The sequence below is a fragment of the Pseudonaja textilis genome, chromosome 2, assembly GCF_049901715.1.
Source record: "Pseudonaja textilis isolate UNSWEBS1 chromosome 2, rPseTex1.2, whole genome shotgun sequence".
Lineage (NCBI taxonomy): Eukaryota > Metazoa > Chordata > Lepidosauria > Squamata > Elapidae > Pseudonaja > Pseudonaja textilis.
The window spans coordinates 218,824,117-218,896,205 of record NC_141991.1 but is presented as its reverse complement, the minus strand read 5'-3'; the positions used below and the strand labels follow the sequence as shown (position 1 = coordinate 218,896,205).

Sequence of the window (72,089 nt, the reverse complement as noted above, 5' to 3'; positions counted from 1 at the left end):
AGGCCTCTAAACCATAGCAATCATCTATGGCATGAAACATGATTTGAAAAGAAGATGAAAAGCTGGGTATCATTGGCACACTGATGATACCTCATCCCAAAGTGTTGGATCACCTTACTCAGCAGCCTCATCTAGATGTTAAATAGGAAAAAGAATTGAGCCATGGAGCACTCCAAAATAGTAGCTGTGAGCTAGATTGCTCCCTCCTATTAGCACCAGTTGGAAGTGATTCCAGAGGGGGTCATTTCTTGAATCTCCTAGACAAAAAAAATTGCTCCTCGAAGTTATTCTGTTATAAATGACCATTTGAAGGTGAAGATGAGAATGGCTGCATGAATCAGTTTAGAAACTGAGGACACTATTTGGACCTGTTTGCTGCAACTTTTAATAAAAAAATGAAAAATGTAGCAATGCTGCCAGATGGATCTCTTGGCCTTCTCAAAGTCATAAGGGAATAAAACCACAAGCCTCATTTCTGAGAAAATGCCTTCTCTCTATCTATATGACCATAAAACTACAGGAAATGGGGGAGTGGGGTTACAGAAACCTATACTTAAAACATAAATTGGAGTGATGTAAGAGAAACGAAGTCTGAGTCTTCCAGATCTCTTGGTTTGCAAATGGTGTCTTCCTGTAGAAGAACATGAAAGCTGATGTTCTTCACTGTGTTCTGGAAAGCCTTAAGCATTGTGATTGTTTCATGTACATGGGCATATGATCACAACTATGGTTAATCCCTGATAAAATATATGGCTCTAGCATTCAGCCTCTGTCATCCATGGGAAGCATGGAGACGTGAATCAAAGAAGACTGCACATATAGTGATTTATACACATGTCCTTTTACAATTCTTGGAGGCATACGAGATCAGAATTCTCTGACATAAAAATTGATACATGAATTGAGACCCATGTTGTGCATGGGCTTCTGTTTATTTATTCATAAAATCTTTGTGTTGCTTTAAAAATATGACAATAAAAATATGCAGTAAAAAAGAATACCAACAATAATATCAAAACATCACCCAAAGGCCTCTTATATCAGGTCCTGTGAATGCAGCCAACTTTAATGTCTCATTTAAACAGACACAATACAAGGTTATATGAGCCATAGGGATGCAGGGGTTAGACTGCAGTACTGCAGGCTGCTTCTGCTGACTGCTGGCTGACTGCAATTTGGCAGTTCATATCCCACCAGGCTCAAGGTTGACTCAACCTTTCATCCTTTCAAGATGGGTAAAATGAGGACCCAGATTGTTGGGGGCAATATGTTGACTTTGTAAATCGCTTAGAGAGGGCTGTAAAGCACTGTAAAGCATTGTAAAGCAGTATATAACTCTAAGAGCTATTGCTATATGAATCTCATGGCAAATGGTGTTCCAAGTGCAGGCAGCATACCAGAACTTTATGGTTCCTACCAGGTGGACATTGTTTAATTAATGAAGCCCAGAGCATGCTAACACTGTTAGACAATGGGGGAAATCAGGGGTGGGTTTCTACCGGTTCACACCAGTTCAATAGAACCAGATGTTAATATCACTGGTAGTTCTAAGAACTGGCAAAACCAACCCCTGCCTGGCCCCATCCTTCTCTGCCACTCTTATGGGCCAAAAACGGGTTTTTATTACTGTGCATGTGTGAAAATCCCTTCCTCATTCTCCCCCACCGGCCCCTTCCTTCGCTGCCCCAGCCCCCGCCCCTATCTGCCACTCCAAAGTAAAAAAAAAACATTTTTTTTTTAAAAATGGTTTTTTTACTGCGCACATATGAAAATCCCTTCTGCATTCTCCCCCGCCCACCCCTCCCTTTCCTGCCCTGGCCCCAACCCCTATCCGCCGCTCAAAAGAAAAAAAACCAATTTTTTAATAAAAAAACTGTTTTTTTACTGTGTACTGCATAAAAATCCCTTTCTGATTCTCCCCCCCGCCCCCCCCTACTTATAGCACATGTGCACTAATTACAAAAATTTACCCGCTGGTGCCATCGCTCACACCACCACCACCACCAGCAGCAGCAACAGCCCAACCAGCCAGACAGCCAGTCAGCCAGCTGTCTGTGCCTGCCTGCCTTCTGCTGCCTTGCTGAGTGAGGGCAAGCTGCAAGCCCTGGTCACCACTGCAGCTAACCATCTTTGCCCACCAGGCCTGCCTACCCCGCTGCTAGCCTCCAAAGACACGGATCGGTAAATATGACTCTCCAACCCAGTCGCCTACCAACCGCTGCCAGTCCCAGTTGACCACCCTTGCTGACACTTCCTGCCTCACCCGCCCCCATCTTCCCTTGCCCATGGCCCTCCATTTTTGCTGCCTTACCTTCCCACCACCGATTGGTAGTGAGGAGGCAAAGCAGCAACTCCTGCTGTTGGCCCAGTCCCCTGCTTCCTGCTGCCGCCGCCCCCAGCCCAGTCAAGAGCCGACTCACAGGCCGGGCGCCACTGCTTCACCCACATGGTGGCCGCCATCTTGGTTAGGCCACCGGCCCATCACCTTTCCTTGTCTTCCCTTGTAGTATCTGTTTTGTTTTTATGATGAATAAAAACATAAACAGATAGTAAAAAATAAATAAATACATACATAAATAAAAAAGCAACTTACCAAAAGGGAGTCAGGCAACTTCTTGTTACATTGATGTTATACATTATCTGTTTTTGCCTAAATCAATATATAGCAACATCAACGTAACAAGAAGTTGCATGCATACATAAATGAATTTTTTTAAATAAAAGTGTTTTATTTTTTTTAAACATAAACGAAAACATAAAGCATAAACCATCTTCAGTTACATAGTGTGTTGGTTGGTACAAATCACTTGTGCACAATCTCTGTAGTCTTTCCTTTCCAATTTGCATTAATCCTTATATCATGCTAAGCAATTGGCCACCTGGTCATTAAGTGTGGACCACTTAAATTTGGGTTGCCAGCCACATGGCCATGCCCACCCTAGTCACATGACCACTAAGCCACACCCACAAATTAGGCCACGCCTATAGAACTGGTTGTTAAGAAATTTGAATCCCACCCCTGGGGGAAGTGTAAATAGAAACAGTGGGAAAAAGCAACCCCTAGAAGATAACCAACCCCTTTGCTTTGGAGTGCTTTATAGGTTATAACCAACATTTTGAATTGTATCTGGAAGCTTACTGCCAACCAGTGCAACTTATGAAGCAGAACTGTCATATGGGCATAACCATGGCTTCTCCATGGCATAACTATCTGTGGTACTGCATTGTGGACAAGCTACAGCTTCCAACTGTTATTCATGGATGTGTAGATGCATTACAATAGTTCGGTAATAAGATGGACCAAAGCATGAGTGTTTTAATTCCCTATATAACTTTGTGCAAAGGGTCTCTTGATCACAGCTGCCATCTACTGCTTGAGGGCAACATAACATATTTGCAATATGTAAAGTATGGGATTTTAGTCCTCCAAGCAAAGTAACAACCCACTCTTACTATTGTATAGGTATATGGGCATGTGTATGCATAAAGTAATGAGTAAGCGATCACACATTTTAACATACTTATTACATGCTTCCATTTTAGAGTCCTTTTGCAGTGTTGAAGAATGAATTTTCTGCAATTATGTGAAAATAGAATAGAATTCTTTATTGACCAAGTGTGATTAGACACACAAGGAATTTGTCTCCGGTGCATAAGTTTTCAATGTATACACAACAATAATGATAGATCATTATTATAGTCATTGTAAAAATACATTCATCATAAAATATTAGATACAACAGGAGGGTGGAGCTGGCATCACGGTGGTACGACGGGCAATCTTGATCCTTCCTCCAAGATCACCATGGATATCTCAGCTGCTGGTCGGTCCCACGGACCTAAACTGTCCCGTAGAGATGGTGATTGACAAGGACATGTCCTGTTGATCCCAGGGACAGCGCAAAGTCCCTGGTTGATTGAGGAAAAGCCGTTTTTGCCGGTGGTGGAGAGGCAGCCTTCCAAGTTGCTGAAGCTGGGACAGCTCTGGAATGGAAGAGATTGGAAAGAAAGCGTGTCAGTTTGGTGAGATGAACTTTTACTGATTATTTCTTGGAGAGAACACCCTGAAAAAATTCAAGTGAACTAAAAGTGAAGAGAAAAAAGTTTAAGCGGCCTGATTAATTGTCAAAGTGAAAGGGGTTTTTTGGTTTTTTTTTTCCCTGTTCATTGGAATTCTGAATTTGGCAAAGCTGTTTAACTTTAAGCTGTACTGGTACTTTTTAAACGTTTTATTTCTGTTTGTATTTCTGTCTCCTTTTTTTAACAACCTTTTTGAAAATTCTTTTTTAATTAAGACTCTTCTGCTTGATTTAAGATTTATTTTTTCCTTTTTTTTAAAAAAAGGGAAAAGGCTTTATTTATTTATTTTAGTTGCTGGCTGTAGATTGAGGAGGGGAAAGTGAAAGTGAAGGAGAATAAGTAGCACTGCTGCCCAGAGGCTTGGATACATTGTTTCTTTTTCTTTCTTTCACTAGTTTGTGTTACAATCAAGGACACTGAGCTTTGTATTGGACAAGATAGAGATGAGCATGGCAGTTCATTTATTCAGGTGCTCATTTGTGAACAGATAGCTGGAGTCTGGAGTTGAAGTTGAAAGAAAGAAGATTGAAGTGACCTTGAAAAACTCTGAGCTGATATATCAAGGAGCTTTGGATATTTGATGGCAAGGCTTGTTTTATATTAGAATTGCTTTTTACCTTTTGCCTCCCTTTCTACCGCCCCCCCCCCCGCCAACTAATTGGGCTTTTTTTTCTCTTGAATTGGATTTTGACTTTTTAAACCAGGAACCAGAATGTAAATCTTTTATTTTTGTTTTCTTCTTGTTTATTAAGAGGAACGCATAGAATATTTCTCTTTTCCCCCTTTTTATCTTTGATTTTTTACTTTTTACATTTACCATTGCAACTAATTGGATTAAGATATACAAGTGCCTGAAGACTTTCTTTTTCCTTTTTTCCTTTGGAGTGGCAACTGTTTGCCTTCATTTTTTTTCTTTTTTTTTCTTTTTTCCTCTTTTTTTTTCTTTTTTCTCTCTCTTTCTTTACAGATAAGCATTACAAGATGAGTAGAAAGACAACAGCTTCTTTGATACCAACCCACTAACCATCTGGAGGACAATGATCTATACAGACAATTACAACAGGAAAAAGAGAAAGAGAAAGAAGTGACATTACAGATGATTATGCAAGGAATTCAGAAAATTGAGTAAAAAATTGAAATGACAGATGAGAAAGTGGAAAATATTCAACAGATGATGATGAAATATGAAGACAGATTTTTAAAAATTGAAGAAGATATACAAAGAGATAAGAAAATTGGAGACATTGATATTTAATTGAGCGATGTCAAGAAGGGCAGATTGAACCATTAGGATGGGAAATAGATAAATCTGAATTTTATCTAAGATTTCAAAATATAGAAGAAGGAAAAGGTGAAAATCTTGCTGAAATAATGGCAGAAATATTGGCACAAGCACTGGAAATAACCAAAGAAAAGATAATGGATGGGATGGATGAAGTGTTTTGTGTCTATACAAGATATGCAATGAGGAATAGACTACAGAGAGAAGTTCACATTAGATTTACTAAAAAGATTATTAAGACACAGATAATCCAGGTGGCAAGAGAGAAAACACTAAAATATAAAGACAAAGAAAGTGGTGCTGAAACAGATACCAAGAAGAGTAAGAGAGATGAGAAGAGAATATTTATTCTTGACTAAAGAGTTACTTAAAAGAGGAATAAACTACAGATGGTTGATGCCAGAAGGCCTCTTGTTCACTTGGCAGGAACAAAGACACAGAATTGACACAGTTGAAAAAGCTGAGCTATTCTACTTAGAATACTTTAGATGGAAGGAGGAAGAAGAAAGAAAGGAATTGTCACTAATTGAATTCCAAGAGGAATGTATAGCAGTAATTGAAAAAGAAAAAGAAGGTGCAGTAGGCTGTGAACCCAGAGAACAATGAGAATTGAGATCTACTAGAGCAATAAAACCCTCTTATAAAGCTTAACATGGATGAAAGAAAATTGATTACAATTAACATAAATGGACTTAATTTGGCTACTAAAAGAAGGAAAGTATTTCACAAATTAGAAAAATTAAAATTTGATATAATCTGTTTACAAGAGGTACATATTAAAAAACAACATGAATATATACTAAAACAAGGAAAACTAGGGAAATTATTTACGTCACTGGCACAATCCAAAAAGAGAGGTGTAGTATTATATATTAAAGAAACAATTTTGGCAGAACAAATCTACACAGATGATGATGGAAGGATTCTGATGGTGGAAATAACAGATAACAGCGTTAAAACACTTTTAATTGCAGTTTATGCCCCAAACGGTAAACAAGAAGAATTCTACAGAAAATTACATACAAAAATAATTGAATTGGACTATGTTAATATTTGTATGATGGGAGATTTTAATGGAATAATTAATGACCGGTTGGATTATAAAACACAGAAAACAACAAAGAAAGTTAGAAAGATACTACCAAAATCCTTCCTTTGAATAACAGAAGAATTTAATTTAAAACAGGGGTCACCAAGCTTTTGGACCTCAGGGACCACCACACTCATAATTTTAGATCCCAGGGACCACTAACTGATTCTGTGGGTGTGGCCTAATTTGTGGGTGTGGCTTGGTGGTCATGTGACTGGCTGGGTATGGCTTGTATGTAAATATTATCAATATTTATATAAATATTGATTTTTTTATATAAAAAAGCAACTTTTACCCAAAATCAGGCAAAGCAGGCAGGCAGATTGAGTTGCTCACAGAATCACAGATTCATTCAAAAATCTATCTATCTGCCATTGGCTAGCTCAGTCTGTCACATAAAATTTGCTTGCAAGCAAACTCATAAAATTTGCAAGCAAGCAAACTCACAAAATTAGCTTACAACACACCATGCATATAAATATTGAATTTTTTATTTAAAAAAAGAGCAACTTTTACCCAAAATCAGACAAAGCAGGCAGGCAGATTGAGTTGCTCACAGAATCATTCAGTGATCTATCTATAAGCCATCAGCTAGCTCAGTCTCTCCAATTTGCTTGCTGTGAGTCTGCACTGAATTTGCTTGCAAGCAAACCTTCAATCCTAAGGGGAGGTTCGGCTGCATTTAAAAGAAGAGCTGAAGATCTAAGGACTAGCTAGAAAGCAAGAAAGCCAACCATTTCCTGCTTCCTAGATAATCTAAATCTCCTGGCATAGCAGAACAGATGATGGTCGGAAAAAGGAAAAACAGAAATTTAGCAGGCAAGTTTACCGGGTAAGGGTGAGAGGGCAGGGAGGATTCCCGTGGGCCATGTGGGCGGTGCAACCCAGGACAGGTTTGTATGGAAATGAGGAGAAGAAAAAAATTATACAAGACTACTACAGAAAACTGTACTTTCAAGAGAATATTCAAGAAGAAAAAGTTAAGCAATATCTTCAGAAAGCAAAGCTACCTCAGATACCTAAAAACATTGAAACAATGTTAAAAGGAAATATAACAATGATGGAATTAACAGAAGCCTTAAAAAAACAGAATGTTGGGAAAGCACCAGGTCCAGATGGTTTGCCAGTGGAATTTTACAAGACTTTTCAGGAAATACTGAATTTTCATCTTTTAGAAGTTATGAATGAAGTTATGTTAAAGAAAAGAATACCAAGAACATGGTCAGAAGTATACATTACACTTATATCGAAGGAAGGTACTCAGACTATAAAATCTTTGCTTCAATTTTGGCAGAAAGACTAAAAAGATACTTAAATAATTTTATCCATACTGATCAAAATGGATTTCTGCCAAAGACAAATCAAAGACAATGTGAGAATTATTTTGGATACTCTGGAATATTATGAAGCACACCCTGAGAAGCAAATGACCTTGATGTTTCTAGATGCACAAAAAGCCTTTGACAATGTGAGTGGCAATTTATTTTACTGCAATTGATACAAATGGGCTTTGGTAAAAAATTTATCCAAGACATTGAAACAATATACCATGAACAAACTGCAAAGGTGATGGTGAATAGACAATCAACAGAATCCATAGATATAAGAAAAGGGACAAGGCAAGGCTGTCCATTGTCACCTCTGCTGTTTGTGTTAACATTGGAAGTGTTGAACAGGAATATCAGAGAAGAAAAAGAAATAAAATAAATGAAAATTAAAAAAGAGGAGTATAAATTGCAAGCTTTTGCAGATGACCTGGTATTTATATTAGAAGACCCATTGGAAACAGCACCCAAATTAATAGAAAAAATAGAAGAATATGGAAAAGTAGCAGGTTTGAGAATAAATAAAGATAAAACAAAGATATTAACAAAGAATATGTTAGCAAGACGAAAGAGTTGGAAGAAATTTTAAAAATACAGGTCACGAACAAAGCTAAATATTTAGGGATACATATTACACCAAGATGTAGTACACTGAAGGAAGATAACTATGTTAAACTCAAACAGCAGATTGTGACGGATTTGATAAAATGGGAAAAACTGCAACTATCATTGATTGGGAGAATATCTACAATTAAGATTAATATATTGCCAAGAGTTTTATATTTATTCCAGACAATTCCTATTAAATTAGGAAAGAGTTTTTTGAAGATTTAAATAGAATTGTGTTGAAATATATTTGGCAGGGTAAAAAAGCAAGAATAAAATTAAAACTGTTGCAAGATGCAAGAATAAGAGGTTTTTCCTTGCCCAATTGGGAGCCATATTACCAGGCGACAAGTTTGATGTGGGTAAAGGAGTGCATAACACTAAGGAACAGTAGATTATTGACTTTAGAAGGCCATGACTTGCTGTTGGGATGGCATGCCTTTCTCTGGTATAAGGGAACTAAAACACAGGGGTATTTTAGAAGACATTATATTTGAGAGGCATTGTTTTTGACCTGGGAGAAGATAAAAAGACAATATTACTTAAAAATTCCAACATGGATATCAACTATTGAAGCTTTTTCTTATCCAATAATATATAAAAAGGAACAAACAGTTAGATATGGTGAGATATTGAATGAAAAGGGTGAACTTAAATCTATGCAAGCGTTGGAAGAACAAGGTGTAAAAATGAATTGGTTTTCATATTTGCAAATACAATCTAGGTTTAATAAAGTCTCTAAGGCAGAAGGTATTTAGAACAAGTTGATTTAGATAAAATTTTGATGGGTACTGATGAAAAGGTAATTAAAAAACTTTATGGACATCTATTAGAATTTAAATTGGAGGAGGAACAAGTTAAAGAAATGATGATTGCTTGGGGGAAAATTTTTGGATATGGGATTGATTTAGAAAAATGGCAAAAATTGTGGTCTCAAAATTATAAAATGACAGTCAACTGCATATAAAGAAAATTTGTATAAGATGTTTTACAGGTGTCACGTACCTCTGACGAAACTTGTGAGAATGTTTAAGAATAAATTGGATAAATGCTGGAAATGTCATCAGTTACCTGTTTCATATTACCATTTGTGGTGGACATGTTCGGACGCAAATAAATATTGGACTAAAATCCACACATGGTTGGAAAAAATGATAAAACAACATATAGACTTTAAACCAGAGATCTTTTCATTGGGAGTCATACCGGACATATAAAATAAAGAATTGAAATATTTGATAGTAAATGTTTTAACACCGGCTAGAATTGTATTTGTGAAGAATTGGAAAAATGGCAAAATACCTATGCAGGAGGAAACTATTAAAAAATTATGGACTGCGCTGAAATGAGTAAACTGACATTTGAAATTAGAGAACAAGAAGACAAGTAATTTTATATAATATGGGATTTGTTTTATCAATGGTTGGGTAAAAAGACATGGTAAGGCAACTGAATAGATATTGTTATAGATGCTTAATAGATTGATACAAAATATAATGTAGACATGTATAACCATTGGATGACAGCATAATACAATATTGATGGAATAAATAGCAGGATAATTAATAATTGATAAATAGATAAGCATATGTTAGTTTGACAATGTGAGATTGATATAAATTGTGAACAATGATTATGAAAAGATCACACAAAAGATTCTAAACCAACTGACACACTGTATGTACAAAATGGAAGATGGTTTTATGTTTTTTTTAATGTATTGTCTGTGTATGTTTGTCTTAAAATTAAAATAAAAATAAAAAAATAAAGCATTAGATAGAACACTTAGTGATAGTCATGGATACTAAATAATTACAGATAATTAGAACTGCAGAAAAAGCAATTGCTACCAACCTGCCTTCTGTTGAGGACCTGTATGCAGCACAAATCAAAAAGTGGGTTGTGAAAATATCTACAGACCCCCTCACATTCTGGACATAAATTGTTTCAACTTCCCTCAAAATGATGCTACAGGTCACTGCACAGCAGAACAACTAGATACAAGGGCAGTTTTTTTCCCAAATGCAATCACTCAGCTAAACAACTAATTCCTACAACACTATCAAACTATTTAGTAAGACTATATTAGTATTATTCTTCTCATCCTTCCTATTGCCTATCTCCCCCACTTATTACTATAACCTTGTTGCTTGTATCTTTACAATTTATATTGTTTTATTTGTTTTCTAGTATGATTTGATTGCTTATTTAGTAACCTATGACTATCACTAAGTGTTGTATCTTATGATTCTTGATGAATGTATTTTTTTTCTTTTTATGTACACTGAGAGCATTTTGGCCAATAAAAAATTCTGTTCTATTCTATTCTAAATGAACAATCAATACAAATCATACTAGGATACTAATTAAACAATTTAAATTGTAAGATATGAGCAACAAGTTATAGTCATAAGAAGATACGATGATACGGTAGATAAGTGTTGAGGTAATTCCCTGTTAGGAGAATGAGTGCACACAGGGAGACGTAGTGAGAGTGGTGAGGAATAACACACAACCAGCACACAGTTACACTGTATAGTAAAATGTAGGTTTTTACTTCCAGTAAATGGTTAAGCAAAGTCCAACAAGCAGTTCAAGTCATACACGGTTAAAGCAGTCAGTTTTCAGTCCAGGGATAATCCAAATAACAAAGTCCAGTATCATATACAGTTCAGTAAATAGACTCATATCAAACCAAGAATAACGACAATCAGCAACAGTCAATAGGGAAATGCAGGAAGCAACTCTCTCGGAATTCAGGTTTCTGGCTTCATCTTATGGCCGTTTGAGGAACCACACCCAGTTACAATTTTAGCATTCCCTTAAAGAGACAGTATTAAAATGTCTATCCTGGTTTATATATTTCCAACCCAACTGTTGGGTGACTTACATTCCTAACAGTAATAAGAAAGATTAGAATAACGATGGTAATACTGCCTTTCTAGATAGCTTGACAATGTTCTGGAAATTAGTTGTTTAGCATAAGTGATGGCATGGGGGGAAAATTGTGCTTGTGTCTAGTTGTTCTGATGTTGCACTGCCCTATAGTGTTGTTTTAAGGGTAGAAGTTGAAACTGCTTATGTCCAGGATGTGAGGAGTCTTGTGATGACCCAGGCATGGCACAAAGGGAACACAGTCAGATAATCAGTAGAAGTCCCTTTATTAGCTCCAACTTTTCCCCCAATGTCCTGGTTACCTTCTGGCTGGAGAAAAACTCTCCCAGGAACAGCCTTTGGCTGCAGAGAATCAAGTCAAAAACATGGTCAATAAAAACTGCAAATATAAGTCCAATCAAGGCAAAATGAGGTAATTAGTTCAGCAGGGCAGGAGCAAGAATTCCAGACATGATGGCATGGCAATAACTCAACATAGTTGGGAAGACACCAGGAACACAGGTAACTAAAGTTGACATAAGATAAACTCATGTTTGCTCCCAGCAGCTGCTACACTCAGCATACATTTCTTTTAAACTCTCTTCCCAGCTGTGTGTCAGCTTTGGAAGCCATATTCCATGCTGCCACATAGCCTAAGAAGTTGGGGGGGGGGTGATTTCAATTGAGTAGTTCTAAATAGACAAAATAAAACTCTTTTCTTAGTTCAAGGTTATTAAGTGTGATGCAGCAGAGAAAAAGGATCATATACTGAGACAGGTCGTGATTGGTCCATGTGATGTGATGATGGGAGAAAAGGGGATGGATTGTAGTTTGGGACATTGTGGGAAGTCCAGGAAACTTTAGCTTTGAGATTTCACAGATGTGCCAAGTGCTATTCTAATAAAGGTACTTTTGAGATTATGCTTGTCCCAGAATTACTGATTGGAATGGAAGTTTGCTGGAACACTGACATTATCTCGAAACTTTGAAAGCAGCCTTTTTGACCAATCCCTGGTTTGTGGAGCATCAAGCCGACTTGACAATGAATGAGGGATTGGCTTGGAAAGGGACAAAACTTTATGTACCCAATACTCTAAGATTAATGGTACTAAAGTGTAGCCATGGCTCAAGGTTGAGGGGACACTTTGAGCTCTTAAAAACCCTGCATTTAGTCAGGAGGCAGTTCTGGTGAACAAAAATGAAACCTGATGTTGAAGACTATGTGAAAAGCTGCTCAATTTGTGCCACAATGAAACACAGAACTGGAAAAACCCCTGGCCTCCTTCAACAAGTAGATGAACCAACAAAGCCATGAGAAGAAATCATGATGGACTTTATAGTAGAATTACCTGAGAGTGGAGGCAATATAGTTATTTGGACTGTTATCGACTTATTCTCTAAGCAAGCCCACTTTACAGCTGTAAAGGACTACCTTCAGCAAAAAAGCTGGCAAACTGTTCATGAAGTATATCAATAGGCTCCACGGAGTACCTTGTAGAGTAATCTCAGACCAAGTTGTACAGTTTATGCTAGGTTCTGGAGGGAGTTTTTAAGGTCCATTGGGTCATCCCAAGGACTATCCTCAGAGTTCCATCCTGCATGCAGTGGGGCAACAGAGAGAGCGAACGCCATGATAGAATAATACATTACATGCTATGTAAATTATCAACAGGAGAACTGGGCGGAGCTGTTGCCATTTGCAGAAGTTTCTTATAATAATGCAGTACATAGCAGTACAGGCATAACTCCATTCCAAATCAACACCGGCATGGAATTTGTCCCTATGCTGGAATTATCTACAGAACCTCCCATATCCATGTCCTTAATGGAATGGATGAGCTCATTAAAAAAAAGGTTGGGAAGATACAAAAAAAGCTTTGACTGAAGCTGATGAGGAATATAAAAAGCAAGCAGATAAACATAAATCCCTCCAACCACCATTTAAAGTAGGGGACAAAGTGTTTTTGTCTACTAAATATCTAAAATTGAAACTTCCCAGTAGGAAGTTGGGCCCTAAATTTTTAGGTCCACTCCCTATATCAAAGATAATAAAACCAGTCACAGTCCAATCAAATCTTCCCTGACTATTGGGAAAATACACCCAGTGTTCCATAGTAATTTATTGAAACCAGCTGTAAGATCTAATCTAAGGCCCATCCCAACAGCTCCCCCCCAAACCTCTGATCATAAAGGGTAAGAGACATTGTGAAATTACAATATTTGGTATTGTGGAAGGGTTACCCTTTTTCAGAGGCTACATGGGTAAAAAGTTGGGATGTATATGCAGATAGATTGGTTAATCAATTTCATAACAAATTTCCTGACAAACCAAAGTGTCCCCTTGGATGGGGGAGAGGGGATTAAGGGCATTGCATTAGCCCCTGGTTGTGTTTTGTTTATTATCTCTTTTAGGAGGTGAACTTTTCAAGGGGAGATGCCTGTCAGCCTTGAAAACCATATTCCATGCTGCTACATAGCCTGAGAAGTTGGGTGGGGGGGTGCTCTGCCCAGCCGGACTTTGCACTTCCCCAGTTTTCTCCACAGCCAACGGAGTCACACTCCCATTCCCTGTCAGCTGTTCATTTTCCTCCTCAAATTCAGACTCCAACAGGGGCATGATAGGTCTGTAGATATTTTCACAGCCCTCTTTCTGGCTCGTGCAGTATATAAGTCCTCAACAGAAGGCAAAATAAGATTAAAATGAAAGGTGCTACATGCATCGTAATATTGTGCAATATGATTTCACCATGAGACCATTCCATTAAATCTAGATAAGTGGATATTGATGAAAAAGCTATTATTTATCCCTTATGTTACCTCACTTAATAAGCCCTATGTTAATTTCTGTTCCAGTTGGATGAGGAATTTGAATTGCTCATTCATATATATTTTTGATTGTTTTTTCATAGCACAAGAATAAAAAAAATGAAAAACTAGTAATATAAGTCTTCTCATAAGAACAAAAACTGATACAATATTGGAGTAATTCAAGGAGAATATTCATAGAGGAATTTTTGGAGTGGTGTGGTGGCCTAGGTGAAGATGCTTGCCTCCAAGTCAGAAGGCTGAGGGTTCAATCCTAGGCAGTGACAGATGTTTCTCTATCAGTTTTGCAAAAAGAAAATATCTGCTATGAATTCTGTGTAAGTCTCAGGAGGGGCATCCAACCGTCAAATGCTCAGCTCCATTCAGTCACCCTGACTCCATCCCAAAGCAAGGGATTACAGAGTGGTAAAAAGAAAAAAAAATCTGGACTATTCAGATTTCTGCTTTCAGGAAATAATAAAAGTGGGCTAATCTGAAAACAAAAAGTGTTTTAATATGGAGAAAACAAACCCTCTAAAAAAATTCACAATGGTATATCTGTATACCCTAGGCAAAGCTGGTGGAATTGTGTTTTCTAACGAAATAATTATCACAAATAATATCAGGAAGAAACTTGGTGGGACAATAACAGCAAAATAGTCTGGCATATTGTCTGGATAAAAGGCAAAACAACAACAAGAACAAAAACAGAACAAGGAAAAAAATGAATAAATTATGCCCTTTGCAGAGTATTGTGCTAATTTAGAAATATCTTTGGAATTTTACAATATAAATTCTCTTAATGAAAGCATTTATCAACTGCGGGTAGTTCACAACCTACATTTGTTCAAAGTTATACTGCACACACTGACAAAAGTGCCTTGTGACCATTTTTCACACTTACAACTGTTTACAGCATCCTCATGGTCACATGATCAAAATTCAGACACTTGACAACTGGTAGGTATTTAACACAGTTGGCAACTGGTATATATTTATGATAGTTGCACTGTCCTGGAGTCAATGTAACCTTCCTACTTGGCTTCCGACAAGGGAAGTCAATGTGGGAAGCCAGATTTGTTTAATGACCAAATGATTCACTTAACAACAACAGTGTTTGCTTAACCACTGTGGGGAAAAATCATAAAATGGGATAAAACTTATTTAACAACTGCCTTGCTTAGCAACATAAATTTTGGGTTCAGTTGTGACCATAAATTGAGGATTACCTATAATTTAACTTTTAAAGCAGACAGAATTCATAAATTCTCACCAAATAGCTTTAATTTATGTTTGTTTTTTGGCATCATCTTCCCAGCTTCTTTATCACCAATAGACCCTCCTCACACACACACTAGTTCTTCTCTTCCATTCTTTCTTGTCTTGAAAGTAGAAAACAATGTTTTGGGCCAACACAGTTTCCAAATAGTCAAACATCTCATCACAACTCCCAGCTACTCATTACTTTACAGTTTCAAAGCAAAGCAGTGTCAGTGTGAAAACAATAGGCAATCACTTTTAAATATGATTTTAATATGACAAAATAAATCTAACTCTGTACTAGGCAGGCGAGTGGCAGGGGATAACATGAGCAAAGGGAATAAAAAGAGCTCTGAAGAGCCCATACCAGTTGCTAATACTTAATCTCTTTAAATAATGAATTAGCTGCTCATATCTACTGTCGCTGCTAAGAGAAAGCACTTTCTTTGTAGAGTGTAGTAAAGCTTGAATACCCATGAATTATTCAATATAAAGTGTGCCACTTAAAATGCCCTGATATTGGAAGGCAAGTGTAAGATTATCTTTTGTCTGTCAGAAAGCATTGCTCCCAAGCTACTGAGACTTGAGGGGCTAAGAAAGGGAGCCAAGATACATCAGGCCAATTCAAGGTGTTACTGCAGTTCAAAGAACTTATCTTATTTAACCTGACCTTCACTCAGAAGCTGTGCTAATACTTCAGAGCTTTCCTCCCTTTTTCCACTGCCATCCTTTTCTTTTTGCACAATTCTTTCCTGGATTCTGTACTTCCAGCGTAACACGCAAACAATGCATACATTTAGTGCATTTAATGCAACAGAGCAGTTTCAAGATTTTATTTGTTGTTTTCCCCCTTTCTTTTCATCAACTCCCCCTTCCTCTTCCCACAGCATAGAGTACCAGGTATTGATCCACCAGTCTTGCTTACATAGAGAAATGTATTTCCTTACTCAGGTTTCTAACGGCTTCCAGAGCTAAGTGATGACCTTTCTTGTGCAAAAAAAATTGTAATCCACAAAAGTAGAAGGGAGGGAACACAGTTGAGTGCATTGAAGTTTGATAGCAATAAACTTCATCTTCCCAACAATCTAAGGGTCCCTATGTATCCCACGAACAGTTCTATTAGACAGAATTGTCTTGATTAAAGAATAAACATGCATTGTATTGAATTGAAAGTAAGATATACAAGGACAAAAAATGTACAATCCAGGCATCCTGTGAAGATCATAACTGCTGTCTGCATTCAGTATCATGGTATTTGCATACCTTATTATGATTTCAGTTTTAATTCCTGACTTAATAAACAGGTATCTCTCAAAATATTACTCTGTTTTAGCATATCATGTTTCACAATTGACCTTGTTGTATCCTCACTTTCACTTCTTTACATTAGAGTCACATCTTCAAATTCAATAATTTCCACTAATTCCCTTTGCTTGTGCTTAATTTTAGGACAGTCAGTTTGGTGTAGTGGTTAAAAAGATCAGGTTAGAAACTGGGTGATCATGACTTCTAGTCCTGCATTAATTCATTTGGGTGACCCTGGGCCAATCACTTTCACTCAGGTATGGGCAAATTACTTGTGAAAATGATGCAAATAAAAATGATTTTCCAAGTAGTCTTCAGTAAACACCTCAAAGGCATCTCAAGTTTAGTTCCATAAAGCAGCATCACCTTAATGATGCTTTTCTAAAATTTAGTTGGATGTTCAAACCAAAAACAGAACATTGTCTTGTTTGAGATTACTGAAATATGATGACTTTCTGGTTATCTTTAAAGTAATAAGAATTGCCTTGAAGTCTTAGTGATGAGAATTGGCTTTCAGCTTCAATAAATAATGATGCCATTAGAAGAATCACCGCTAACCTGATGGACTCCAGATAATGCTGGGACTACAATATATGGGATTTGCTGGGTAGAACTTACAGGAACCTATGACTGAATTCATTTTGATACCAAGTGTAGGAGGACTGCATTAGAAAAGGGCAATCCAAGTCCTGCTAATAGTGCTACTATACTATTACAAGAAATAATGTAGAGTTTTCTTAAAAGGACAAAGAGGTCATCTAGCCACGATTATCTTAGTGGAAAATAACTTGAAACATGAAACAGGCTTTCTGATTAGTTCACAAATTAATAAATATTTAAAATACACTATAAAATCTCGGCAAACTAATTTAAATTCAGATTTTTGATGGCTGGATTGAAAGATAGGCATTTTTAAAAGTCTTGCATGAATTAAAAATGGCTCCAGCATCAAAAAGACTTTAAAAATGTCCCAAGCTCTGTTTCTGAAAGAAGCTGTTTCTACTAGGCTCTTCATAGTGGTAAAGAAATATGGATCTGGTCTGTGTTTGTATCATTAATATTTAATTAGTCTATGTCACAGTCTATATCAAATCATGTCCAACATGGCTTCATGGATCCAACATTATATTTCCTGGGAAATAATATAGAAAGGGTTTGCTGTCGTACTTCTGGTTTTGATTTTTTTAAATTGAGTTCTGATTTTATTTGAATTCTTTAGCCGCTTCATCTCAGCAAATGACTAAGGGCAGCTCACAATTCAGAAACATACATTACAAGTAAAGTCTTGAAAACATTTTAAAACAATAAAAATCATTGAAATCCTACAAATATTAAAAGACCTAATTTGAGTACAAACCAAGACACTGATTTGTTAACAACGTAGCTAGGAGGTGAGGCCTTTGGTGCATGCCCCAGGTTCTTCTTTAAAGCTGGGTCTTTAAAGCTTTGCAGAAACCTAACAGGGGCCATTCTAATCTCTGAAGAGTTTTGTTACATTAGTATGCAATTTACTTAAGTGATTTTTTTTTTTGAACTTTTGGCTTGGGAAATAATTTAAGATGGACAGTAGCAGAACCCATGAATTAGATGTCATTAAACAGCCATGTCATACTAGTTTAATATATTATTTATTGTCTTACACAATAATGTGAAATCACAACTGCCAATTCTTTAGCTGATATTGGCCTTCATACCATCAAATTCTTCCCAAGCACCTAAAGTAAAGGTAAAAGTTTCCCCCATCCAGTTATTTCTGACTCTAGGGGACAGTGCTCATCTCCATTCCTTAACTAAGGGAGCCAATGTTGTCCAAAAACATTTCCGTGGTCACATGGCCAGCAGGACTATATGCAGAGACACATGGAATGCTGTTACCTTCCCACCAAGTGTTACTTATTTATGTACTTGCATTTGCATGTGTTCTTGCTGCTAGATGGACAGGAGCTGGGGCAAGTAACAGGAGCTCACTCCATCACACAGCACTTGCATCTTAAACCCAGGCTGTCTGCCAGTCTTCCAGATGGCAAGCTCGGCTTCTTTAACTACTGAGATATAGCACTCCAATTCCAAGTACATATGATGTCATAATGTATTGATATAATATATGTGCAGATCGAAGTAATGTGGCCTTTTGTATTTGACAGATGGAAATTTTATCAAGGCATGGATTTTCTAAGTGCCATACAAGAGTTTTTGTTATGGCACCAACGTACTGATAACCACCAAAATTATCATAGCCAGTTTATGTCATAATCTTTCAATTTTAATTTTCAGATCTAGATACTTTGTGATTATTTTTGTAATTATTAATTCTTCAGTTTTGTTAGATCACTCCATTCTATTTGAGAAGAAAATTGTGACACATTTCTGTTACTGTTAGTAAATACTTATTTCACATCAATTCTGAAAATATCTACAGCAGAGATTTGAAATAGGTCTTATTACTCTGTAACTAGGTATAAAAGGCTTTGTAACTAAATCTGATCAGAAGAACTTCCAGCCCTTTAAAATTAAAAGATTAAAAAACACTAGAATTTTGCTCAGAAATAGACTGAAAATTAGTTCAGTCCACAAAGTGCAAGCTTAATGTAGTTCATCATTAAATTGCATGTAATAATCTTGTAGCCCTATTCTAGACCAATGTACTGATTCTGAATAATGTGTAAATATACCTCGCATACAATTTGTTGTAAGAGTATAAATAGGAAGTCTGCAGAACAGGGTGGCATTCTGCAGTGCAAGTTATCACTATTCAGGTAAGGTTGCAACTGGGATATCAGCCAAAACTGATAAAAAGTCCTTTAACCCACAAAGGTCACTTGAGCCTCTTACTACAATCAGCGCTGAGATTTTTTGCTACACATTAGAAAAGAGTATAAAGTAGCAGATATTTAACTTGGTGTTTCTTGGTGTCAAGAACCAGTTCTGGGAGATTGGAACAAAGAACACGAGAACAGAGGAGAAGGTTTCTTTCAAAAAATCAGTGCCTCAAAAAGTGATAACAATTTTCAAGAAGTTTCCATCTCTAATCAGATTGCAGATTTTGGTAAATAAAATTTAGTTGGGTAATATGCAAGCCAATCTTTGATTTAGAATGGAAGAAATTAACTTTACTCATCCTCCTTGAAGAAGAGCTTTAAAAGAGAAGAAATTATTTAAATTATATCATTACTAGAACAACTCTCCTATAGCTATCTCAGAGCAGTTGTTCCCTTTTGACTGGTTCAACTAAACTTCCTGATTCCAGCTATCACTCTTCATGCTTTTTGTGTTCCTAGTACAGATTATTTGAAGCATGAGATCAAATAACTTCATGTCTACTATACAATTAGCCAGTTCAAATTTTAAAGAAGCCAGGGCAGGATTATTTTGCTTTTATTCCACCCTGACTGTCAAAACTGAAAATAGAAGTTTGGCCATTATTACTGTCTGCCTTTGGGTGAAGCATCATTGGAGATATGAGATTCTATCAGGATAGTTAGTAAACAAATGGTGATGTTTCGTGATGTTGGAAGGTGCAGGAAGAAAATAGGGAAAGACTGTATATGCATCCAATACTGTTTATCCAATAGTAATGAGAGGGCAGTGCTATTAAAAAGAAGGATACTGGTTTATATTCCAACCTGGAATCAATGCAGATCCAATTTTGAACAAATAAATAAAAAATTCTTTAATTATGGGCTGATTAAAGAACATTAAGAAAGATATAGAAAAGACCAAATTATTAGTTTTTAATGGTTATTTAATGTAAATAAATAAAAAGCCACCTTGCAATATAATTTATCATCACCATGTATCCTCAGTTTACAGTGCCTCCAAACTACTGAACAAATTACAGCCCAATGGACCAAATGCTAACAATTATATATGTGTACTTTGTCTGGACTAATTTGTATATATATCTGATATATCCCATTATTCAGGATTGGCCCAATATATGTTTCAGTTTAAACCAGACAAGGGTGCATGCTCTTCCAAATTTAGATAAAATAGACCATTGAATTGGCAGTAAGTGAAACTTACTTTGATATATGCAATGGTATTTCATCTTTCTAGGATGCTTACCTGCTTTCAAAACCACAGCTCTCATTGAAGACTATGCTATAAAATAAGGAAATTGGGGAAGGGTTAGGGTTAGCCACGATTTTCTTCAACACTGACAATCTGAAACCATTGTATTGTTCAGTTAAATGATCGAGTCAGTCCTGCCATTATCAAGCCAAAGTGTAGGATAGCCAAGGCTTCATGTATACCAAATACTGAAAGTAGAGTTCCTACATGTTACAAAGTGGGGACATCTATGCACGTGTTCTGGGAAATTCACCATTTGAGCTTCATCCACAAAATATAGTACCAAGTAATAGCAGGTGAGACCATCTTGTTAGACAACACAGAAGAAAAGGAAGGCAGATATAAAGTACACCAACAGTGCAATGCCCAACCTGTTTGCCCTTATGAAATGGCAACCTCATGAACTTCTTTGCAAAGTATACACAAAGGGAGATGAACAAAATGAAAGATAGAAACTGAATATAATAATAGAATTATAACAATATTTTTGACAACCAGTTTTGTGTAGTGGATAAGATTTTAGGCTAGAAATCAAGAGACCGTGAGTTCCAGTCCTGCCCTAGGCACAAAGCAGTTTGGTAACCTTGAACATTCACTCTCTCTTATGAGGAAGTTGGCAATAACAGATCACTTCCAAAAAAAACCTTGCCAAAAAACCTACAGGAAGTTGTCTGGGGATTAACATTGATTTGGAAGCACAAGAAAAATATAGGTTAAAAGAAAGGAGATTGGAAGATGTTTATAGAGGAATGTGGTTAACCTTACTTTTTTCTCAGTACCAAGAAACAGTCTTCTTGGTACTGAGACATTAAGCCTTAATGTCACACTTTCCAAACTCATGCTAAATAGTTCTTTTTAACAGAAATAAGTAGCTTCTATACATCTAGAAGACAGAAGATTTTGAAAGCTGGCCTAAAGTAAAACTCGTCATTTTCAGCTATAGCAATAAGAACAGTGGCCTTTTTTTTAACAGTGAGATGCTCAGATGGAAAAATAAAAATTTTAATTGAAATATGTTTCACAGAAGATATTTGCACCTTTTGGGCACCAAGCCGCCTTTCATTTTTGTGAAGTTAAACAAATATAGGCAACATTTTCTTTCTTTTCCAAAGAAACTGTTTGTGTAATTATGAAGCGTATGAAAAAAAGTTCATAGCAGAAGGATAGGATAAAATAGTATGGACTTCTGTTATGAACACCTTTCCTGCCTTTTCAAAAGTACACTTATTGCTAATTAATTTTTCTTAATTGGTCTCTTTTTTTTCTGTTGATGATCTTCTTCTATCCAATATGTGACTATATTTTCAGTCTGTTACATTTATAATACTTCTTAAATACTGAAAATAACACATTTCCATTTTTGTTGCTCAATTTAAAACTACATTGAAAACAGCTCGAAGGAGATATAAAGTGAAAATCCAGAAATATAAATGGATCTTAAGACAAAGATGGATTTATTTAGCAATATTTGGTTACACTGCCTTCTAGATCAAACATGGGGAATATATTCTAAATGCAGATCTTGAAGGACAAAGAAGCTACTCGTGATATCACATACAATTGGATGTCTGTGAGCTCATCCTAAAGAACATTGCACATTTTAGTCATTAAAAGGGACTCATTGCTATAATCCCATTTGGAGGTACAGCATTAGGACTTTGTCTGCCCATTTTTAAATTATTTTTTTGTAAAATGGTCTGTTTTTAGTTCTGCTTTTCTGAGATCACATTGAGAAAGGCAACCAATTAGTTGTTACATGGCATCAATGAAGAAGAATTTGTGTCTTTTGGCCCACAAAAATAGTCCAGTAAGAACATTATAATATTTATTCCAGGGACTGCTGATGGAAGCAGAACATTCCTTTTTTGCCTAGTATGCTATGCACAGAACTGCAGCAAATGAAGAGCTATGCTATTTTTTTGCATTGGAAGCCTCATTTAGACTTCACAGTTAATAATTTTATTTGTCATTACATATAGATATAGATATAGATATGACACAGATATCATGTGTGTATAACCCATTTTATGTATTTGGCAAAGTGTCCCCCATAACGAATTTCAAAGCATGACAAGCTTTTTGTTCGATTTGCTGAAATAGATCAAAGTAGCCACCTCTCTGGAATTTATTCTCTGTTCCTGACAGAGAACTGGGCTAGAAATCAATGACTGCAGGTACATATGAAACCTATTCATACCTTCAGCAGGAATGAGAGACTGATTGGTGTTTTCAAGTTATTTAATGTTTTCTAGATAAGTTCTTTTTAATGTGCAGTTCATTGTTTGGTATTGCAAATGACTCACAAAAGGACATGATAATCAAGATTAATTGCTTCTCTGTGGCACTCTGAGATGTTGAGTTTATACAGTCCCTGGACAGTGGCAAATCACACCTGGAGGCAGAACATTGGATTAATTGCATGATGCTTTAATCCTTTCTGTTCCATGATTCTACAAAGTTTCTTGCTCTCCAATATCAGTTTGTACTTTTTCAGTGTATTAAAATATCACATTTGCAATGGAACTGGTAACATAGATACATGATGATTTGTCAGCACATTTTTTATATTAGGGCAGTAGAATAAACTCTAACAGAAAAAAATGAAGGTTTTTTTTTCTCCTTTATGGCTACTTTTGCTTTTGGGATAAATTTGGTTAAATACAGAGGTGGAATTCAGCTGGTTCTCACCAGTTCACACGAACTGGTTGTTAACTTTTTGCCAAGTTTGGAGAACCAGCTAATTCCACCTCTGGCTGGCCCTTCCCATCCCACTCCGCCCCTCCCAGGAGTCTCCCCATACCCCATTTTGGCTTCCAGGGTGGTACAGGAGGCCTTCCAGGCCCAAAACAGGGTATAGGAGTGTTGCATGGCCCCCTGCACCCTGCTTTGTCTTCCAGGATGGTGTCAGCCCCAGATCCATCTTGATTCAGATTTAGGGCTGCCACAGCAAGCTATGGGAATGGGAGAGTAGAGAAAGGGTGGATAACAACATTCTTTCACCAAAGATCAAGGATGCGTTGCTGGAGTTTGGTAGGGAGTATCTGGACTTGGCGGGAGTTCAGAATTGAGGTGGATTGGAGGGTGTGACTTGAGAGTCATAAAATGCAGCAGGGTGTGAGTTTTAGTGTGGAAGAGGGAAAACATGGGAATTCAGATTTGGGTTTCTCCCAAATGTGCCAACATGACTTTTCTAATAAATTCTTACTTAGATGGACTTTGTCTCTGAGTTTTGAATTGGAATGGAGAGTTTAGTTGGAATGCTGACAGATGATGCAGGAGGCTGTCCAAGCCCAAAACAGGGCACGGGGGTGTTGTGTGGCCTCATATGCCCCATTTTGGCTTTCAGGGTGGTGCAAGAGACCTTCTAGGCTAAAAAAAACCCTGCTCTAGGGTGAGTTGGGAATGGGGATTTTGCATTATGATTGCTCATAAGTAAGTAGGAACCAGTAAAAGGGGAACAGAAAAATCCCTATCTGTAGATCAGCGGAGTTTGCTCTTATTTTCATATACTAGTGGCTTACCCTGTCAGTGTTGATCAGTTGTTTCACAAAAAGTGTTTGATTGGTGCCAGGTCTCTACAGCTTTAGGCACAGAAGGGCTATTCTGCAACCGTCCCTCAAATGTTCTTTGAAATACAGAGTTTCCCAGCATTCCTTTAGGAATCTCCAACATACAAAGTGTAGTCACTCATCCTAAAATGAATCCTCTTTACCTGGAACTTCAAAATGTGCTGTTTGCTGGGGAGGTATGTAGCTAAAAGTCAGAGTACATATAGTGTACATCTGACTTTGCGGATATTTCTTCATAACCAAACAAAAGTGTATTTTCTGTGCAGTTCACACCCCTTGGTCTGATCTGGATGTCACAAAGCAATTTTGTAATTAACTCCACATCCTTTTTGGCTGACAGAGTGCTGCAGGAGGCTGAGTGCTGTAATGCCTCCTGGCCACGCCCACCCTTGCCATGCCCACCCCACCCAACAACACACACACAGACGATCATTAGGGCAGAGAACCAGTTGTTAAATTATTTGAATCTCACCACTGGTTAAATACATCATCCCCATCTACCAAATCATTTCCTTCGTAGTCAGACTAAAGGAGGGATCATTTAATCTATTCTGCTACCATTTTCTAATTCTATTCCAACTCTCATACTCTCAACTCTCATACCATTATGTAGCTAAAAGGGCTAATGAAAAGACACATTGCTTGAGATTGTATTAGTATTATTTCCAGTAGTCTGGAAAGTTCGGGCCTTTTTGATATAGAAATATATAATAATGTACATTGTTTCCTCCTCTCTCTCTCTCTACCCCCCTCTTTTTCTCTCCTTGTTTTTTGTTCCATTTTTCCAATTATCTATTTTTGTTGCTAGTGTTGTTTAATTAATAAATAACAAGATATCTTTTTTCTAACTTTTCTACTGAATACTATGTGAGCTTTCTCTGGTGGAAACTAAACTAAACTGAAAATTATCTAAGTCATTTCACATTTTCCATGACCGCTTTGTCCCACTAAAATTTCCTCAACTGAAAACAGGAGGTAAAAGTTGCACCAAGGTTTCATTGGCTCAAAAATATGTGCACAGGTTTTCTGTAGTTTTGAGGCTATAAACAAAATGGTCTTGCAAAGTAAAAGAGGAATGAAAGTATAATCAAAACACCTTAAGAGAAGATGGAAATATGTACTTCATTGGAAACTTATATTTCACATTCCATATCTGATTTAGCAATGGTTTCCATCTGTCTGGCTTGGAGAGTTAGAGGTTGAGAGGGAAGCAATCAATGATTATGGTATTTTCCTTTTTCTTAAACCATCCCTGATTTCACAAATATAGAGATTCTTGAATGAAACTCATGCCATACCACATACAGTATATGCTGAGAATATGCATCCAAATATATTCATTTATAATGATATAAAACACATTTTCTCTGTTTTTTTCTTGAAATGATTAAGGGGGCTATGAAAAAGTAACTTCAACATAATAGGATATTTTAGATTGGGAACAGGTAGAACTATGGTTCTTTCTATCAAGGTTAATTCTGCACTTGTCCCAAACTTCTTCAAAAAAAAACCCCCAGAAAGTCCAGTTGCCTCTTGAAAAAGCACCTTTGGAACAACCATGACCTGGATGACTGAGAATCTCCATAGACACTTAATTCTGCACTCCTAAATAGATCACCATGGACACAACTTAATTGAAAATGAAACATATTCTGGGTACTATCACTCTGGAACAATATTACCATATTGTCAAAGTCATCTAAGATGCAATCCTATTCTTCCTTATTGGAATGTAGAATTTATTCCAATCTACAATAGGCACCACTGTGCTAGATTCCCATGTTACCATCAAGCTTCTGTAGCAAATCAATTTCCTGGTTTGGGATGGCATAGAAGGAAACTGTAAGAACATCTCGAAGAATTAGCTAGGTCAGAACTGGAATTGTAAGGTGGGTAATTTCCTGTTAGAGTCAAGGTGCAATGGCACTTTGCTCCCATTTGTGTACTCTCTATGTGTATGTGAATATGTGTGTTTAAATGAATGAGTCTCCCTCTTTCCTGTGAAGTCAAGGTTCCATTATACCTAAATAACATGTCATGGCATTTTTAAACAGTAAACAGTTTTGTTCTTCCTCACTATTGAAACAAGTACAATAAGACAATGATAAGGATATGAATGTATCTCTCAGTCCTGCCCCAAGTTGGTCCCTTAAGTAAGAATGATCCTCAGCTCCATTCAGAGTGAAAGGTTTACTTTACTAAAAGCCAAATGGATTACAGAATAGCAAAGTCAGTACTGAAGTTCACACACCAAACTTTCCTGGTTAACTTTCCCCATCCAATTCCTCCCCAGTTCCTCCCGCTTGTTGGTCCCTTATTGTCCAATTAAATTGGAATAAATTGTTAATAAACTGTCTCTTCAACACTGAGGTGGTTGGTGAGCCATTACATTCTACTCACAGCACTTAGACCTTAGATGGTGTCTCCAGAAGATACAATGAGTAGTTAGTCTTCCCACCTCCCAACCAGCTCCCCACCCCCATAGTTCATGGCAGACTGGCAGCTATCAATTGTGAAGTTTAAGCATATGATGACAGTTCTGACAGTATTGATGTACAAAGTTCTGATTGAAAATAAATTCTTACAGTTCCACATTAGTAAGCTGAAGGAAGATCTACTCAGTATTGGTGAGGTTGGCAATAGTAAGGACACTTGTAGGGAGGCACAAAAGTGTTTCTGAGGATTTGCAGGATAAGGCTAGTGGTTTGTTGGAAGTGGCAGACTGATCTCTGTTTTTGTTGAACCAAAACTACCCAACCAGATTTTTAATTTAGCATTGAGCTACAAATGGGGGAGGGGTGCAAGTTTAAAAGATCCATTCTGAAATTCCTTTTTATGGGGACTGATCTTGAGCTGATATGAGATTTATAAAAATAATTGCATGATAGTACTACAAATGTTTATTCCATAGTCCCTACATTCAGTGAGACCTGTTTGCTCATTCATCAGGACCCTTGGATTTATACCTCTGGTGTGAAATAAAGTTGACTACCTTTTGCCCTTGGCAAGATGATAGTTGATCTTGGCCCTCATCCTTTAGTTTATGAACAAACCTTTGGCTCTGGTTCTTATGTAAACATAAAGTTTTTGCAGAAGAAAGGAAGGGTGTCACCTGATTGAGAAGCTTTCTTTTTCATTTTCCACAAGCTGCTTGAATCGCTCTCTTCATTTTGAGTAATCTCTCTTCTTCATGAATCCTACAATGAACAGAATGATAGCTTTGTAGGCTGACCTACTTCCACAAGTGCAATACCAGATGTCTTATGCTTCAAAACATTCAAAGCAATACTATAAGTACTATCACTATTTATGTAGTAATCAGCTGCTGCATTGTCTATTCTCATTTGAATTTGTCTTGCTTTTGACCTAACTCCAGGAAAACAAATAGCAAAAAAGGGGGGGAAAGAATCAGAGAGATAAGCCCATAATACCTTACCTAAGGCAGAGAAATTTTTGTAAACTGACATCAATCAAATACAATCTTCGAGGGAAGAGAGAATGTTTGATCTCTACAGCGCTGTTTTGAAAAGACAGAATGCACTTCTGGGATCTCACTTTATGCCTGAGGTTAGAAGAATGTCAGTTTTTCTTGATAAAATGAGATTAGAACAGTCTCTTTTTTCTTCTTCTCCTCCCCCTCCACTTCCTATGGACAAATCTGTCAGATGTCTTGTCCTCCTGTAGGGAATTTGGATTCTTTCAGTTCTGCAAATGCTATTCTACCTACTCCAAATTTTCTTGCAGAAGTGGCTAAGTGACCTTTGTTTTATTCTCTCTGGTTTCATGAACATATCAACCAAGAGTATAAGATTTAAATAGCCATCTATTGATTCTGCTGGCATAGTAGAAGTATTAATGTTCCCGTTTGAGTTTAATCATAATGATGATTTTTTTAAAAAAAACTTATTTTGTTTATAAGTAATTTAACACAGAGAGCAAGCAAAACATCACTATCAATATCTTTTCTACCAACTGTAATTCGATGAATAGGATATTGGAATCAAGCATCGTTGTGGATACTAGTCATGGAAACTTTGTGCTGAACAAAAAATCCAGCTTACAGAATTTATCTTAAAATTACATTAATATAAATTTTAATGTTTTTATCAATATATTTAAGGAAGTCAGGAGGTTTTTCTTACTAAATTCACTAGACATAAATAAAAGAAATTTTAACTCAGAGCTGAAGCCTTGATCAGCTTTGCTTAAGTTTCACTAGAGGAAAAGGGAGGGATGTTTTTCTTTTTTCAACTGGAGTATTTGTTCTTTCATTCACTGACTTTTTAATTAGATTTATATCTACCTTTCCTCTAGGAGATCAATGTATACTCTTGAAACTTCTTAATATCTTAAATAAATACAGCTTGCAAAAATGCATTGCATTTGGAGTATTTCTAGGTAGTATTCCAATTAAACTCTTCCTCAAAGATATTATGTTATTTTCTTTCTAGTTCAATTTTCCTTTTCCCCAAAAAATATAATTTAAAATGTTAATAGTTTCCTCCTATTTTTTCAATTTTTGAATAATGGAGAGAATGGAGAGAAAAACTGTACCTGAAATTCAATTAAAGTATATACTCTGTTAAACAAAGAAAAATGGTTTGGTTTGGCCTTAGCCTATTTATGAATCAAACCTTTTATATACTATGTACTTTATAATAATTTGAAGCACAACAGAGTATGATTATACCTATAAAGATATTAAAATTCTTCTCTCTCTTTTTCCTTTTCTCCATTCACCTATGAATGTTTGAGACAAGCATTATGAGCTGAACCTCAAAATGGCGTATTTATGAGCTTAGAAATACACGTTACCCAGAATTATAGCTGTTTAGAATTTTGTGGTATAACTTTCAGTTCCAAAGACATATCAAAAAGAAAGACTAGTCCACAATATATTTAAGTATTGTTTTGAAATTAAATACATTGAAAAATAAGAATTTAGAGGTAGAAAGTCTTTTAAGATATGAATTTATTTATGTATTTAAATATGAGGTTTGGAGTCTTAATCTTAGGCTACACTGAGTCAGTTTTAACATGATTCCTTTCCTTTCTAATCTATGCAGGAAGGTGTCGTACCTCATAGAGTCTTTCAACAGGTGTAGTTGAAATATATGTATCATAAACATATAAATATTTGTCTGAAGATGGGAGACAAAATGGATATCTGTATCCACATTAATGTTATAAATGGATTTCTCACTTTACAGACAATTAATTTTAAACAGGAATTATTAATTATGTTAATATTTGTCATGGCTCTGAGTGAAACATATACATTTTCTTGTGTATTTATTCATTCATTTATCCTTTTTTGTACTTGCATTTGATTGTATATTTGGTAGGTGTAGACTGGGTAAATTCCCATTCTTATACTGTAATTGAGATCTAGTTATTGAGGTAATTCCTCGTTAGGAGAATGAGTGCACACAGGGAGATGTAGTGAGAGTAGTGAAGAATAACACACAACTAGCACACAGAAACACTGTATAGTAAAATGTAGGTTTTTACTTCCAATAAACATTTAAGCAAAGTCCAAACAAGCAGTCCAAGTCATTCATGGTTAAAGCAGTCAGTTTTCAGTCCAGGGATAATCCAAATAACAAAGTCCAGTATCAAAAACAGTTCAGTAACAGACTTAAATCAAATCCAAGGCGAACTATGATCAGTAATACTCAATAGGAATGGCAACACTCTCCAGAACAACAGAACAGGACAACCCAGGTTTCTGGCTCCATCTTATGGCCATTTAAAGAACCACACCCAATTACAATTTTAGCATTCCCTTAAAGAGACAGTATTAAAATGTGTATCCTGGTTTATATATTTTCCAACCCAATTATTAGGTGACTTACATTCCTAACACTAGTCAATCTACGTTTAGAACTAGTCATGAATAGATTCCAGAAGATGAAAACCTTTTCCATATATTACTCCATTTTCAGATGTTATCCTTGCCTTTTAGATTTAGACTTTCCTTTTATTTATCTTAAATACACAGACACATTTATCTGTCATCCTACTGAGATCTCAAAGAGGAAATTACAATATGAATACCCTGAAAAACAGGCATGAGACCATTTCCCCTACCCATCTTCACAGAACCTGCCTATTTTGACTAGCCCGATGCAGGTAGCCCCCAAATCTGAGACAGCTGGTTGAGCAGCCTCCAGGGCAAAGCAGCTCCAAAAAGAATTTCTTCACTATGTACATCCAGAATCTCTGAGCTAATTATCAGGGTTGAGATTCTTAACTTAATCATCACTCCTCAGTCTCTAGAGTGTGAGAGAATCAAAGAAATAACCCCTGCCTCGTTGGACTGAGCACGCAGCAAAAGAGCAAAAGTCCAATGCAATTATCAGCTGAGCAACCTTGTGGTTGTGATGCAGAACATTCCCCACAGGGCATGAAATTAGCTGAAATTCAGACCAAAACCACAATGTTAAAGAAAAGAAAAAAAAACTCATTTGCAGAAAGCAAAGTGTTTTGTTCATTAAAAAGTTCCAAAGAGAGCAGAAGGATACTGCTTTCTTTGTTTTAACATCAATTTGAACTCAGGTTCTTCTTACATAGTACATGTACATGAACATTAGGAGGAAGACAGCTAGTTATTTTACCAGATGACAGTAAAGTCTGTGCAAAGCACATAGAATTAAAAACAAACTTTGATGAAATTTATACAATATTTTCTCTTTATCACCCTCATTAACTTTCAGTTTGACAGGAAATCCTATCACTTAATTACTATAAAAATTTTAAAAACTTCCTAGTAGATTTGCAAGCAGTCCAGTCCAGCCCAGCATAGTAAACATCATTGGGTAGAATTTCTTTATAGAAAGTCAGTTTTGTATAGTGGTTAAAGACTCTGGGCTCTATCATGGATTCTAATCCTGCCTTAGGTACAAATGGTCACCTGACCTTAGCACAGTCTTTCTCCTTAGAAGGCCTTAGAAAGCAAGGAATAGCAGATTACTTCCAAAGATGTTGCCATGAAAATTGCAGGACTTGTGCAGGCAGTCAATAAGAGTCGCCCAAAAGATGATGATAGAAGATGATAGATAGATATAGATGAGAGATGAGAGAGAAAGAGAGAGAAAGAGAGAGATAGGTAGGTAGGTAGGTAGAAGATGAGAGAGAGAGAGAGAGAGAGAGATGAGAGAGAGAGAGAGAGACATGATAGATAGATGATAGATAGATAGAGATAGATAGATAGGAGGGGGAAGGGAGGGAGGGGGAAAGGGAGGGAGGCAGAGGGAGGGAGGCAGAGGGAGGGAGATCAAGCCAAGCATGTCTTATATGCTTGAATCAGACTTGAGTTATGATGCCTTGTAGAATTGTCAAACAAACAAACTTATGTTCCTGCTTCCAGATTGCTTTCAAGGAGGGACCACAACTTGCCAGAAAATACTATTGAACATGATGATGGTAGAAGGAAATGCATATCTACATTAGACCCAACAGACACACCATAAAAATGTGCATAGGATAAAATGAAAAGAGTACCCTGAGCCAAAAATGTAGAACTTAAAACAAAGTAGTTAGAAAGCTGAACAATTAAAAGAATTGTAAGGAGCAAAGCATTTTTTAAAATTCTGCAGATATTTAACTGCCATCATAAGAACCAGAAAGAAAGCCAGAGGGATGTTCATATTATTGTCATGGGAAGTAGCAATTCATGATAACTTTTAAATAAACTGGATCCAAAACAAGGTAGCAAAAACAAATAGAACACATATCACAGGAGATAGAGAATGGAAAGAGGCCAAATGTTCATTATTATTATTATTTGTATTAAGTAATAATGCAAAACATAAATATCACTTTTCTACAACAATTGTTCTATCGTATTAGTAGGTATGAACTGGTCATTCATATATATATATATATATATATATATATATATATATATATATATATATATATATATATATATATCATTCAGCTTTGTTCGGGTATTTTCCCGCGTCATTGTAGTTGTGCTTTTAAAGTTGTAGCAACATTTCGGCAGAATCTCATCTGCCATCATCTATATATATTGTTCTCAATAATATTAAATACAAGGGACTGTCCCTAAGCCTAGAAGAATCTTCTTCCTTTAGTACAAGGTGGGAACCATGTAGAAGAGGTGTTAATATGCTTAAAAAGAAGAAGACCGCTGAAAAGAGCAAGGCCAGCTGACGAAAGGGAATAATATAAAAGTTGAAAAGAGGGAACATATAGACAGAAAAAGTCACTGTGGCTGAGACCACCGAGAGGGAATTATGAAAATCTTTCAGATGCAGGGTGAAAGAAAGTAATAAAAGAAGAAAAAATTAAGAATTGTAGGTTTTATAATGGAAATCATGAGCACAGAATACCAAATGTGAAATGGAGAAAAATTCTCCCCCTCACCCAACACGATAAATGGGAAGAAACTGTAGAAAACACATATCTCATTCATTTTAATATAAATGATAGAAGATAATTAACATACTGTATGTGTTGCATTCAAGGTAAGGAAAAGGACAGAGAAGATGGTGCATATAGCTTGTAAGCAGCCAGGGAGCATTGTAGGAAGAGCAGATTGGGTACTATCCCAAAGTCAGGTATGATTCATCTGAACTCGAGACAATTTAAATATCTTTCATATACTAACAAATTGGTTTTGTCATTGTTCTTGGAGATTTGACAGCTTCTCTAACAATGTCATTGGAAGGACAAACTGTCTATCAGAGCCTAAAATCTTCTCTCTTAAAATGCTATGTGGGAAGAGTTGAAGATTCATCTGCAGCTATTAAGCACAATCTTGTGGATTAACTAGAAATGTCAAAATGACAAGGAGACTTATTAAGCTTTTTTATTAGTCCTGAAATTGGTTTATTTCTTTTCTTTTCAGTAGGGGATGGGTTGGTTTCAAATCTTCTATTCTTGCAACATTGGTAGAAAATTTTGTTGCCTTGGAATGGAAATACAATCCAATTTGCCTTCAACATTGGTCTCAAAATTGTTTATTTCTGAGATTGGAGATTCCAGTTTTGGAAAGTTTGCACAACTTGGGAAGGGGCATGAGTCAGGCAGACCTGATGCAGCCCTCCACCAAAGTTGAGGGCTGCATCAGAGACCCTATACCATTCTGATGACTGTACAATCTCTTTTTAAAAACCTCCAGCATTGGAGCATCCACAGCTTCTGAAGGCAAGCCATTCCACTGGTTAATTGTTTTGACTATCAAGAAAATTCTCTTTAGTTCCATGTTCTGCAGTTAAATTCTCCTTAGTTCCATGTTCTGCAACCCAACAAGACAAACACAGACTTCAGAGAGTAATTAGAACTGCAGAAAAGGCAGTTACTACCAACCTGCCTTACATTGTGGACCTGTATATTGCACAAGTCAAAAAAAGGGCTGTGAAAATATTGACATACCCCTCACATCCTGGACATAAACTGTTTCAACTCCTACCCTCAAAACAACCTACAGAGCATTGCACACCAGAACAAGTAGACATAAGAATAGTTTTTCCTGAATGCCATCACTCTGCTAAACAAATAATTCCCTCAACACTGTCCAACTATTTACAAAGTCTACACTACTATTAATCTTTTCATCACTCCTTATCACCCATCCCCTCCCACTTGTGACTGTATGGCTGTAACTTTGTTGCTTGTATCCTTATGATTTATATTGACTGTTTCCTAGTATGATTTGATTGCTTATTGTACCCTATGACTATTATTAAGTGTTGCATCTGATGATTCTTGACTCTTGTATCTTGACAAATGTATCTTCTTTTATGTACACTGAGAACATTTGCACCAAGACAAATTCCTTGTGTGTCCAATCACACTTGATCAATAAAGAATTCTATTCTATTCTATTCTATTCTATTCTATTCTATTCTATTCTATTCTATTCTATTCCAACTAAATTTATATGGGCTGAAAAAAACCTGAGAATAAGGCTAAAACTACTGCTGGATAACAGAAATAGAAGTGGCTTGGGACTACAAGTCTGGAAATCATACTATCACACAACAGCATTAGTATGGATCAAAGAATGGATGTTCTTGAATAACAAAAGAATATGTACAGTGAGAGCATATGCACCAAGACAAATTTCTTGTGTGACCAAATCACACTTGGCCAATAAAGGGTTATATTCTATTCTATTCTATTGCTAGAGTCTTCATCCAGTTTTGTTCACCACATTACAAAAAAGATGTTGAGACTCTAGAAAAAGTACAGAGAAGAGCAACCAGGATAATTAGGGGACTGGAGACTAAAACATATGAAGAATAGTTACAGGAACTGGGCTTGGCTAGTCTAGTAAAGAGAAGGACCAGGGGAGACATGATAGCAGTCTTCCAATATTTGAGGGGCTGCCACAGGGAGGAAGGAGTCAAGCTATTTTCTAAAGTGCCTGTGGGCCTGACAAGGAATAATGGATGGAAACTGAACAAGGAGAGATTTAACCTGGAAACAAGGAGAAACTTTCTGACAGTGAGAACAATCAACCAATGGAACAGCTTGCTCTCAGAAGTTGTGGGAGCGCCATCTCTTGAAACTTTCAAGAAGAGATTGGACTGCCATTTGTCAGAAATGGTATAGGGTCTCCTGCTTGGGCGAGGGGTTGGACTAGATGACCTACAAGGTCCCTTCCAACTCTCATTATCTGTTATCTGCTTAACTCCTTGATTAATTTCCATTTTTACTTCTTGTCTTTCCCTGAGGTGTTTTAGAGAATAGGATATCCCCCTCTTTTTTGTGATAGTCTGTCAAATATTCTAATCATGCTATTATGTGACCACAGTCCTTCTCTTTGTTGCACTAGACATACCCAGTTCCTGCAACCATCATCATATGTTTCAGCATCCAGCCACTTAATCATTTTTGTTGCTATTCTCTGCAGTCTTTCCAGAGTTTCAACATCTTTCATCTATCAGGGTGACCAGAACTGGACACAGTATTCCAAGTATGGTTTTGCCAAGGTACTATATAGCAGTACTAATATTTCATATAATCTTGATACTATTCTTTTGTTGCTGTGTTCTAGGACAGCATTCGACAGCTGCAACACACTGCTGACTTATACAAGTGATTTTTCCACTAGGACTCAAAGATCCCTCTCATAGTTACTACTTTTGAGCCAGTTGCTACCTATGCTATACCTGTGCATTTAGTTTTTCTTACCTAAATATAAGACCTTATTTTCTCAGCATTGAATTGCATCTTGTTGGATAGGGCCCAGTGTTCAAATCTATCAAGGTCTTTCTGCATCTTGAACCTATCTTTTAATGTGTTGACTATTCCTCCAAACTTGGTGTTATCTGCAAATTTGATGAATTCACCTTCCATCTCCTCATCTAAATCATTTATGAAGATGTTGAGGAATAAAGGGCCTAAGCAGAACCTTGAGGTACCTCACTATATACTTTCCTCCATGTAGATGTAATTCCATTTAGGACTACATGAGGAGTGTGGTTTTCCACCAGTTATGAATTCATCTGGTGCTGATGTTGTGTATCCCATATTTTCCTATCTTACCAAGAAGTAAATTATGGTCTACTTTGTCAAATGAGTCACTGAAGTCCAAATATGCTATGTCCACAACAGTTCACTGGATAACTACTTTAGTTATTGTCAAAAAATGCCATAAGATTTCGTTGACATTATCTGTTTTTGATCAACCCTTATTGGCTTCTAGAAATATTTTTTTTTATTTGATTTGTCATTCGCTTACAAAATAATAGGTATAAGTATAAACATGAGTAAGAATACAGAAAATAGGTACGATTAAATGGGGACAATAGAACAGGGACAGGAGGCACAATGGTGCACTTATGCACACCCCTTACAGACTGCTTAGGAATGGGGTGAGGTCAACAGTGGATAGTTTGAGGTTAAAGGAGTAGGGGTTTGAGGATGTAACTACAGAGTCAGGTAGTGCATTCTAAGCATTGACCACTCTATTGCTGAAGTCGTACTTTCTGCAATCAAGTTTGGAGCGATTAACATTGAGTTTGTATCTATTGTGTGCTCTTGTATTGTTGTGGTTGAAGCTGAAGTAGTCACTGACTGGTAGGACATTGTAGCAGATAATTTTCTGTACTACGCTTAAGTCCAACCATATGCGGCATAGTTCAAGATTGTCCAAGGCCAAAATTTCAAGTCTGGTGATATAGGGTATTCTGTTGCAAGCAGGGGAGTGTAGTACTCTTCTCATTAAATACTTCTGGACTCACTCAATTGTATTAACGTCTGATAAAGAGTGTGGATTACAGACAGATGAGCTGTATTCAAGTATTGGTCTCACAAAGGTTTTGTATACCCTAGTTAGCAGTGCAATATTTCCAGAGGAGAAGCTTCATAAGATTAGATTTACAACTCTTAATGCCTTTTTGGCAATGCTGTTACAGTGACCTCTGGCACTTAGGTCATTAGATATGAGTACTCCTTGACAGAGTGAGGGTCATCAATGAGGTCATATCTGCCTAGTTTGTATTTGGTGCACTGATTTTTTTTACCAAAGTGTAGGACAGAGCATTTGTTGGTTGAGATTTAGAGTTGCCAATTGTTTGACCATTCAGACACATAATCAAGGTCACTTTGAAGAGCAGTAGCATTGTCGGTTGTGTTGAATAGTTTTACATCATCTGCGAAGAGGACACAGTTGCTTATAAGGTCGCAAAGGTCATTTATATAGAGTATAAAGAGTGTGGGTCCTAGAACACTGCCTTGGGGGACACCGCTGTTAACTGGAGGAGGGTTTGATATAGCGCTCCCTATTTTTACTATTTGTTGCCTGTTTGACAGGAATGCAGTAATCCACTTATGAAGGAATCCGGAAATGCCATAAGAGTTTAGTTTTAAGAGTAGTTTGTCATGTACCACTGAATCAAAGGCTTTGCAGAAGTCTATGTAAATTGCATCTATTACTTTACCCTGGTTGAGTAGAGTAGTCCATATGTTTTTGCAGTGTAGGAATTGTAGGTTGCAAAACTTTTTTTTTCCTGAAACCAAATTGTTTTTTGGAGAGTAGGTTGTTTGACTCTAAGTGGAGGGTGATGAATTGGTTAATGAGTGAGATTGGTCTATAGTTTTCGACCAGGCTGGGGTCACCTTTTCTAAAGATAGGGATGACCGTAGCTAAGGACCATAGGTTCAGTAAGGAGCTGGTTCTGAATGATATACCATATATAATGCTTAGAGGTTCTGCTATGACAGAGGAAAGCTTTTTTAAGAAATATGCACATAATCCATCAGGGCCAATAGTTAGGGATGGTTTTAGATTTTGTAAAGCCTTTTCTAGGTTATCTTCTGTAAAGTAAATATGAAGTAGATCATTGCAGTTAGTTGTGGTACGACTAGGAAACGAGGGGCATGAGCCATTGCTGTTAACAAAGACTGAGCTGAAGAAGAATACCTTTGCTTGCTTGTAGGTGTCCGCAGACCTGTTGCTTGATTATCTTTTCCAGGATTATCCCAAGTATTGATATCAGGCTGACTACTATTTAGTTTCCTGGAGCCATTTTTTCCTTCCATATCTTGAAAAAAAGGAACCACATCATCTATTTTCCAGTCCTCTGGTAGTTTCCTGGTGCTCCAGGATCTTTGAAAGGTTTGGTTCAGTGGTTCCAAGATCATGTCTGCCAGTTCTTTCAGAACCCTGGCATGTAATCCATTTGGTACTGTTTATTTGAATTTATCTAAGGTGGTCAGGTCTTACTATTTTCTTGCTCATTTACCTTATATCTCTTTTATGATTCTGTTTTTATAAATTGGACTATTTTTTTTTCCCTTTTGTGTGATGATAGATACAAAGAATGAATTGAGCAGTTCTACTTTCTCCCTGCAGCCTATCACTTCCTTGCCATCTTCTTCCCTTAGTGGACTTATTGTTTTCTTGGCCTTTCTCTTGCTTTTTACATATTGTCCCACCCAATTTATAACCTTTTTTGCTATGGTTGTTAAGCAAATTACTGCAGTTGTTAAGGGAATCATTTTTTTGTTAAACAAATCCAGCTTCCTCCATTAATTTTGCTTGTTGGAAGCCAGCTAAGAAGGTTGAAAATGGTGATCACATGACCCCACAACCCTGCAACCATTGTAAATATATTATCATGTGCCTGAATTTTTATCACATGACCATGGGGAAGCTGCAGCAGTCATACGTGTGACAACCAGTCATAAGTCACATTTTTCAGTGCTGTTGTAATAACTTCAGTTGCTAAATGAATAATTGTAAATCAAGGATTGCTTTTATTGGGATGGATTCCATACTGAATATGTCAAATATTAGCAGAATGAAGACTTCATTGGGGACCATTTCATAAAAACATTTAACTTTGAAATATTGGGTCAGTCTCATAAATATGTCAATAAACCATTGTTCCCTGTCAATTTTAAACTAAATCCCACCTTCATTAAAGGAATATGAAACATTATTTTAGCCCTAATAATAAGCACAAAGGGAACTGGTCAGTAACTATGATAAATATGTTTTGCTCTGTTCATCGTCACTTCACAGCAGTTTCATTTGAGCCTCACTTTAGATTTAGAAATGCCATTCTACCAAAATTATACTCCTGACATCCCCTCATTTCTGGGTTTATTCACTTTGGCCAGATGAAAAATATCTAAACAAATTAACTAGACAGTCAGATTCCTTAAATGCAAAAAGCCACATTATATATTAAACTTAATTAAGCAAATAACTCTGCTTGATCCCTTATGATTGAATCTATAAAAGGAAAAAGAACATTCCAAGAAAGTCATCAATACCAATTGATGCTATTATTAAATAAATGAAGTCTTTCTAGTCATGATAAAATACCTAGCGTATACTCTATCAAAGAAATATAGCGGACTGGGCTCAACTGAAAGCCATTAGAAGGACCTGGGCTTAACTCCACTTTCTTGCTGGAAGTCATTTAAGAAAAACTTAAATCTGAAGATTATTGAAACAATCTCGATTTGAAAGCTCACATAAACCGATCTTGATTTTTTTTCCAGTTTTTGTGACTGCTCTTTGTTTTTTCAGACAATCATCTAAAAAAGGAACGGAACGGAACGGAACGGAAAGGAAAGGAAAGGAAAGGAAAGGAAAGGAAAGGAAAGGAAAGGAAAGGAAAGGAAAGGAAGTGTGGTACTCTAAACTACTTCTGTTCATTTTTAAAAAGTGCTGAATCTTGTTGGTGACAACTCATTCTGATTTTAAGTTTCAGGTCAAACCACAGAACCTTGGATACAGAATATAGTGCCTTAGCAAATAACAAAACATTACTCAGAATTTTCAGGCTGGTATTTATCTGAATATAATAACTCTGAAAGAGTAACCAGTTGTATTCTAATAATAAGAAAGATGAAATAGTAGTTCTTAACAACCATGAAACAAGAATTTTATCTTATTTAAAATGGACTCCATATAAGACAAAGGAGTTGCATATCAACTTAAGCAGAACTTGACTTAGATCTGCTTTTACTGGTTCAGCCATAGTGTTTTCATTTGGAAAACTTTACATCATCGCCTTGGCAGACAGTCAAATGTTCTTCTCCGCAGTCTGCTACTTTTCCTTTAGCTTACCCAAAAATAGCCACTCCTAGATTTAGTGTCCTCAAATTACTAATGCTTACAGTCATGAGTGTTGTAAACTTTCAGCTGGGTCACCAGAAATTTGCTATTGCTGAACAAAGAAATATGAGTGGAGAGTCTATACATATTTACATTCCAAAGACTGGCATTTCATAAGGTATCTCTGGGTGAACTTAAATTGGCTGACAGATGTAATTGACCTTCCTTTTAAATATATTCACTTGCACACAGTTCAGATGATGGCGTTGAAAGCAGAACTTTGTACAGACAGTTCTCAACTTACAACCATAGTTGGAAATAAAATTTCTGTCATGAACTATGAAGTTGTTAAGTGAGTCATCACATGATCAGTCTTGATTTCATAACTATTTTACTATGTTGTTAAGTGAATCATGGGGTTGTTAAGTGAATCCAGCTTTTCCCATTGACTTTGCTTGTCAGAAGCCAGCAGGAAAGGTGACTAATCAAGATTATGTGACCACAGGAAGCTGCGATCATTATTAATACAAGCCACTTGACAACTTCTCAAATTATGATCACTTGACTATGGGAATTGTCATAACTTTGAAGATTTTTTCAGCACCATTGTAACTTGAACCATTGTTAAATGAATGATTGGACATTTGAATAGAAAACCTCCAAGGACCCTTCCAGCATTATTTGGTGTTCTATTCTCAGAAACTTTATTGATATTTGTGTCCAGGTGCCTTTTTGCTAGCTGGGGCTTCTGGACCTAAAACAACACTAGCCCTTTATCCAGAAACATCATGGTATTTTTTAAAAGGGGATCTTTAACTAGAGGTCGTACAAATAACTTCTTTAAGAGAATGGAGTCTTCAGAAACTATTAACTATAGAGTTTCCTCTAGAACATCCCATTATGCCACTTTGTAGCTCTGGCATTGCCTTAAAATAATGTCGAGTCTCTCCTGCTGTTATTACTGGACATTCCGTTAGCTCAAGGTACAGTATTAAAGTGGTAAGATCTGTTCCCTATGCCAAGGAAGACATTAGAACTCAGAGCCAGAAACCTGAAAGACATATTTATACTAGGCAGTTTCTTGGCTCCTGATAACAGTTTCAGAGCGGCTCTGATAAAATGAAGGTAACCAAAAATATATTTCCAGTTACCAAAGCCTTTCTCTTCTGTTTACTCCATAACAGTTTTATTTGAAGAGGAGTTCTTGAAAAAAATCACCACATTTGCATGAAGGCAAGGCATCTAAGGAAACTGCCTATATGCTTTATTTTGTCTGTATTTTTTTCAACAAAATGTTCACACTATTTCTTCCAATAAGTTTCAAAAATTAACGAACACAATGTGAGAAACTCCATATAGCTCCCAGAGGCCTAAAATAGTTTAGTTGGCTGAGGAAGACTCAATCTTTTACATCAGCCTCACAGCTCCAGAGTGGATTGATTTAATTCAAATAAATAAATTGTGTGTGTGTGTGTGTGTGTGTGTGTGTGTGTGTGTGTGTAAGAGAGAGAGAGACAAAGACACAGAGATAGAAAATAGTGAGTGAAAGCGAAAGAGAATACATATTTCATCATCAATGTTAGCACTAACATTAGGTGTACATATGGTAGCAGATACATATTCTCATGCTAGAAATAGAAAGCGGGGTGATAATTGGTCCAAATTATCTTATTAATAATTTCAAAAGAAAAAAAAATATGAGGAGGAAAAAGTTGCTATGCCTACAAAATATATATATATATATTTGCCTGTTTTTTAAAAAATCTTCCATCATTGTAAAACTATTTCTTCCCATTCTTCCAATTTTTTTGCTAATGAATAGTGGTGGGGATCCTGATCAGCTTCCTGGTGGCAATTTCATCTGAGATTGAAAAGATTGAGATATCTTCTCAAAAGCAGGGGAAGAAGGTTTTGAAGGGGTTTCTTCTTTTTTAAAGAGCTATTGAAATACAGCTGATGAAGTCTACTGACATGCTGGACTGGCAAAGTCAAATCTCTTCAGCAAATGAGGCAAGATGACTTGATGCAAGATTTCACTCAAGCCAATTAAATTGTTATTTTGGGAAATCGTACATTTGTATTCAGTGTCATAGTGTCACTCATTAAATTATTATGAGGATGATTAGAAAATTATCTTAATGAAAAAATGTTAGTCTGTACTTAGCAGCCTAAAATATGCTATTACTTCACTTACTTCATGATCAGATGGCCATTGATCATCTCACTAGGACAGTAATCACGAGCATTTCCCTGTTACAGTCCTTTAAGCAGAACTCATTCGTGGTTTAAACCAGAAGCTTAATTCTCCAAAAGGGCAAGTACCAAGTGAGCATAATTTAGTAATCACTAAAAAGAATAATGGCAAAGATAGCCCTGGGGATGATAACAGCATTAATATTTGAAAAATTAAATGATACAGATCTTCCTGGTTGGGAAATACTATGTGCACAGAATGAATAAAGTTAATTTGGACTGATGTCACTTTTTGTATTCTGGGAAGATCCCTTAATATCAGTGGAATTTAAGTCAGCCCCGTGAGACACGCCACCTCACCCTGGTCAGTTTTTCAAGAAAGACTGTCACTTTCATTCTGCCATGAAAACAATCAGGACTCTAAGTACTGAAGTGCCCTCCCCACCACTGGCTCCCTACCCATTCTTTCCCTGTTCTAAAACTTGGGGCATAGCCAAAAATAACTGACTCAGGTCCCATAGATTCTGATGGATTCCATTCTAAGTATGGCTAAATCAGGAACTAGGACTTTCATTTCTCAGGTTCAAATTCTAATTGCCAGGGACAATTAGGTATAATTGCTAAAAATTGGAAAGCAAGAAGTTTCATTTGACCTGTCCTGAATATCTAAATTTTGTGGAGGATCCCTGCTCATGGACAATTCCCAGAGCTCAAATAAGATGCAATGATTAATCCAATCAATGGCTGTAGTGAAAGAAAGCTTCTTGTCACAGTAGACAAATGTCCTAGATCAACGTTTCTCAAGTTTCTCAACAAGATATGTGGATTTCAACTCCCAGAATTCCCCGCCCACCAACCTTAAAAATGTCAAAGTTGAAAAACTGCCCTAGACTGATTGTAGTGCAAACCAGCATTTGTTCCCACACTTAGATTTACATGCAGTACTAAGTTAGAAATAAACCAAGAATTTCAATTAGGTTTTTCCTTGATCTAATCTTGATTCAATGCGGAGAAAACAAATCCTTCTCTTGTTAGGTTGGTATGGTCTGGATGATGCGAACAGAAAAAATAACTTCACAAGGAAGCCTTCCCTCTTGTTATATGAAAGATGGTATTTATCTTCAGAGTCTTTCAAACGGCAGCCATACAATGTAGGATTTTAGCATGAAAACAAGAGGATATGATCCAAGATAGTGAGAAGTGATTGGCAGAATAAGGTATTTTAAAACAAAACACATTTGTAGGAATGCAAACATCCAAGTTGTTAATTAACAGTGTCTGGTTTTATTGTATGTGTAGAATGCAGTGTAGAACGCAGTGTTTGTGTGTGTTTTCTGTGAGTATTCACTACTCATGGGTTTAATCTGAACTACAAACTACATTATTCATTCAATGTGTTGGATATCTCATCCCATCCACCAAATTGTTTCCTGCAGGTGCAAAATATAGACAGGTTCACTTGGAATTCTACTTATCATTGATATCTGTTGCTGCTCTGTATGAAAAATAGTTAAGGAAGGTGTAACCAAAATCTACTCCTTTGGAATTATCCATGCAAATTATGCCCAATATTCCTTCTAATGTTTCTGGAAAGTGGGCCATGTTTCAATAGAGAAAGATATAGAGTACTAATATAATAATGTAGATACTTTTCTGATGTTTATGACTCCCTGCTTTTACTTGCTCTGTGTATTAATGTCCCATATAAATTCCTTTCATGTTTGCTTATATGTAACAAATAAATACCAAGCATCACCACACACTTAAAATGATAGGAGGCTTTAATTGTGTGTTGTAGCTGCTATCATGATTTTTTTGACTCCTCCCCTGCAAAATCCCTGTAAATTAAATGCAATCTGATGAAAGAACTTATCTGGTTTCAGTTAAAGGATTCTGCATGGGCATCCATAGGAGGAATAAAACAAAAGTCAAGATGGCACATGCAAACAAAAGGGTGAGCTTTAATCACATGGCTGTCACTTTGACTTTCTTTACCTTCTTCTGCAGATTCCCCTGAGGGTCTATAAGATACAGGAGGTCCATGTTCAATTGCATTTCAACTTTGCTTTATTTATTTTTCTTTCAATCTTTTTCTATTTCTTACTTAAATGAGCAAGAGCATAACGTACATCCAGGAAGTAGAGACAACAATGGAAATGGTTAAGAAATACCATTCCCCTTGTCCAGATCCGAGAAATGGTAGGCAAACTATATGAAACAAAACCTGATATATCACCTGGCAGGATAGAGAAGGACTTTGCTAATTTTAAATATTATGGTTATCTCATTTTACAAAAACATTTTTCTCCCATTTGCTGCCTCTGACAGAGAGAAAGCTTCATCAGTAGCACCAGAGGTAATATAATCATCTCTCTTCTGTTCTAAGTGGACTTTGGATGTTGCAAATGATCTAATTGCTCCCTAGTTATATTAGAATGATCCCATTGTTCATTCTGCAGTGTGGATAGTGGAAGTCCTGTGGCAGCAGTCCTGGAGAGCCAGAAAACGGCTTCCTAAGGTGAGTCACCTTTTCTTTATGCAGATCTCCATTTCAGCCTATAGAAAACAGCCTATGACAGACACATTCTGGGAGGCACAGGGGAAAAAACCAATATAATGTCCACCTCATTTTCAGTATCATTTGATTAATAATTTGATCAGCTATCTGTTCTTTATTTTATCTTTCATTTCAGTCTCTTTTTTCCCTTTGTCACTGTAAACAATCAATTAACAGAAAGTTTATTCAATCATTTTGGTCATAAATATATCTGCTTTTTTCCTACATGATGAGGAAAATGATAAAATCTCAGAACATTCAGACAATATCTCCAGAACCAGGAATTTGGGGTGGTCATGAATTGTTGTTCAACTTGAGGTTCAAGTCAGTGGCTTGGCTTCCATTTAAAAATGGAAACTATCTCCTCTATTTCTTGAAAATTGAAATGTGTTGAAAGTGTAGTGTAGGGTAAATGGAACCTGTTGATGTTTAACTGTGAAGAGGAACCTATGTTAGACAGAGAGTAGTGAGGGACATATTTTGAGGTGACACAGAATGAAGGAACCGGAAGGGAGGAGTTAAGAAAAATAAAGCAGTTTTATGTACAGAGAACTCACGTGTTAGGAGTATTATTACAAAATACGACATGGTGTCAGAAGTTCTGTAACACGGTAACTGAACAATGAAGTCTACCCAAAAGAGGAAAATGAGTTCTGATGAGCAGAATGAGGAAGGAGTTAGCAGAATGGCTAGCATACCCAGCGCTACTTTTAACATTCAGTCACCGGAGCCCTTTGATTTTTCCAAACTAAATGGGTGGACAAAATGGATATGGCAATTCGAGAGATTTAGGCAAGCAAGCAATCTCACAATAAGCTCCGAAGAAAATCAGGTGAACACTTTGATTTACTGTATGGGAGATGAAGCAGATGATGTTCTGCGTGGCCTGAAACTCAGTGAAGCTGATCAGCGTCAGTATACTAAAGTAAGAGACGGCTTTCAGTCATTTTTTGTAGTAAAAAAGAACATTGTGTATGAGCGTGCAAGATTTAATATGCTCAAACAAGAAGCAAATGAGACAGTTGATGCATTTGTCACAGCACTGTATGCATTATCAGAACACTGTAACTATGGAGCACTACATGACGAGCTCATCAGAGACAGGATTGTAGTAGGCTTGGTTGATACACGGCTATCAGAACGCATGCAAATGGAAAAAGACCTAGACCTGGATAAAGCTATTAATAGGGCAAGACAATCAGAGAAGATTAAAAAACAGCAAACCACATTGAGAAGTGATGCTAGTGCTGTAAACCTAAAGGATGTGAACTCTTTGGACAGACTGTTTCAAGGCAGGCATCAGAAAGAAAAGCAAAAATTCAGCAGATCAAAGAATGATGGATCAAAGCCTCAAAGCAGGGAGAACAAAAACAGTGTCACAAATGCGGTGGCATGCTTCACCCTAGACAGGAATGTCCTGCTAAGGATGCTAAATGCCATACACATGGGGAAAAGGGTCGCTATCAACGTGTATGTTTTGCAAGCAAGGCTGTGCATGGCATTGAGGAAGAGGAGAGAAGCTTTTTTCTTGGCTCTGTGACATCACATGCTGATCCATGGACTGTGGAAATCAGAATGATGGATAAAGACATCATGTTCAAGTTGGATACCGGAGCAGATGTCACTGTTGTTTCACAGAAGAATTTCACCAACGTTTTTCACAACACACAGGTGCTGGTGCTGCAAAAAGCAGAGAGACCTCTACTGGGTCCAGGGAGAATTCCACTGGAAGTAATGGGGTTTGCCAAACTACAGCTAAAGAAAGGAGCAAAACAAATTACAGAGAAGGTATATGTGGTCAAAAACCTGAGTATGCCTTTGCTGGAACTGCCAACTATTGTAGTTCTTGGTCTGTTAGTTCGTGTGTACACTATTGACATGGAAAACCTGAAGTCAAGCTACCCTAAGTTATGCAGCGGCCTAGGGGAGGTTCGACAACCTTATTGTATTAAGCTCAAACCCAATGCTGTGCCTTTCTCTTTGAAAACCCCAAGGAGGATTCCCCTACCATTGATGGGGAAAGTCAAAGATGAGCTTCAACACATGGAAAACTTGGGAGTAATCACCCATGTGGAAGAGCCTACAGACTGGTGCGCATGCATGGTAGTGGTGCCCAAGAAGGACAGCAAAAAGGTGCATTTGTGTGTGGACCTGACTGGCTTGAACAAGTATGTGTGTCGTGAAAAATTCATTTTACCATCAATAGAACAGAGTCTTGGAATACCTGCTGGTGCTAAAATGTTCAGTAAATTAGACGCCAACATGGGGTTTTGGCAGATACTCCTCACTGAGGATTCAGCAAAGTATACCACATTCATTACACCCTTTGGATGGTTCCACTTTAACCATCTTCCATTTGGCATTGCCTCAGTGCCCGAACATTTCCAATGTATGATAGCAGAAGTTACACAGAGGCTGGAAGGTATAGTTTTCCACTTTGATGATCTACTGGTGTGGGGACGGGACCAAGAAGAACATGACAATCTACTCCATGCAGTGCTAAGAAAACTGGAAAAGGCAGGAATCACTCTGAACGTGGATAAGTGTGAACTCCCCAGGAGTGAGGTGGTCTTTTGGGGTCACATCATCTCTGATGCAGGGATACAACCTGACCCAAGGAAAACAGAGGCTATCAGAGCTATTAAGGAGCCCTCTAGTGTGAACGAACTGAGGAGTTTTCTTGGCATGGTAAACCAGCTGGGGAAGTTCATCCCTCAGTTGGCAGAAAAAGACAAGCCACTTCGTGATCTCCTTTCTAAGAAAAACTGTTGGGTTTGGGATGTGGAACAGGTCAGGGCATTTAAGACATTGAAAGATGCTTTGTCTTCCCCTCCAGTGCTGGCCATGTATGATCCGAACAAAGTGACAAAAGTGTCAGCGGATGCATCATCATATGGCTTGGGCACCATTCTTCTTCAAGAGTGGGGAGATAAATGGAAGCCTGTGGCTTACACGTCACGTTCACTCACTCCAACTGAACAACGCTATGCACAGGTGGAAAAAGAAGGCCTGGTTCTAACCTGGGCATGTGAAAGATTTCAGGATTTCCTCCTAGGAAAGCATTTCTGCCTGGAGACTGACCACAAACCACTTGTCAGTTTGTTTGGAGACCAAGCACTAGATCTTCCACCCTTAAGAATTCAGCGATTAAGGATGAGGCTCATGCATTACTCTTACTACATTGTGCATGTGCCCGGAAAGTCACTTTGGACAGCAGACATATTGTCCTGTTCGACTATGGACTCTCACATGTCCAAAGCAGAGCTGGAGCTGATGGAAAGCACTAACATATATGTGGTGTAGAAGACACCTTGCCTGTTAGCCACACATATATGGAAATCATAAAAGAGCAGTTGCAAGCTGATAGTATTTGCTCTTGAGTCATGAAATTGTGTGCAGATGGATGGCCAGTGCATGAAAAACAGGAACCTGCACTGACAGGATACTGGCCAGAATGAGCTACACTCACTGTACAAGATGGATTACTACTGAAAGATACTAGGCTTGTGATCCCATCCGCTCTGAGAAATGAGGTGTTGGAGAGGCTGCATGAAAGACACCAAGGGGTGGTGAAATGCAAAGAACTTGCTCGTCAGTCTGTGTGGTGGCCAGGACTCAGTAGGTCAGTGAAATGGTGCTCAAATGCAGGAAATGTATTCAAGAGCATCAGAATCCTAAAGAACCACTCATGACATCTGAGTGCCTGGAAAGACCATGGCAAAAGTTAGGGACTGACATGTTTGTACTTGGAAGGAAAACATACTTAGTTGTGATAGACTATTGCTCCAGGTATGTCAGATTGCACTGCTATCGAACCCTAAGTCAACTGAAGTCAATCTTTGCCTGGCATGGGATTCCAGAGGAGTTCATGTCAGACAATGGACCACAGTTTTCTGCCCAAGATTTCTCTCATTCTGCATCCACATATGGGTTCAAACATGTTGCCAGCAGTCCAAAGTTTCCACAAAGTAACGGAGAAACTGAACGTGCAGTTCAGACAGTGAAAAGTCTCTTGAAAAAGGCTAGCAACCCTTATCTGGCCCTGCTTTCCTACAGAGCTACCCCTCTCCAGAGTGGGTTCAGTCCGGCTCAGCTGCTTATGGGGCGATGTCTTCATACCACTGTGCCAATTCTTCCCTCTCAGCTAGACCCAGCATTGCCAGATGTTGACCATTTTTCTCGTAAAGGGAGAGAGAAGAGAAAATTGAATACTGAATACTACAACAGGAGACATCGTGCAAAACCTCTTAGTGATTTGGTATCAGGAAAGCATGTATGGGTCACTGATACAAAAGAATCTGGGACTGTACTGCAGAATCACATGAGTCCAAGGTCATATCTGGTGGACGTACCTAAAGGTGTGGTGAGACACAATCGTCAGCACTTGATACCCTTACACACACATGCAAGTGAAGGAGGAGCGGTGGAGCAGCAGGAGTTGCCAGAGACAAACAGTGAACAAGTTTCTACATCACCTGGAAAAATACTTAAGAACTTTCCTAGTGTGACAGCTACCCCAAGGACAAGGTCTGGGAGAGCTATAGTTAAACCAGACAGACTGAATCTGTGAACTGAGAAAGTGAAAAAGAGTTAATGTTGATGTCTAGTTCAGTAAGAAATCTGAGGTGCAGAATAATTTAAACACAGTTAGTTGTATTGGATTAGTAAATAGTTATATGATAGCATTTTCTTCCCTACAGGATTTAGATAGGAACAGACCTTCAACAAAAGAGGCAGAATAATCCTCTAAGGTCTGGTGAGACAAAGGTAGTCTACCCTTTGTTCTCTAGAAAAGGGGGATGTGGTGTAGGGTAAACGGAACCTGTTGATGTTTAACTGTGAAGAGGAACCAACGTTAGTCGGAGAGTAGTGAGGGACATAGTTTGAGGTGACACAGTATGAAGGAACCAGAAGGGAGAAGTTAAGAAAAATAAAGCAGTTTTGTGTACAGAGAACTCATGTGTTAGGAGTATTATTACAAAATACGACAGAAAGCAGATAAAGAATAGGATAATATGGAAGCATTGTGATGTTGCAGTATAGTTTATTGCGTAGCTCTTGTCTCTGTTTCAAAATTTTCCTCTAGCAATTTCCTGTTTGGAGTATTGAAAATACATATATAAACTTGTTTTATACAGGCACTTCATAAAGTCAGTCCAAAACAGGTTTCCAGTAAATTACTAAAACTGGGCATGGTGATCACCTGAAGCAAATGCTTCAGCAGTTATATTGGCAGTCAATACACTGAAACATCTTATTCAAAGTCTTTGAATGGACCATTAACACATGAATGGCTTGAAATCAGAGTAGAAGAAATGCCAGCTCCCATATGTACTTCACTGGATGTACAATTAGAACATATCTTTACATGAAATTAAGTGAGCGGCTACAAGAAAGAAGATATTCTCTTTTGCAGGGCTATTCTTATGAAAGATTTCTGCAGAATGACACAACTATACTGACAATGTTGTCTTTTGGGAACCAAATATGTGAAACATTTAGATTTTGATAGTTAAGTTTTGAAGTCCAAGTTACACGTATATTATAAAATCAGATGGATGAAAGATAAGAAAAACCGAAAGATGCTAGATCATTTCCCTGCAACTCATGGCTGCAACTCTGTTTTGGAATGTTATTACTTGCTGGATTATTCATTCTTTTATCAGTTTGGTGAAGTGTTTGGGGAGAAAATATGCAATCCTATCCTCACTCATGACTGCAGCTCATCAGTTAACCAAATGCTTAATATACAACATTATGGAGACAAAAGAAAATTTCAAGGAGAAACTAAAAGAATCTTCTTATACAGGTGAAACTCGAAAAATTAGAATATCATGCAAAAGTTCATTTATTTCAGTAATGCAACTTAAAAGGTGAAACTAATATATGAGGTAGACTCATTACATGCAAAGCAAGATAGTTCAAGCTGTGATTTGTCATAATTGAGATGATTATGGCTTATAGCTCATGAAAACCCAAATCCACAATCTCAGAAAATTAGAAATATTGTGAAAAGGTTCAATATTCTAGGTTCAAAGTGTCCCACTCTAATCAGCTAATTAAGTCATAACACCTGCAAAGGGTTCCTAAGCCTTTAAATGGTCTCTCAGTCAGGTTCAGCAGGAATCACAATTATGGGAAAGACCGCTGACCTGACAGTTGTGCAGAAAACTATCATTGACACCCTCCATAAGGAGGGAAAGCCTCAAAAGGTAATTGCAAATTAAGTTGGATGTTCCCAAAGTGCTGTATCAAAGCACATTAATAGAAAGTTATGTGGAAGGGAAAAGTGTGGAAGAAAAAGGTGCACAAGCAGCAGAGATGACCGCAGCCTGGAGAGGATTGTCAGGAAAAGGCCATTCAAAAGTGTTGGGGACTTTCACAATGAGCGGACTGAGGCTAGAGTCAGTGCATCAAGAGCCACCACACACAGACGGATCCTGGACATGGGCTTCAAATGTCATATTCCTCTTGTCAAGCCACTCCTGAATAACAAACAATGTCAGAAGTGTCTTACCTGGGCTAAAGAAAAACAGACCTGGTCTGTTGCTCAGTGGCTCAGTGCATCTCATTTGGAAACCAAGGACCCAGAGTCTGGAGGAAGAATGGAGAGGCACACACTGCAAGATGCTTGAAGTTCAGTGTGAAGTTTCCACAGTCTGTGTTGATTTGGGGAGCCATGTCATCTGCTGGTGTTGTTCCACTGTGCTTCATTAAGTCCAGGGTCAACGCAGCTGTCTACCAGGAGATTTTGGAGCACTTCATGCTTCTTTCCACAGACAAGCTTTATGGGGATGCTGACTTCATTTTCCAGCAGGACTTGGCACCTGCCCACACTGCCAAAAGCACCAAAACCTGGTTCAATGACCATGGGATTACTGTGCTTGATTGGCCAGCAAACTCACCTGACCTGAACCCCATAGAGAATCTATGGGGCATTGCCAAGAGAAAGATGAGAGACATGAGACTGAACAATGAAGAAGAGCTGAAGGCCGCTATTGAAGCATCCTGGTCTTCCATAACTCCTCAGCAGTGCCACAGGCTGATAGCTTCCATGCAGTGGTGGAATTCAAAAAATTTTATGACCGGTTCTGTGGGCGTGGCTTATTTGGTGAGCATGGCTTGTGGTCATGTGACTGGGTGGGTATGGCTTAGTGGTCATGTGACTGGGTGGGCGTGCTTGGTGGTCATGTGACTGGGTGGGCATGGCTTGGTGGTCATGTGAATAGGTGGGCATGGCCAACTCAATGTCACTCACATCAAGGGGTGCCTTACCTGGCCCCTCCCCTCCCAGCCATTCCTTGTCACCCAGCCTCAACTTATCTATAGTTCTGTAAAAATGTTGTTCACCTTTTTTGACTTTATTATCTGCATACTATAGATGTACTTTCATGGACCACTGAAAGGAGGAAATGGCTCACATGCTTTGCTCAAGAGTGTGATATAGGCAACAGGCTTTTAAGGGGCTGCCACAAAGAAAGTCGGGGGTAATGTATTTTCCAAAGCACCAGAAGGATGGAAACTGAACAAAGAGAAGCAACCTAAAACTAAGGAGAAACTTCCTGACAGTGAGAACAATTAACCAGTGGAACTGCTTGCCACCAGAAGTTCTGGGTGCTCAATCACTGGATGTTTTTAAGAAAAGACTGGACAGCCATTTCTCTGAAATGGTATAGGGTTCATCCCAAGGTCGCTTCTAAGTATTATTCTGACACCTTTCCCAGGATTTCTTCTCAGAGTTTGGCATCCTCAGTTTTCTTGCCTGAGCTGGGGGTTGGACTAGAAGATTTCCAAGGTCCCTTTTAACTCTTGTTAAACACATGTGTATTTTATGTTCTGGACTATTGACACTGAATGCATGTCAACCCTAAAAAATATGTGGTAGCCCTGGGCAAAAGAAAGGCAGAAAAATCACTCTAGGTATAGGGAGAGTGTAAAATATTAACACATGATAAATAATGGAACAATTAAAAATAATAGCACAGAGTTTTATCTCTCTCTCTCTTTCTATTTTTTTCTTTCTTTCTCTACCTTCCTCTTTCTTTCTTTCTCTACCTTCCTCTTTCTTTCTTTCTCTATCTTCCTCTTTCTTTTTTTCTTTCTTTCCTTCTTTCTTTCTCTCATACACACACAGAGAGAGAGAGAGAGAGAGAGAGAGCACTAAACAGACAAGCATTTTGGAAGCAGCTCCTTTAAATTTCTCCAAGGCTTGAGTGGATTCTTTTAAGTTGAAAAAGTGCTCCAAGGCTCAATTCAGCCCCACCCCCTCTGTCAGACCGCACTCCTTCTCACTCCAGCACTTTAACTCACAAGGGGAAAGCGATACTTGCACATCCATGGGGAATCCTTAGAGAAGTTTTTAAAAGACCTGCTTCCAAAATGCATTTCTTTTACGTTGCAAAAATGCTCCAAGGCTCGATTCACCCCCACCTCCTCTGTCAGACTATACTCTTTCTCATTCCCAACACTTTAACTCACACGGGGAAAGCGATTCTTGCAGTGTCCATGCCTTTCTTCCTTTTCCCCAGGGAGAAAGAGGACGTGGGGAACGGAAAGCTAGGAGAGCAATCGCAAGTGAGCGACATGGCAACCGGGTTGGGGGCGTGGCCAGCCAGGGATTGCCACCAGTTTGGTGACCCATGCTAAATAACCGCTATCGGTTCACCCGAATAGGTGTGAACCGGTCAAATAGCACCTCTGCTTCCATGCCATGCCGCATTGAGGCAGTAATTGCTGCAAAAAGGGCCCAAAACCAAGTACTGAGTACATATGCATGGTTATACTTTTCAAAGGTCCGATATTGTTCTATGTACAATTCTTGTTTGATTGATTGCATGTAATGTTCTAATTTTCTGAGATTGTGGATTTGGGGTTTTCATGAGCTGTAAACCATCATCATCTCAATTATGACAAATCACGACTTGAACTATCTTGCTTTGCATGTAATGAGTCTATCTCATATATTAGTTTCACCTTTTAAGTTGGATTACTGAAATAAATGAACTTTTGCACATTATTCTAATTTTTTGAGTTTCACCTGTATAATCCAGCAATAATTAAGAAGAATATTTACAAAGCAAATGTTACAGAAATGAAGAGATTTACTGAAGTCCAATTATTATACACATTTACTCAATCTCCAACTAGTGAATTTATAGAAAAAAATGAACATACTTATAAGCTGAAGTACACATTTTCTGATATATTGCAAAGCAGTTTACAACTTGAAAAAAGTGCAAAAGAACTGTACACTAAAAAGCACACACCTTTTTATACCGGTACAAATCACGCAAAAAAAATTTTTAATTCACAAACATGTGCAGAACAGTGCCAAAATTATCTTAAGGTTAATACATTCTTTAGCAAAATTGATATTGACAGATTCACCGTTTGGTCTACTATCACTGAAGAGTTGTCACTGCATCCTTCTTCAGGCAGTCTTTTAAATCTGAGAGCTACTGTATTTGCTCAAAGAAAGAAAAGATACTCTGGGCATAAGGAGAGTTTCCTATAATCTCCCCAAACAGATGGCATGGTTCTCCAACATGGGATCAAGCTCTTTAGACATTAAAAAATGGCAGTGCGTCCATTTAAAATATGCATTCTATGCTACAAAAAGCAAAAATCTTTCTCCTTATTGTACATTTCCTGCCTTCCTTCCTCTGCCACAAAATCTTTAGACAATTTGTAAAATAACACAGAATTTAAGGGGGTGCTTCTTTAGCACAGAGCACAGCTGCTCAAATACTTATCAACAGAGTTGGCACTGCCCGATTAGCACCACAGTTTGATACAAGTCGCAAAAATAATAAAAGGAGCAGCTGCTTCTGTTGCCTGATGCCTTTATTTTCCATGAGAAAATGTGAAGTTTTAAATTGGAATAGTACTCTTACTTATTATTCCAGTATGGATATTATAATCAAAACCAGAAATACAGGCTTAATCAAACCAAGGTTGAATTTATAAAAACAAAAAGAAGGCAATGATTTAAAAAATGTGCTTTCATGCTTTAATTGAAACATTTGATTCTTCCCCCATTGTGGACTCCTCTTCTAAGGAAGGATAGTACTGCACTGCTTAGATCTAAAGGGTGGAAGTGAACTTGGTTCTTCTTCCTTTTTTGTCCTCCATGAATGTTAACTTCTCATGTCCAACAAGGTTTTGATGCTGCAGACCAAATCAATTGATGTTACCGAATATGTTTGTTGTTATTATAGTGTATATATTTATACAGCTAATCGTCAACCATTGAGTGTTAATCTGAACAGGAATCCAAACCAATGGGAGAAAAGGCTTAAGATGGTTGAAATAAGTGGACATAATTAATTGGTTTGCAAAACTCACAGGTGAGTAAAAAGGGTACAAAAGCCATAAATTTTATTCATTAAGTAGGACCACTGCAATATACCCTTGATTCATTCTGAGTTGCAGCTTTTCACATGATGCCACAAGCTGTTCTGAAGAGTCCCCAAATTTTAATACCACTCTTCTATAGGCAGGAAGGGAAATGAAACAGAAAAACTCTATTTTTATACGAGATTCTGTTCATTTTTTTTAGATATATCCATTTTTGTATCTGTTAAGATGAGAAAACAGTAGAGCATTAAAATTATTTGATCAGTCTTTTTCCTACTACAAAATGGCATCTGGACAGATAGCTCTAAAGAATTACCAGTATATCAATCCTTAGGAAAGAATTACATGCATACTCAAAGACAGAGGCTCGAATACATTATTTCTGCCTAGAAAAACAAGAGCCTTGAAGCAACTACAACAATTTATACAGTTCATCACTTCTGCATTTAGCTTTGTACAATGTTTTAGTGTTATATTCATAACAATCTTTCTTACAACAAGCAATCAATATTCTGTGAAACCAACAACAGGCACATTTTTTGGTTCCAAAAATTTTTTTGGTTGTTCTTTCAGCTTCAATTCTAGATTAACTCAATCATGCATTACAAGGAATATTATGAGGGTGGTAGGAGGTGCATTCCTAAATAAAATATCCAGTTTTCAGACATTTGTACTTTCATAAAAACTTGCATTGGGAAATTGAATGAAAGTCAGCTGGACTTTGGATCAATTTTTATAAAGAGGTTTTTATCCTGACTATATTATTTTTGTAAATAACTGAAGATGGCAAACATACCTAATACTTCTTTCCTCTCCCATTCTCCCCACAACAACAACCCTGTGAAGTGAGCTAGGCTGAGAAAGAGTGATTGGCCCAGCTGGCTTTTATGCCTAAAGTAGGATTAGAACTCACAGTCTCCTGGTTTCTAGAATGGTACCTTAATCACTACACCAAACTGGCTTTTTCATATCCATAATGACCAGACATGCAAACAAATGCTTACCCTCCACATGTACTTCTCCAGCTAACGAAAGAAATGTGAAGTCCTTGGTGCTCTCTGAGCTTGATTGTTGTTTTACAGATATTTCATTACCAGGTAATATCATCAGTATTAGAAGAGAATGGGATTTTCTCTTGCTGCTATACAAGTGGCTTGCTTCTCAGAGTTGGTGGGAGTGTTCTTGTGGTTCCTTGATTAGGCTATTGTTCACTATTTGCCTGAATTGGTAGCTCCTTGATTGGGGTATTGTTTATTGCTTGTTTATTGGGATATTATTGGTCTAATATTAAATATTAATATTAAACTTGATGTAAATCTTTGCTTATCTGGGTGTTGATTGCTGGTAAGGAGATGTTTTGGTCTTTGGTTGATCGATAGCTATCCAATGAGCAGGCCTGGAAGAAAATTTTCAACTTTACCTTTAGGAATGCTGCCACCTAATAAGAGGCACAATGACCCATTCCAACTTCCAAACCCATGAGGAACATTAAACTATCAAACCAAATACTAAGGAAAGAAAGAATTGATCATACATCAAATTCAAACTCAGTGGAAACTCTATGCGTGAACAAGGTTGTGTTGTTGTGTTTGGTCCTATACCCAAAATCTTTCAGGCATTTTAGAATTCCATGACTATTTGGTATAAGAGGGACTGCAGGATGCATTAGTCCTCTGAATCCCTATTCCCCTTTTCATGCCATATTGTAATTCACTGAGATATTTGCTTTTTCAAAGTACTGTAGACTACCATACTTTTGACTATGTATTCTGTATTATTTAACCCTGATTATTACATCTGAAAGTGATTCAGGGATACAGGATAGAAAAATGAAGCTGTAAGAAGTATAATACAATATGAACTTTCAGAAGAATTTCTGAGAAATGTAGTATATCTCCAAGGAAATAACTACAGCCATTTAAAAAAAACTATAAATACTTATGTTTAATCTTTCTCTTAATTTTTCAGAGATGTATTAAATTGGTATTAAAACTTTTTCTATTTCTGGTGTTAAGAATACAGTTATGGTGTTGGATAGGGCAAGTATATTTCTTTCTGTGACTACAGAGAACCACTACCTATTCCAACAAATAATGCTAAGCTAAATGGATAAATATTCAAATTGGCATGATGGTGATCTGTACTAATTTGATTATGTTACACATTCTTGTTTTTAATAGAGATACAGAATTCCCATCAGCTTCCATCAGTTCTACTTCCATCAAGGACTTTCTTTCAGACAATATATACCTTACATAATATACAAGGGCAGATTAATAATATTAATGATTGTCTTCCAAGTAGAAATCTAAAGAGGAGAAGGAAAAAGAGAAAGAATTCAAGGCTCAGGGACATTACCATCCATCAAGTGCCCTACCATTACTACTTCTGTTTTTGAAATGCTTATCTTCTCCAAACTGGCTGCTTCAACAAAACGACCTGGAGTTTAGATATATTTTGATGTTCTCTTGTGGTTTTGTCTGATGTTTTTGTCAGTTCAGTGAATGAGCATCCTGCCACCATGGTACTTTTTATGATTATTGGCACAGCTTTTTAATATCTGCTTGAGCGGCTGGCTTAAGGCTTGGGCATCCTTCCATGATCATGACCAATGCTGAAGCTGGTCTTGAACATAGTAATGTTTAATGTCCCAGGGCTGGTACTTGGCCTGGATATTTAGAGATTTCAGCATCCATGTCTAGATTAGCTTGCAGGGAGCAATGGAGGAAATGGAGGAGCTCATGTTGGCTTGTTTCAGATCTTATAAGTTACCATTTACCAAATTAGACATACCTTGAAGCTGTTTTGTTTTCCTGAGATAAGTGTTTCGTCAATGAAGAATTAGAAGTGAGTCTTTTGTTCTGAACAGATCACATTCTGCTTTGATTATGATGAATAACTTCAATCCTCCCCCATAACGACATGGGATCAGTTTGAGGGCTTTCACAGATTGACATGGGTAGATTTGCTGATGCATCAAAACTCTCAGTCAAGGCCTTTGTGGCAGGTTGAAATGACCAGCTGTTCTAGTCAATGATTGATTGAACTCCTAGGCATCCCATAGCCAGTAGAGATTATTGAATACAAATCCACTAATTATGAATTACTCTAGCCATTATTAGAATAGGAAATTGTCATAGATATAATAGTGTCTTGAAAATATCTTCTTGTTAATCATGAGCTTCAGTGATTTGCTCTTGCTGCACAAGTAACAAGATTTCTGTCAATGGTAATGATGGTCATTCTTCCTATTTTCATCCATTTCTTTTTCTCACATATCTGTTTGAATTGCCTTCCATGGCCACCCCTCCCCCTCTCAAATATTCCAAACTGACCATATAGAAATGAAATACAGAAAGCTGAAAAGCTGTGACATGAGAAATGTCTTTTCCACCAAATATTTTGCTATAATAAAGGAAAAATCACAGATGGATTTTTTTTACTTCACTGTTCCTTGTAAACAGCTTTTCTTTCTGTTCCTTTTTTTTAACTGTAAGAAATGAAAAGATGAATCTCATTTCTGGAACAACAAGTACTGGCTCGTGTCAGACCTTCAAGAGTTTGCTATCATTTGTATGTTTCCTCTTTAAAAGAAATACATATTGCAAATACATTGTACACGTACAGCAACATGCTGCTTTTCAAAGGGAAAGTCAATTACAATAGTTGAGCATCATGGCACTGTCAGATTTTGCTAACAACTATTGGCCATTTGGTTGTGAAGCAGTATATACTTGTTAAAAATAAGTGCCAAATAGCAAGAATGAAAAGAAACATCCTTTTATGTTTCTCAAATACTGGAACACACTATGCAGTCACACTCTTAAGGTATTCAAAAAATTAGGTTGCTTTTAGGGTGAAAGGGTTCAAGTTGTTACTCCCACTCTCTTTGGTTACTTTCCATATGTTCGGGACAAGTGCTAGTTAAAAAAAAAAAAGAATGGCGTAAACCTGCCATAGAATTTAGGATGCTCCTTTCCCAGGTTGTTCATTTATATGGAAAGCCTCCAGAGTCAGAAAAGGCCTTCCACTACAGATGGTTGCCCTCAATAAGAGGGCAATATAGGAGAGGCAGAGCTTGCCCTCATTTTCTCACCAGTCCCAAAGAAATCAGTGTTCTTGCCAATTTCCTGAATGCTCAAAGAGGACTTCTTATTCACTTGCAATAATTTCACTCACAAAGTATTCACAAAGGGGTATTGTTTCTACACCTACCATCATCTCATTAGTCACATATAACTGCTTTTGCTTGCCTGTTGCACATACTGTATTCATTTTGTCTGCTGCTTTTCAAATTTTTGTTATATTTTAATGCCAGCTGATGCGTGGTGGTCAATGCATTTCTGTTTGCCCCTCATAATCACTCTAAAAAGTAGCTGTCAAGTCAACATTGCCCAGTCAAAATGATGACTGAATAGACATTTGAACCTAGATCATCTGGTCAGATTTCATTCTAGCCAGTGCAGCTAATAACATGAAATCCTGAAAATGAAGGAAAGAATACAAAAAGAATACATAGGGGATTTCTTCATTTATAATTACATATATACCATCCAATCAATCCATTTCTATGCAGTAATATTTTGCTAAATTAATTTGAACATAATAATAATGGTGGTGGTGGTGGTGATGGTGGTGATACTATTAATAGACATAATGTTCAATATCTTCTGCTCAGTTTATAAAAATCAGCATATTTGTTTTAGAAATTTAAAACAAATGTGTTTTAAAGGGGTAAATGTGTAATTATATGGCTAGGGACTTCTGGCAAAAAGGATTGCTATCATTTTCAATTAAAAGTGAAAAAAATAAAATTATATAAACAAAATTAAAATAGAAATTCAGTCATGAAAGATGCATAAAATACATTTTATGTATAAATAACCTGAATAATTTTTGTAATATGTTTTGTAACATTCTTTTAAAAAATAGAGAAGCACAGAAGCTCACTATCAAGAAACAATAGAACCTACCCAAATTCAGAAGCCATAGTCAATATTAAATTAATTCATCAAATAGCATGTGTCCCACAAGAAAATGTGTTTAGATTTTTTATTTTCAAAAATAACATTTAGTTTTATCATTATCTTCTTGAACTTCCTATTCATTTGCCTCCACAAACCTGAATCCCTATGACTTCCCAGAGCTCTGTTTGGTCTAGATTAGGAAGGAGCAGAGGTTCTGATATTCAGCAGGTTCTGACCAGTTCTGGAGAACCGGTAGCGGAAATTTTGAGTAGTTCGGAGAACCAGCAAATACCACCTCTGACTGGAGATTTTACAGTATCCTTCCCCTGCCACACCCACCAAACCACACCCACAGTAAAAAAAAAATAGTAAAAAAAATTGAATCCCACAACTGGGAAGGAGATATCCCTGCTCCTTTGGCTGCTGCTGAAATTCTCTTTCCAGTAACCATTGGCCTCATTGGTAGAGTCTTCAGGAAGTTCTGGCTTAGCAAGAGCTGAATTTGCCAGCTCCTGAATTTGGCAATACTTGCCTTGATTATCCCTCTGTAAACTCCAGCAATCTTAGGTTAAAACTTCCAGAATTTCCACTCTGAATAATAATTTTGAGAACTATAATTCTGATATTCTTGGCTAAAAAAATACTGTGTTTGATTGACTAGCTTTTTTTTTTTTAAGGATTAAACATATTTCCTTGTACTCTCTCCTTTTCTTTTCTAAGCATAATGCTTAACTCTTCTCAAAAACCAAGTAATATTTAACAGATAGTAATAATATTCTCAGTTTGGGATGAAGGTACTAGGCTAGAAACCAGGACACCATGCATTCTAGTCCTGCCTTTGGCAGGAAGGCAGCTGCATGACCTTAGGCCAGTCCCATTCTTTCAGCCCTAGGAATTATGTCTATTCCACTGCAATTCTATGGCTCCATATTATGGTGATTTTATTATGGTTTTATCTTAATTTAATATGTTATCTCCTATATAGTATTGTCTACATATCATATATATCAAGCTGATGTTTTATTTAAACTAAATTTGTATATCAGCGATTATATGACCTCTGTAGTTGCCATATGCTAAATAACTATGATAAATAAATACACTAAATAAATAAACCCTAGGAAGGAAGCAATAACAAACCACTTCTTGTCCAGGCATTCCCTGAGAATCAGACACAATTGAAAGGAGGAAGAAGAAAAAAATCTGCTGTATAACAGAATGAATAGCATAGCAAAAGATAGATCACTTTTTCATCCCAAACCTTCAGAAGCACTTCAGTTATATCCAACTCCCTGGCTGCTGCATGTCTTTCAAAATCATCCTTTTCCAAGCTTGTTGTATTGTCCAGTAATAACTATGAGTACAGAGGATGGAAATTGTGATTGTTTGGTTTCGGCTCAAAACAGAAAAGAGGTCAACATCATGCACACAACATGGTTTCCTGCAATAGATCCAGTTCATCCATGAACAAGGATATATATTTACTCAAAGAACATATGCCTACTTCAGAAGCAAATGAGGAACAGAACTTGTAGTTCTTGAATAATGCTACATCTCATTGCATCTGCTGCCCTCACATTAAAATAGACTGTGCATACAATTATTTAGAATGGTGAAGCATGTCTCTGCTTAATCGATTGCCTTCCCACCTCTACCTTTAAACTGTCCCAACAAAGCACTCATCCCTTGTAGAGTTACAATGTGTATGGTGTTATCAAGGCTCCTAGCTCATGACAACCAAATACCACCCACTGCTGTTGCTCTTTGTACCTCCAGTTTTATTCCCTGAGCAAAATAACTCCAGCAGAAACATTTACTTTCTCACCTTTCCTTTTCACATCCCCCACAATCTGTAAGAGCAGTGGTATGGAAACAACACTTGAAAATAAAATGAGAAAGGCCTGAGAACGAAATAATGCTGTTAATTAGAAGAGAACAAGAGAATGAACAAAAGATTATTAAATGTTTTTAATCCCATTTTTTCCTGAAATGTCTTTCTCTCCATGTTTTCCTCATTCCATAATACAAGTGGACATCATCCTACAGCCTTAGGGTATATAAAGGCCTCTAAATCTTTCACCATCATAGGCTCAGCATGCTGGAGTATCATAAAGCTGATTTGTTAAGCACTATCTTACAAATCAGTCTGTGTAAAAACCAAAGGGCAGTAGAAAAAATTAAGGTGGAGAAAAGCAAAAAAAAAAAGAAGGTATATATCAAACAGGAAGGAAGGAAGGAAGGAATGGATAGACAGGAAAAAGAAAAGATATATGATGCCCCAACCTTGTTAGCCTCCTAGGAGACCATGATGCCATTTGCCCCAGAGTTTGGGACTGGAATAATAATGGAGCCTTGGCCTTTGTGGGTATTTGTATGTGTGATATGTTAGCAATGAGTTTGTTTCTAGGGGGGGTCAACCTGGTTTTATCAAGTTACCTGGATTATGAATTATAGTTGTTGTTGTTTTTATCTTTGCCACTAAGAGTTCCACTGGTTAGATGTGCAGCCATAAATACTTGTTAAATAAATAAAACAATGACTACATTGGAAAAAAATGACCAAGTAACTTTCATGCCTGCACAGACAATAACAAGTATTGACAGACAATAACCAGACCTCTGATCTTCCATCTTATATTGTATCTTATATTGTATATCTTTAAACCAGTTTGAACTAACCTTCAAATATAGGACATTTTTAAAGAGAGGGCTATTATTGCAGTTTGTATTGCTGCCTGGTTTTCCAGGTCTTAAAACCTGGTCAATTCCCATCCATTGCCCTCTTCAGTTTAATCGTTTTTAAAGAGAGGGCTATTATTGCAGTTTGTATTGCTGCCTGGTTTTCCAGGTCTTAAAACCTGGTCAATTCCCATCCATTGCCCTCTTCAGTTTAATCGTTTCTGTCTTCCCCTGAAAAGGCAAGCATGAACCAGGAAGGGAGAATGGGGCTGCATGCCACTTATATCCTTTTGCCCTCTTCCTTCCTCCACTGACCATTAGGGAGGTGGTATGTAGAGAAATTATAATATCTACACAAGAATTGGTTCAAATATGGGGCCTTTTTATCAGTGTCTTCAGCAACACAGAATGGTTGTTTATAGCCACCATGTGACCAGTGATCAATCTTTATCCATACCTCCAATAACCCTGTACTCCTAATTATTTTGTTAACAGAATTTACACATATACAAAATGTATGTGGGCATTTCTAGGAAAATAAGGCCCGGACTTATTTTTTTTTTGACCCCCGAAAAAATGGCTAGGCCCTCTTTTGGGGGGGTGACTTATTCCCCCCTTGCATCCTCGGGCGGGCAGGCGATGATGGCTTGGATGTTGACCTCGGCTTTGGTGGGGCACTTCGTATTTGGAGACCTTCCGCCACCATTGCTTTCCCTTCTCCCCGTGCTGCTGAGGCATTTAGAGCAACACCACAGTGTTTGGTGCAGCCACGCAAGGACAGCCAGGGCTCCTCCCTGCAACCGGAGCCCGGTGGAGACACTTGGCTTCAGGTACTCCTGTCACCGCCTTCCCTTCGCCTTCGAAGGTAAAGCCAATTCTTTTAAAAACGATGCCCTACTACCGGTATGACAAAGCCTCCCCTGCCTGAGAGGGCAGCCCAACCCAGGAGGCAAATCTTCCAGGGCCGCAGTGCAGGATCGGCCCACCCTGGGAGAAGCGCCCAGCTGCCATCCCTGCCTGGCACCGGGCAGAGTGTGAAGAGCTTCACCTGGGGTGTCCAGCGCAGCTGACAGGCAGGGCCTCCTGCCTGGTGGCGGAGTTCTCACCAAGGCAGTGAGCACATCCCCGCCAGGCCCTCCACTCATCCCGCCAGGGCCATGCCAGAGCCGTGCAGGCTGGGCATAGCCGGGAAAGTGAGCTGCGGGTGCGTGCCCACCTGCCAAGCAAAACAGCCAGGCCAACCTGAGCTTGGCTTCCTTCCCAAGTCCCTCGAGCCCAAACCCGAAGGGGCCACTGGGAGAGACTGCCCAAGGCAGTGTTAGCGCCCACTTATCCACAGACAGGGAGGCAAGGTGATGGCCTGTGCCACGTCCTCCTCTGAGCTGAGCCCCGCCGAGTGAGCGCCTCTGCCCAATGCCCGTGCCGCTACAGCATTTGGAGCTGCGGTGCATTTGGAGATGCATGGGGACAGGGACGGGCTGGACGAGGGGTGGAAAGGATGGGTGGCTTTGGGGTCTCTCTGCCGGACCCGCAGGCCAGGGAAGCAGTGCTGCCATCATCTTGCCTCCCTGTCCGTGGATGGGTGGGTGCTATCACTGCCTCAGGCAGCGTCTTCCAGTGGCCCCTTCAGGTTCGGGCTGGAGGGACTTGGGAAGGAAGCCTAGCTCGGGTCAGCCTGGCTCTTTTGCTTGGCAGGTAGGCACACACCCACAGCTCACTTTCCTGGCTCTGCCCAGCCCACATGGCTCTGGTGCGACCCTGGCGGAATGAGTGGAGGCCTGACGGGGAGGCGCTCGCTGCCTTGGTGAGAGCTCCACCGACAGGCAGGAGGGCCTGCCTGTCAGCTGTGCTGGGTGCCCCAGGCAAAGCTCTTTGCGCTCTGCCTGGCGCCAGGTAGGGATGGCAGCTGGGCACTTCTCCCGGGGTGGGCCAATCCTGCACTGCGGCCCCAGGAGATTCACCTCCCCACATGGGGTTGGGCTGCCCTCTTGGGCAGGGGAGGATTTGTTGTACCAGTAGTAGGGTGTTGTTTTTAAAAGAATTGGTTTTGCCTTCAAAGGCAAAGGGAAGGCGGCGACAGGAGCACCTGAAGCCGAGTGTCTCCGCCGGGCTCCAGTTGCAGGGAGGAGCCCTGGCTGTCCGCGCATGGCTGTACCAAATGCCACAGCGTTGCTCTAAATGTCGTGGCAGCATGGGGAGAAGGGAAAGCAATGGTGGTGGAAGGTCTCCCAATACGAAGTGCCCCACCAATGCCGAAGTCAATGCAGGCAGCATCATATCCGTGTATGCAACTAAAGTACTTCCTAACGGCAAGCCCCACCCCCCATTCCCCCCATTTCACATGTTTAATATAGGCCTTAATTTGGGAGTGGCTTAGTTTGATTTTATGCCTATAAAACATGCTGGGACTTCCTATTGGGAGAGGCCGTATTGTTGAAGAAATACGGTATTATAAAAATAATGCTTATATGCACACAGTTTGTGTATAAGTTCAATTTACAAAAGGAACAACGAAGACTGGAAGCAGAAACAATAGTTACCATTTCAGTTTTTTCTCCATAATTCCAACTTCTTCTAAATTACATGAAAAGGAGTCTATGATTCTACTACACATTTTTTATAAACAGTTTTATGTAAAAATGAATCTAATTGCCAAGCAGATGATGTTCTATCCTGCATTGGGAATCTTAGTTATTGAGATATGATGTTTTGAAGGGCCTGTACAATTGGGGAATTTAATTTATCAAATCACATAGCATTCACTGGTTGTTGTATTTCTTTTTCCCCAGAGTTCCTCTGCCTTTGAAATATATTATAAAATTCTGGAATGGACTAACTTGCAATTATTTCAAGTACCTTGGAACTGCTAGAAAAATCAGGAATTGCATCCAATATAAATACTAGAGGTTAGCCAGCTCTATCTGAAAATAAAAATCAGTCCTTGTGTAATTTTTGCAATAGAATAAATTTACATCATTAAGTAACAGAGTAAATACTGGACCAGAAAGAGCTCTTCTGTTCTTATCAATAAAGTTTTAAATTCCAAAATGTTATAAGGGAAAGTAGAAAATTGCCATAGATTACCTCTTCTCTTAAATTAAATGAATAAGAAAACTCATTTATTTTTTAAAAAATCTAATTATTGTCTCATTTCCATAGCTAACTAATTTATCAGTCAGAATAACATTAAATGATTTAAAAATAATAAGAGTTAAATTATGTCTTTTATTTAGCTTAAAAACAATAGCTTATGTTATTGTTCATGTTCTGCTTGATTGAGCAATGAAACTTAAGGAGTTCCCAGAGGCAACCTCCATGAGTAGTTATACTGTAGACACAGTGATCATTTGGAGAAGCAACAGTGAGTGCTTAATTCACTTTGAGAATGGTATGACTAATGCCAGAATTATAATATGCTAAAAGATTTTAGAATCTTTAGGAGGGATTGTACTGACATTGGCAAAACTATTCTCTGTGTAAATTCTCACATAAATCAATACATTTATGTATTCATGGTAGTGATTATGTTATGTTATGTTGTGTTGTGTTGTGTTGTGTTGTGTTATGTTATGTTATGTTACGTTACGTTACGTTACGTTACGTTACGTTACGTTATGCCATGCCATGCCATGCCATGCCATGCCATGCTATGCTGTGCTATACTATTTGTTTGCCATTTGGACTTATACACTGTACAGTCCAGACTCTATTTGTAGAAGTTGCATTAGGATAACAATACTAATTTTCATTTGATTTCATTTGAACTGCAGTGATGATTGGGTTATCTGAACTGAATCTCCATTGTCTTTGATGATAACTTCCATTGTCCATTCTTTCTACCCTGTTAAATTTGCTCCATATCTTAAGGCATTGTTTTGTTCTGCATTGTTTTTATTTATTCTCTCACGCAACGGCATGTGCATCTACCCATCCACTAGCCCTCCCACCCTACAGAGTATGAGCTTGAAATACAAAAGATAATTAGAAGCACAGATTCAAAAGAAAAAACATACAAAACAAAAGGGTCATCTTCCAAGTGACCTAATTTAAAAGACCTGGAGTGTTTGGCATCAGCATAATGGGTTTGCAGGGTTTTTTTCACCCTGATTTCCTGTTTTCAATCAGTTTATTTTAACATTCCTACAAGTACCACAAGAATGAATTGGCATTTTATTCCAGCACAGTTAGACCTCCGGCAAATGCCTTTCTCAAACAATTTCCAACATTTTAGAGCTTTGAATGAGTACTGAACATTTACTTTACTGTCCTGTAGAAATCCAATGCTCCAAACAATTTCCAACATTTTGGAGCTTTGAATGAGTACTGTACATTTAATTTACTGTCCTGTAGAAATCCAATGCTACAAATTTCTGTTAATTTCAAAGAGAGACTCCAATGATAGCATCGTGTTGAATGGTAGGAAAAACCTACATTTCTGAATGTGGCTCCTTTCTGGGGTTAAAAAAAAGTCTTAGGGCTATTTCCCAGCTCTCCAGGCCCCATACCTTCCTCCTCACTTCCCCTCACCTATCATTTTGAACTGGTAAGTGGGGTCCCTAAGGAGCAAGAAGTGAATTCGCAACTGGCTGACAAACCATACTCAATGAGTAGTCCTTAATGGGTCTAAGTCTACATGGAGGGAAGTAAGCAGCGGAGTGCCACAAGGTTCCGTCTTAGGCCCAGTACTCTTCAATATCTTCATTAACAGATGAGGGAATAGAAGGGGAACTTACCAAATTTGCAGATGATACTAAGCTGGCAGGAATAGCTAACACCTTAGAAGATTGGCTCAAGATACAGATGGATCTTGACAGATTAGAACACTGGGCCATATCTAAAAAAATGAAATTCAGTGTAGAGAAAAGTTAAGTCCTACACTTAGGCAAGAAAAACCAAAAGCACACGAATAGATTGGGTGAAACCAGGCTTAATAGCAGTAACTGTGAGAGGGATCTTGGAGTCTTAGTGGACAACGAGCTAAATATGAGCAAGCAGTGTGCAGCAGCAGGCAAAAAAGCTAATGCAATCCTAAAGGGATACAATCAAGATCAAATGAGGTACTAATACCACTCTATAAAACCTTAGTAAGACCACACCTAGAGTGCTGCATCCAGTTTTGGTCACACTATAAAAAAGATATTGAAACTTTAGAAAGTGTTCAGAGAAGAACAACCAGGATGATTAGGGGACTGGAGGCTAAAACATTCGATGAACAGTTGAGAAACTGGGCATGGATAGTCTAGTGAAGAGAAGGACCAGAGGAGACAGGATAGCAGTCTTCCAATATTTGAGGGGCTGCCATCAGAGAGGAAGGGACTAAGCTATTTTCTAAAGCACCTGTAGGTCAGACAAGGAATAATGGATGGAAACTGAACAAGGACAGATATAACCTGGAAATAAGGAGAAATTTTCTGACAGTGAAACCAATGGAACAGCTTGCCTTCAAAAGTTGTGGGAGCTTCATCACTTGAGGCTTTCAAGAAGAGATTGGACTGCCATATGTCAGAAATGGAGTAGTGTCTCCTGCGTGGGCAGGGGGTTGGACTAGATGATCTACAAGGTCCCTTCCAACTCTGTTAATCTAATCTGAAGCACAGGGTTTCTCAGGAGTTGTGGGAAGCTTTGGGAGGCTTAGGAAGCAAGTGAGTCTATGCCTGGACTTGGCCTCCCAGGGTTTCCCCCTCCCTGAGGCACCTCATGCTCCACTTAATGATCTACATGCATTAATAACCAGATCAGGGACAGTAGGGGTTGTGGTCATGAAGCACGGCAATCATGTAGTCACTTCACTTAATGATCCTCACAACTTCCAACCCTGTTGGACATAGATTACCACTCTAGATCAAGGACTACCTGTATATTATTACATATAGGTCAGAAATGAGGCTTTTGTAGAATTCCAAATTTTTCTTACTGATTCTATGTGTCCTCAGTCTGAACAAGTACAGGTACAATACTATCCAGTGAACAATACCGTCTAAATCAGGATTGGAGACTGCTGGCATAATTCCATTTCCATTTTATTCACTCTCAATGGATCAAATGAAAAATGTATCGCTCTGGCTTTGATGCGTCAGTAAGGATATATATAATAACAGGCTGGAACATTTCAGATGTCACCTTCACCTTGGGAAGATTTTTTTCAAATGTAGAGAATTATTGTAGATACAGTATATATTGCTGCAATGGATACAACAAGGCAAACAGAATTATTAGCCTTTGAGTTTGGATCACTCCCCAGTTCAGGTGTCTTCAATCCAGGTAAATGTTTGTGTCAAATGGTGCTCCATTCAAAATCCAAGAAAGAAATACTTGGACTCCATTAATTAGAGAAAAGATATCTTTTACTGGAAGTCAAGTGGTGGCATCAAAACAATTCTGAATCTGAGAAAATGAGCGCGTAAATCACATATACAAAGTGATGGCAATGTTCCTACCCCCAATAGTTCAATTGGCTCATCCAATTAAAAGTTGTGTAGAGCATCATGTAGGCATCTCCAGGTGGTGATGAGGCCTCTGTTCTTTGACCTTGACATATTTTGATAGAGTTGCGGCTACACATAGCATAGGATAGAAGCCTAAGCAAGAACCTTTCCCGCCCCAACTTATACAGCTTTGTTTTGTAACATGTCCAGCTTGCTTCCCATAATCATGTCCCCCACTCCTCCCCTCGTTACTTAGGACAGCCGAAAAATGCAAAGCAAAGAAAGAAAGGCTGACAGTTTGTCTGATTGTTGTTGCCAGGATGTTGAGTGTTTTGGGGTCGTTGTATTTTGGGATTTTACTTCTGTTAGCCACTGGGAGTCACTCTGAATGAGTTGGACAGCCATATGAATTTTTTAAATAGAGTAGAGTAGAGTAGAGTAGAGTAGAGTAGAGTAGAGTAGAGTAGAATAGAATAGAATAGAATAGAATAGAATAGAATAGAATAGAATAGAATAGAATAGAATAGAATAGAATAGAATAGAATAGAATAGAATTCTTTATTGGCCAAGTGTGATTAGACACACAAGGAATTTGTCTTGGTGCAAATGCTCTCAGGGTAGATAAAAGAAAAGATACTTTCATCTAGAGTCAAGAATCATAAGGTACAGCACTTACTAATAGTCATAGGGTACAATAAGCAATCAAATCACTAAAAATAAATAATAAAAACAAGAATGTTAACACCTTAAAACAAGAATGTACAATTTGAGGATCTAGGCTAGTGATGGCTAACCTTTTTGTTGTCGCATGCCGAAAATGCACGTGTGCATGCGCAAGAGCATGCATGTGTGCCTGCACCCATAATGCAATGCATATGCATCCCCCATGCTCCCTCCACCCACCTGTGCATGAGCACTCATCTCCCGCATGCATCCTTTCCCCCCTCCCACATATGCGTACCTCAAAATCAGCTGGCTCACAGGAACCATGTGCGTGCACATGCTCAGTGGAACTGAGCTGGGGCGACGGCTCACATGCCCACAGAGATGGCTCTGTATGCCACTTCTGGCATGCCTGCCATAGGTTTGCCATCATGGACCAAGGCCAAAAGGTCTTGTTAATAACTCTGAAAAAAACACCTTCGAAAAATGACAATAGGATGGAGGATAACCATGGCAATTATATCCAATATACTGAGTCCACAGTAAAGGGACAACCAACAAACATAAATTGTAATGTAACTATACAATGCAATGCAATGTAATACAATAGAACTTTTTTGTTTCCTTTTTTTTTCAATTTTCTTTTCCTTAATCCTTCCAAGTTCAGGTGGCTGAAAAAGTAGCACTCTATGCTAAAATATTACTTCTCTCGTGGACAGGCTTGGGTGCCTTGAACTGGCTTGTAAAATATAACATGGTTTTAAATATTGAAATTGACAAAATGTACATGCCAATAAATCCATCTGTTCAACATAGTAAATGAAGAAAAACAACTCTCATTAACAAGCTATTGGGCAAGGGGGGTGGAAATCCCTTGCACATAACTTAATGGCTTAAATGTATTTTTTTTTTTAACCTATACAGTGTGAAAACTTATGCTGTACAATTAGAAAGTCTGCGTCCTTGTCAAAATTGCTGACACTTTCAGCCGCCAAGAAGTGAAAGAATGAAAAATCTTCTCTTAAAATGGGAAATCGTTAGTTGGTATGTGGGGGTGGGAGAGGGAGAGGAAATGAAATACTGAATGCAGAATTAAAGAATATTATAGCTTGTTTCAATTATGCCTGAAATCCATCCAGACTTCTAGCTCCAATGGAGCACTGGTAAAGACAGAGAACTGGAGCAGTGAGCCCTACAGAGAATTTATATACTTTCTTCTCATCTTCTCAAACTAGTTATGAAAAATAATAAGCTAACATTTTCCAAATGGTACATCATTTTTTTAGATTGGCAGAGGGAAATCTTAAATGCAAAATGCAATAATGTTACCATATATATTGTGAAGATCCAGTGCTTCTAAGAAATCTGTTGAAGAGCACCAGGAAAAAAGATACAAACAAATTATCAGATTTCATTACTAGGCTCTTCTGATGTGCTTTAATTTTTATTATAATACTCTGTACTTGCAATTCATTCCTCCAATTCATTACCTCACTAAAACATTCTACTGATTGGAATTCATATATCATGGTTCAAATTCAACTTTTTTATTTCTCTTATAGCAAGGGTTTATGTAAGCAGCAAAGTCTAAACCAGAAAAAAAAAATGCTTTGTTTGGCAATGGAAATAATTATTTAACAGGTTTTAATTTTCTCTTTTCACATTTTTTAAACTTAGCCAGATTACTGGATTGGGGCAAAGTGAATAAAAGGGGGAACACAATCTGCCTGGTCTAATACTGTGTTTCTCACAAAATAAGGCCAGGCCTTAATTTTTTTTGAGCCCCGAAAAAACAGCTAGGATGTCTTTTCGGGGGTGAATTAATTTATCCTCCCCCGCGCACCAGCGCCGTCTCCAATAATCGTGTCTGAGTTGCTCCCGCTTTTCCCCTGTCCCTGTAACAACAGGAATAAAAAGATTTTGAGATACCTGGGAGTGCCGCGCGCTGCATTTTGGTTTAATCCTGAGCGGCTGGGTGAGAAGAGCCAAGCGAGTGTCTCTGCTGCTGCTACCCTTGGTGCTCCAGCCTCAGGCTCTGCAAGTTTGCAAAAGTCCTGGTGAGCAGCCTGTTCCTGCATTCCAAGCACCTAGGGCGAGCTGCAGCTGTCCCTCTCTCGCCAGTGCCATCTCCAATAACAGCAGCAGCAGAGGCGGGAACCGTGGAAGCATTTCAGCAGCTTCTCGGGTGGGGGAGCTGCCTCCGTAACTTCCACGGTTCCCACCGCTGCTGCCGCTGTTATTGGAGATGGTGCTGGTGAGAGAGGAACAGCTGCAGCTCAGCCTGTGCGCTTGGAATGCAGGAACGGGCTGCGCACCAGGACTTTTGCAAATTTGCAGAGCCTGAGGCTGGAGCACCAAGGGTAGCAGCAGCAGAGATGCTCACTTGGCTCTTTTCAGACCCACCCAGCCGCTCAGGATTAAACCAAAACACAGCGC

General features: G+C 38.0%; 1 long non-coding RNA gene across 1 annotated transcript; it reads left to right on the top strand.

Moving 5' to 3' along the window:
- Positions 1 to 34,717: 34,717 nt before the first annotated feature.
- LOC148127371 (uncharacterized) lies at positions 34,718 to 57,642 on the top strand. The gene is made up of 3 exons (XR_015742263.1): positions 34,718 to 35,231; positions 41,637 to 44,525; positions 57,101 to 57,642. It is a non-coding gene; the product is annotated as an uncharacterized LOC148127371 (long non-coding RNA).
- Positions 57,643 to 72,089: the final 14,447 nt, after the last annotated feature.